At 42.6% G+C, this 71,923-nt stretch overlaps 3 protein-coding genes across 5 annotated transcripts; 1 reads left to right on the top strand and 2 right to left on the bottom strand.

Moving 5' to 3' along the window:
* Positions 1–17,465: 17,465 nt before the first annotated feature.
* On the bottom strand, positions 17,466–59,446 carry GPR89B (G protein-coupled receptor 89B). 2 transcript variants are annotated; one of them, XM_066619639.1, is made up of 14 exons: positions 59,324–59,446; positions 54,937–54,996; positions 53,479–53,582; positions 51,937–52,043; positions 51,707–51,808; positions 49,804–49,924; positions 49,434–49,514; positions 48,652–48,761; positions 47,201–47,289; positions 46,667–46,759; positions 46,231–46,326; positions 45,287–45,376; positions 44,937–45,002; positions 44,231–44,836 (listed from the first exon to the last, which is right to left on the bottom strand). In XM_066619639.1, the coding sequence occupies exons 1-14, from the start codon at positions 59,363–59,365 to the stop codon at positions 44,630–44,632; spliced, it is 1,368 nt and encodes a 455-aa protein (XP_066475736.1). In that variant the 5' UTR covers positions 59,366–59,446; the 3' UTR covers positions 44,231–44,629. The 2 variants fall into 2 exon arrangements, with proteins under 2 accessions (XP_066475737.1, XP_066475736.1); XM_066619640.1 differs by lacking the exons at positions 44,231–44,836; positions 44,937–45,002 and adding an exon at positions 17,466–18,034.
* Positions 29,170–42,183, top strand: PDZK1 (PDZ domain containing 1). Its single transcript, XM_066619169.1, has 8 exons — positions 29,170–29,379; positions 30,358–30,607; positions 32,982–33,118; positions 35,039–35,234; positions 36,539–36,735; positions 38,413–38,643; positions 39,894–40,169; positions 42,097–42,183. Exons 1-8 carry the CDS (start codon positions 29,170–29,172, stop codon positions 42,181–42,183), a joined length of 1,584 nt encoding a protein of 527 aa, XP_066475266.1.
* An 8,904-nt stretch (positions 59,447–68,350) lies between the features above and the next one.
* On the bottom strand, positions 68,351–69,595 carry GJA8 (gap junction protein alpha 8). Of its 2 annotated transcripts, XM_066619855.1 has the most exons (2): positions 68,618–69,595; positions 68,351–68,545 (listed from the first exon to the last, which is right to left on the bottom strand). In XM_066619855.1, the coding sequence occupies exons 1-2, from the start codon at positions 69,593–69,595 to the stop codon at positions 68,351–68,353; spliced, it is 1,173 nt and encodes a 390-aa protein (XP_066475952.1). The 2 variants fall into 2 exon arrangements, with proteins under 2 accessions (XP_066475952.1, XP_066475951.1); XM_066619854.1 differs by having other exon boundaries at positions 68,351–69,595.
* Positions 69,596–71,923: the final 2,328 nt, after the last annotated feature.

Here is a 71,923-nt window from a genome sequence, read left to right as displayed (position 1 = left end):
GGGAAACCCTGGCCTCTGAGCAGCCCGCTTGGAGGCAGGCTGTGCAGCATGGCCTTTCCCAGTTTGAAAAAACACTTGGCCAACAGACCGAGGCAAAGAGGCAAAGAAGGAAGGCCCACAGCCAGGGAGACAGACCAGGGACACACTACACTTGCTCCAATGTGGAAGGGATTGTCACTCCCGAATCGGCCTTTTCAGCCACACTAGACGCTGTGCCAGAACCACCATCCAGAGCGCGATACCATAGTCTTTCGAGACTGAAGGTTGCCAACAACCAAGCCCCAATGAACAAAAATAGGACTTACTTCTGAGTAGACCTGGTTAGGATTGTGCCCTTTGAAATGTATTTCAAATGAATTTCTTCATTTCACTTGTAAAGGAAACTTATACACTCACCAACTGGTAAGGAAAAGGAATTCAAAATATTGTGAAACGTGCATTGTGATGTCTCACGTTGCTCAGTCTTTGTTCTATCTCTCTTTTTCAACATATGTGCAGTGTTGCCATATTATCTGAACTGGCAGGTTTTCCCACAGATTTTCAGCCTTACATCTCATGCCAGTTTTGACTACATTGCCAGCTTGCATTTACGAAAAAAGAAAGAAAAAAGTTTCTTGGTGGTCTGATAGCCCAGATAATGGCCAAAATATGCAGGCCATATTCAGTACAGTGTCTCACTGAAAATAGCCTTTTCTTGCTTTACATTATTCTAGCCAATGAGGGAGGATATAGAGGAAGGGAAGCAGAGATAATCTGTTTTCTTTTTCCCATGCAAATCTGGCTGAAAGAGCTAGGAAAAAAAAACCTAGAATCACAGTTCAATTGCTTGAGGATAGAACTTACTGGTTGCTTTATGAAGCTATTGGGTGGGGGAGCCCCTCTGGGGAGGAAGTGATAGCTGTCCCATAAATAGGATGGCCAGGAAAAATCCAGGATTTTAGAATAACTGAGATTGGGTATCAGTGCTTCCCCCCCCCCCCCCCGCCCCCAAAAGATAGCTGCTTATGTTATTTCCAATTCAGGTCTTTATTTTTTAGTTTTTAAATATTTAAAAGGATGGTATGTCACATGTAAGTCAGTGAAGCACAAGGTTTCTACATGTATCTGATTGCCAGGTTTAGCCTGGGAAGGACGGTGAGGGTACACTTTAAGTGGATTGATCTTTGCAGCAAACTGAAAGGTGTTCTGTGAGGTTGGTTATTGGTTGGAAATTTTGTACCAGCTGGTTCAAAGTGAAACTTCCTGACCCCATGACAGTCTCACAGGCAGAGAGGGTGGAGCGAGGGACTTTCCAACTGAGGGACAGTCCAGCAAGCAGGTAGCATGGAGAGAGTCTCTATGGAGAACCGATTGCAAAAGCACCAAGCAGCACAGACACCTTCTAGATTGAAATGTGACAAAAAAAAGCTCAATGTGGACACTTCTGCAAGAAAAACTGACAAAAACACTTAGCAGCATGAGCACCTTCTCTGAGAGGATGGTGACCTAAAATGAAGGAGAATTCTGTGGGAAACTTTGGGACACTGCAGCCTCCCAAAAAGATTGCCTGGCTTCCTAGATACAGGAGCCATTACCCTGGAACTCTACTCTTCATTTGAAACACCATTCTCAAAAAAGTCGTATGTGAAGAATATGGATTGCTGTATCTGGGACCTGTTGAAAACAATAGCTCTTAGCCAACCCTCCTGTTGAGATTGGCATGTGCCCACTGATGGAGCAACCAGGCCTACTTTCTAGGTAAAGGGTGTGATGGAGTGGCCCGTTGGTTTCCCCTAAATTTCTTAAGGTCAACGGCAAGGATGCTTGGGTAGATGCACATGGTCTCAGTGGGCTTCAGAAAGGGAGGGTTTAAAGGTGCTGAAACCATGGATTTCATTATCCATGGTTTTCATTATCCGTGGGGGGGATCCAAGATCAGATACCGAGGCTCCACCTATATTCTTGCTTCTGGCATAAATCAGCTATTCAAATAGTCATTTCTAAATCTGTTCACACTATCTTGCACTTGTCATGTAGGAAAGGTAAGAACATGGTAGATTCTACACAAAATTGGATTCACGTGTGGGGAGCTAGAGATAAGCCTTTCTGGATTTAGCTAATGGTTAGCTGCAATAATACATGGAGATATTGAGCTTCCTTTGGTCAAAGCTAAAAGACAGATTATTTCTTCTGCACTGACAATTCAGAGTAGGTTAATGCACTCCTTAGGACCAACATAAAGAACAAAGTAGCAATCAAGCTTTTCTGTCTACAGTGTTGTTGTTCTTCTATACTGATTAAGATTGCAAAATATGGACAAGGACTGGTACTCTAAAAAGTGCATTATGGAACATATATTCAAAATGTCTGCATTCAGTGAAACGTTGTTCTTAATTTATAAATAGTAAATATCTAGAAAAGTAGAGCCCAGCGTTTTCAAAAGTCTGACAAAGACTCAGCTCTCACAGTGGTATCTTCATACGAAGATGGATCACAGCCAGCAACAATATTTTCAAGTTCTTATGTTCTGCTCTGTTAGGAAAACTTTTACACAGTAGTATTTTCAGTTCATGCCAATGGCATGTCTGGATGAGAGCTATAACTTCAACATAATGGTATATGTTGCAAAAGTCTGGGCAGGGGTCACTTGGAAAAAACAATTTGCCTCGGACAAGGTTGCATGAGGGACAAAACAAGTTTACGTCTCAACATACAGCAAAGTATCACACACTGGGTCTGAATATTATCCTCAGGGAGAATTAAAAAGGCCCATCTTCCCACCCATTGTCATCTCCCCAACTGCCCACCAGCCAACTGTCAGCTTCCAACTCCCAGTCTTCAAAGGGTCTAAACTGGTTTAACCTTAATTCTTCTCTTAACCCTCTCTTTCACTGAACATTTCTAACATGCATTTTTTTAAAAATCCTTTTAACATATACAAACAGGTTGTATTATACTGCCAAAATTATGTGTACCTGGAAACAAAATTCATATTGGGCTGCTTTGAAGACTTATGTGCATCAGCAGGCCAGTTTGGGAGTATTGTCTGAGGTAGCCCAATGTTTTATATCTACACTCAGAGATTATTATCAAGAATATTTAGTCCCTCAGAATAGATTACATAGCAAAGGGAATGAGATAATGGTTTCCTGCACTTTAAACAATTAAGGGCACAATCCTAACCAGGTCTACTCAGAAGTAAGTCCTATTTCGTTCAATGGGGCTTACTCTCAGGAAAGTGTGGTTAGGATTGCAGCCTAAATGAAACTGATCTGACCCTGAAGATCTTCCACTAATCAAAACAGATATTGAGCTTGACTGGTAGCATCAGTAGAAGGGTGCGGGGGGGCACACTGGGTGACACACATGGAGGGACACTACTACTGGCCAAAATTTTTAAAATCTTGTTATTTTTTAATAATACCATCATGGTATATGTCATTTGATGTGTAATTTCATGCATAATGCAATGAAACAAACCATGTTAAAATATCTCTAGTCTGTCAAAAGTTATAGCCAAAAAGCCAGCAGGAGCAGGGCAATGGTGCATCACCCTATACAGCCTACAGCCCTGGGCGTTGCACTGCCCACTGCATGGGAGAAGGTCCATTATGGGGTGACATGCTGGCCTCCTGCAGTGGATCATGCGAAACCTAGTGATGCCACTGGACTGGACAGACCAAAAGTTTGAAAGCAGCTTCATAAAATTTAACAAAAGAGAAACCACCACTTAATTTAACAGCAGAACAACAAGCAATGACAGGAAGTCTTCTGTGTCTCTATTATCTAATCACTGGTTTCTTAATAGAGCCAAGGGAATGATCTCTGAAATTGATTTGCTTTAGCCTCTGTATTGAGGAGCTTATTTTAACTCCTCTGATTCATTGTTCCTGAAGTATTTTTAAAGCAGTATACATTTGTTACATCCTGAGAATGGGTACTCTTCCATTTTGAAAGCAAAATGAGAGTCTAAGGGCTCAATATAGCCATGTAGCACAGCTGTGCTTAATAACATACACTTTACCTTGGGCATGATTAAAACCAAGAATTGTCATTTGTCTTCCACCACAAACATTCAAAAGGAACAGGCCTCCAGTTTTCAGAGACTATTTGCATGCTACTTGGATTTTAGTAAAATTCTGTTGTCTTTTGAGTTGTCATTCTGGCTAGATTTGAAAAGTCATTTTTATCTATGGTATCATGAAGGAGGGGGTTGAAGTGGATGTGTGTATGATTTTTTAATTGACTTTCTTACATTTGTGTCTTTTTGAAAAGCATACAAAGGGAACACTTCGTTATATATTTCAATAAAACAGCAGTGGTGTCCACCGAAAACACAGTGAGACCAAACGAAGAACAGTGGGGAGAACTTGCACATGATACTATTCCACTATTCTCTGTTGCCACGTCTGACTCAGTACATTTTTCCCCACACACTATGTTGTGTATAGCAGATTTTCTAGATTGTGTGCAGAAATACCTCAAGGGCATTTTTAGAGACATGTCTTCAGAGCTGGGGCTGCATAGTGGATAATAAGACTATAGCAGAGGATTCAGCCAACATTCCTCCACCTACTGACTCCATTGCAAGGAAATTCCACTTTATCTGTGCTCAAACCAAAAAGCTGAGTTGCTAATAAAATTCAGTTCCCTACCCACCCCTAAGGCCACAAAGACAACTATTACTCAGGGAGGGGAACTATGTGGTATGAAGACAATTTTCCTCGGTCTTCTCATTATTAAAGGTAAGCCCTCAAATTATGTGATCATTTCCAGAGTTGTTTGAAATTCTCTTCTAACGCTTGCTGTGGTAGATTTTATTGTCTGTTTATGATACACCAAAGGATCTGAATTCTGTGGCTTTATACCTGAGAGGACCAACAGTCAGATAGCCACAGTCTTATCTGCCTCAAAACAATCTTATGAAAGGGCCAGCCTCCCTTCTAGGTGGGAGAATTCTGACCTCCGATTGGTATAGGTTTGCCAACCTAATCTTCTGAGTCAAGAGATGAGCCAACTGCCCAGAATGGCAGCTAAAACTGTGACTTGGGAACCTGAGAAATAGGTTAGGTCAGTATGAACGTGCATGGCTTACAACTGAAATGTACTGCTATAAAGCCTAACATTTTACAATTCTGTCTGAACTCTCTTGCTGTGAATTCTTTCTCCAGCACCCACTGCAACAACCAAGGCAAAGAGCCAGAAAGGCTTGCCCTGCAGATATTTGATGTGTCAACGTTGAAGAGAAATTGTGTTGAAAACTATTTAGCCACTTGCAGATTCTTGGGAATCAGCAGATTCCTGATTCTGACAGAATCGGTCTCAGGTCGGAACCAGTCACCTGTGTCCTCAAATCTGGCAGTAATGCAACTGTAGGGTTCCCTGGTCTACACAAGCATATTCAAATAGAGCAAGCAAGGTCATAGGGTTCAAGTCATTCGTATGCTTGGGAAAAAGCTATCTGTCAAACCTGCCTCCTACAGCTGTCGAGACTTAGTTTATTTCATGCTGCTCTTGAATCTGTAGTTGCAAAGACTACACCTGCATGCACAAAGCCAGTGGCATAGCTAGAGGAGGTGCAGGGGTAGCAATTGCACTGGGCTAAAGGCTGCCTGGGGGCAACAGTCTGACTGCCTGTTTGCAAAATTGCTCCCACACTTGCACCTCTTGCAAAAAGTGCAGGGAAAAAGGTACTCTTTGCAAGGGGGCAGTGATGATCACAGTTTCTGGCCTCTTGCTCCATTTGCTCTGGGAGCTTTAGGGATGACTGGGAGACTTGGAGAGCAAGTAGGAGGGGGTGGGGTGGAGGAAGAGGCAGAGCAAGGGGAGCGAGCGGCCAGAGACTCCAATCGCCACATGCTTCTTGGGTGACGGTACATTGCTATGTGGAGTGGGGGAGGAAGCAGATTTTTTATTTTTCAATTTTATAGAAACTGCAGGTATGATGTGTGAAAGTGACAACACTTTCAGGTGTAGGGTCGGGTCACTGGATCATTTTTAACTTTGCCCTGGGCTCCAGGATGGCTAGTTACACCACTGCACAAAGCATCAATAATTTGGGCAGCCATAGCTGGCTCTTCTTCACCAACCCCAACCAGATCTTTCTCAACTGAGGCCTCAGTAAAGGTTCTGCTGCTGTAGCTTCCTCCTTCACGCCTCCTCGCAGAGCTAAAGCCTCCTTTAGCCATCTTTAGACACCCACTGTCAACACTGTCCTCCTGGGCAAGGTTTTCTATCTCTGACTATTCAATAGTCACCTCAATCCCATGTTACTCTGCCTGATATTCAACTGCCATTTGGAATATAAGTGGAGATATCCTGGGTGATGGAAAACCACGGGGAAGGTACTATCACTCTGAACCATCACTGGTCCTTCCAGCTTCTAAAACCATCTATTACCTGCAACTAGCCAGGAGAAGTTCTGCTCACAAAGATGCACTTGCCCACAAGATGCTTATGGAAGAGGTCACATGAACGGGGCCTAGCTTGGTGCACTTCGTCTTCAGAGTGCCCAGACACTAGGAAGAGACTCAGAAGGCTGTTCTGCCAGATTCCCAGTCCAACCTCTGCCTGGAGAATTATGCCCACTTTAAACTAGTCAGCTCCCCTTCTTTCCTCAAAAATGACCCTAGTTCTGCCATCCAGCAGTGCTGGACCCCACAACCAGGGTAGCTAGCCTGTTCCACCTGCAGAGGTCCTCCTTCCTCTCCTCTCCTGCCAGCAGCTCCTCCCGCTACAGCAGCACATTGGTCCTGGGCATGGCAAGCAAACACCAATCTCACTGTCTCCAGCAGTCTCCAAAGTCCATTCACCAATCAGTCCATCAGCAGTTCCAGTAGTCCATTAGCCATTAATCCAGTCTCCCTTCCTCAAGCTTTCCTCCTTCTACTACCCACCCCAAACACTTCCTTTTATGCCCAAACATCAAGTGCATTTATGCCTGAGGGCCCTATTGCCTTCAAGTGGCTGCAGCTGTGTAGCACACACTCTGCTGAATGCCCAGGCCTTACCCTTAAAGGGGCCACTGCTGACACCACATCCTACCTCCTCGCCAGAACTTCTTCAATTCGAATACATTCCACCCTTTGGTGTCAAAGTGGTCCCCTTGATCAATTGTTTTTTCTTGGGCCTTCCACCCCTTGGTCTGCCTCATCTTCTCCATACTGGTTGCTGAAGCTCCCATACAGTCCAATTGCATTCTATCCATGCTTATGTTCATTATATCCATCTCTGATCCCGATCTGTCCATGTCATGCCCCATTCCAGAGGGAAGTTTATCAATCCCAGTAGTCCTGCAGTTAAGTCCAGGGGCCATCCTATTAATTGCAGGAATGCTGGCTCCCCTATCTCCACCTGTTCCCCCTCTAGGGCATCCCCAAAACTATGAGGCATTCCTATGGGGTCCTATGCTGGACCCCACCACCAGGATAGCTCGCCAGTTTAATCTGGAGAGATCCTCCTTCCTCTCTCTCTTGCCAGCAGCTCCTCGTGCCACTATAGCAGCACTTTGGTCCCCAGCAGGCCTTGGGCATAGCAGCCAAACACCAATCTCAGTGTCTCCAGCAGTCTGTTCCAGCAGTCTCCAAAGTCCATTCACCAATCAGTTCATCAGCAGTTCCAGTAGTCCATTAGCCATTAATTCCTCAGTCCATCAATCCAGTCCCTCAAGCTTTCCTACTACCCACACCAAACTCTCCCTTCATCAGGTGCTTTTATGCCTGAGGGCCCTATTGCCTTTCCGCGATTCCAATACAAGTGTCCACCCCCTTTAACCAACATCTGGACCCTTTAAACAAAACAGTTGCTAACATTCATCCATTTTTGACTTTCATCAATGCTCTGATTCCAAACCAGATGAAAGTGCAAGGTATGCCTATTCATGGACAAAGTGAAAAACAACTGGCCAACAATTCTGGGTTTAAGAAAAATAGCATAAGAGACGCAATCTTTAAACGTGTAATGTGGGGACTGCACGGACACCAGAGACCACGTAAGTGATACAAATATAATTATTTTATCAGCAAATGGAACAGAACAGCCAGTTTCAACACTCTAACTGCCCTAAATCTTCCAAAAATCTGTTCCTGAATTAACTAATCCTCCTTTTTATCAGCTCACCTCAACTGCCCTTTCTCAACTTCTCTCCTCAACTTCTCTGCAGCAACTGCCGTCTCTCAACAGCTCTCCTCAACTGTCACTGACACTTGTGACTGACACTGCTACAGGGACAAGATTACCACCTGTGAGATTAAAATGTAATTTTCAATTCATTGCCTCATTCAACATTTTTTGGTCTGTCAGGTAATGCAGGTGAGGAAAACTCTGGAGGAAAAAACCATTTCTTCTGGCATGGAAATATCAGAATAACTTACTTTTTTCCATCAGTTGTATAAAGTGAAACAAACACTATGCGTCACTACCTATGAGAGATTTAGTCCCAAAGGTGAATTGTTGAGAAAATTTATTAGCAGCTTAAAAAGAAAGCTGTGGAATGAAAGTGCTGTTTCAAACAGTACCGTCGATTGCTGCTTTAATAGTGTAATGCGCAGCACATAGTCATAGTGAACTAGGAAGACAGCATCTAAAATAATAATTTGGATGTAGTTCCCTGAATTGACCCTGGCACAACTCATTTCTTGTTCTGGGTGTTAAGTGTAAATCTTGAGTTTGTCTGAGGAGGACTAGAGGGAAAACTGGTGCAGGAGAGGAGGCTGCAGTACCAGTAGAGGGAAGGTAGAGGCTGCTGTGTGCAGAGGCCTATAAAAGGGGCTGCACAAGCAAGGAGTGGGGGGGACCATCAGGGAAGAGCTGCTGTGAGGAGCCTTGGAGAGTGAGCTCTACAGAGGAAGGGGACCACCAGGGAAGCTGACCAGAGAAGGAGCTGCAGGAAGGAGCGAGCTGGGGGAGAGACCAAGCTGCAGAGCAGAGCGGAGCGGAGCTGAAACCTGAGAGCTGAGGAGAGAGTTGCAGCAAGGAGCCCCTGGGAGAGCCTCAGAGATCCAGGGAACAAACATCGAGCCTTTGCCTCAAGTCCTGCTGCCTCCTGCCTGCCTAGTGCCTGCCTCAGGTCCTCACTCAATCGGGGAATTTGGAACAAAGGTGTTGTCATTTGGTTCAGGTTCCATTCCTCATAATAAAAGCCTTAAACTTACGTTGGTTTCAGTGGTATCTGTCAATCCTGCATAACATGGGGAATTGTGAATGGTCTTAGGCTGGAGAACTTTGAGAAAGAAAAGCCTGTTGAGAGCTCCTGACAAAATTCTGCAAGCATAAAGCAAAACAAAATAAAATTAATCTAGGGATATCATCATGGGAAGACATGAAGATGAATTGGATGATCAGCATAAGCAAGAGGTATAAATATGTTTTTGGGATATTAGTGTGCAATTGCCCAGGAGTCCCTACCCAAATAAGCACACATGACTGAAATTTGGAAGAACTTCAAGGGACCATATTTATTGTTTATCTGGACAGAAATTGGTCAGATGCAGTGGGTGCTGCCTCTTTACTATCCACGCTCCTCTATGGGCACCCAACTTGCAGGAGACGCCTGCCATAGTCCTCCTTCAGGCACAACTACTTTGGCTCTGAATCAAGGATTGCCTTGTAGCGCTCCCAGCTTCTTGATTGCCAGCCACTGTGAAAGGGGGTCAAGTAACTTGGATTGCCTTGCTGGCCCTGAATGATACGGCCTCTAAGACAGGCAGCACATTCCAAGCCTGCAGGTTTGCCAGCCTGTGACCCCATGCCAAAAAGCCTCTGGGGACTGGTTCTCTCACAATTTTCACATGCCTAAGGGCAGACACCACATCCCTGCTTCTTCTCTCTGCCCACCACTGCCCTGCTAGGCATTGTCTACCTAGCACTTCTCCACCATCCACCCAGTCAGGAGTAAATAGAAAAACTAGTTGTGCAAATCTGGAGTGGAGCAAAGAAATGCCTACTCGGCCCCCACTAGATGACCAGCCATGCAGCAGACTGAGCTTAAAGGGTAGGTGGGTTGGGTCTTTGTGCTCCTGAACAGAATGGTGCCTGGAAGCCACTGCTCCGCCCAAGAGTCTGCAACCGGCCCTCTTTCAACCAATAACTGCTCTGCAGCCCAACCACATGAGTGTAGAGCAAACCTGGCCATAACAGCAAATAGCAAGTGCAGATGCTATTAAACTGGGTTGCAATGCCAATTAATGCATTTATCTTGTCAGACTAATTAAGGAGTTCCTGATTGCTTTACATTGGTATAAGGCTGGAAATAATTTAAGAACTTTACAGCCCAATCCTATGGGGTCCAGTGGGTAGTGGAACATTGCATTACACTGGCAGTGCACTGCCAGAGACTGTCATAAAGTGTGCTGTGGTGGTGCACCATGCTGCCAGGGCACTGGTGGGAAGGCTGGAGCCTTCCTGCCCTTGCCAATGGATCCCCAGCCACCCACTGATTAAAGTAATATGACAGGAAAGGCAGAAGGGGCAGGGAAGGCAGAATGGGAGCAGGAAGGGGCAAAACTGGGCCTAACTTTTCATTTTGGGTCTCCAGTGGGAGGGATGCAGGTAAGTGGAGAGATGGCCTAGGTCCTAGGCCTGGCTCTCACTGTTATCTCATCACAGAAGTTGATGTGACCAGCTGCAGGAAAAGGCCAGGCTTTTCCTATTTGCTTTTTTAAAACCTGTTTCGGCGAAGATTTTCATATCAAGGGAGTGGTGTAGCATCTACTTTTATGTGGTTTCTCTGTTCATTGTCTTGAAATGTGTGGATGAATGAACCATAAGGACAGTGCCAACTAAGTACTTCCTTCTTATGCCATTGTTAGCCACACCAACATTATCATTGCCATCATCATCATCAAAAATATTTATATACAGCTTTTCAACAGGAGTAGTTCACAACGCAGTTTATACAGTAAACAGTTACAGTAAAATAAATCAATGTGGTTCCTCCATCCATGTTATCAAACACTGCAGATCTATATATCTAACATTGGAAGATCGAGAAGAAGAGGTTCCCGCTCATCTGTATGAAGTGATCCTCTGTTTCCTTAAGTTTCACCAGCAAACTCATGAAAGAGCCCTTTAAATTTAGCATAAACCATTTCAACCAATGGCAAGAATGAAGGAGATTCTGTACAAAAAATTCAAGGTGTCAGGGCATACAATTCATTCATTCAAATGAAATCAACTTGTTATCAATGTATGAGAGGAAGAAAACCCTTGTTAGGTTGATGGGTCCTTTGAAGTTCTGATTAAGAAAATACAGTGGGGATTAAAAAAATTAGTCATTAGGCCAAATCATATTCTCTCAGGCTATTAAAAAGTTTGATCAATAAATTATTGTATTCATACAAAGTATGATTGAGCATCTTCATATCATATCCATTTCTGTTCCCTATCCATATTTCATTCTCCATAGTTTTATTTTAAAATCTCTTTAAATATTAAATGTAAGGCTGACATGTAAATATTTTAATTGCTGCATATTTTTGGACTGAGAAATAATAGCTGTCTTTTTGGCTTGCAGGCCAAAACAGATGGAGAGGTCATGCTCAGGACAGCTACAGATGATAAAAATGGGGAAGATAGGTTGATTATGGGGCTACTGCAAGACTTCTGGCATTTGGAGAGATACTGTGGTGGCTTCCTTCCACTTTTAAAAGTGACATAATATTTAGTGGTAATAAGGATTCTACAGTCTGTATGTGTCTTGGAATGTCAGACTACAATCACAATCACATTGTGTCTAATATTATACAAAGATGACACGTTTATTTGACATCCTTGTTCAAATAACCAACAAAGATGTCGCAAATGTTGACATTCAAATGAACCCTTTTAGGGTTGCCAAAGTTCCCAAATCACTATGGAGACATGGTGTATTCATACCACAGTGGGCTCTTATTTTGAAATATAGAGCACCTGATAGCAGTAGATCACCACATTATTTTGAAGTTAGCTCTGGGTACTAAGGGCTCAATCCTATCCTAACTCAGCACTGGCACTGAGTTCCAGCACCGGTGCTGGGTGTCAAATGTGCTGTAAGGCACATCTACAACACCCAGATTGGAGTGAACTCTGACACCAGACCAGCAGCAGTCAGTGCTGGGCCTGGAGCCATATGGACACCACCCTGAGCAAGGGAAGAGCTCAGGATGGCAGTAAGGTCTGTTGGGGCGGGGGGGGGGGGAGGAACCAGGAGAGGGGTGGAACTGACAGAGACCTGTTCTGCTGGATCCAATCCTCTGTGTCAGACTGCAAAGCCCAACTTGGAGGCTCTCAAGTATGTGCTTAGTATGTGCTGGCAAAATAGCCGGTGCAAACCTGAGAAGCCCCATTGCGGAGCCTAGGGCTTTCTCCAGGGAAAGGGGATAAAAGTGGCCCAAGGAGACCTCCAATGGCCCAGTGGTGCTGCTGGATACAGCAATAGCCATTTTGGTACTGCTGCACCCCGTGTTGTCACAGGAGGTAGGTTTGGGCTGTTAATCAGCCATGATTTCCACTCCCAATTTTATTTGTGTGGTTAACAGAGAGTTTCATTTGTATGTTCCTCTAAATGTGTAAAGAGTGTTCCACATCACTTTGTAAAAAGACTGAACAGGTGCAGGATCAAATTCTTGTACTGTCCCAGGAAGGTGGCAAACAGGTAGTTTGATGAGACTGGTCACCGACAAGAAAATAGTGTTTCTCTTTCCCATTCCATGGCAAAACTAATCAACTGCCTTCACGGACTGTGGAACAGCAGCCTAAGTAGCAATGTCTGCTGTTTCTTACAAGCTGCTTAGGAGCTTGAGTAGTTGCACACGAGGAGTCAGTTTTGACAAACTAGAGACTAGACAAAATTGAATGAGGCCAATTTTGTTTTCTGAAGTTATTTTTGCCAGTCTCAAAAGTTTAATCAGGTTTTTCAGTCTTTCTAATTGTGAATTATCACCATGGGTATCTTGTATACTTAAGTTTGTTGCTAGACTAGGCAGCAAACATGCAATGCTCAAACACCTAAGGTAGTGATTTCAACCTTTTCAATCTCACAGCACACTGAGAAGGCACTAAAATTGTCAAGGAACACCATCCGTTTTTTGACAATTGACAGGTACACCATAACTTGGCTGGGGGCTCACATCCCCCAATGGCCCTACTAATATATGACCCTCCCCCAAACTGCCGCAGCACACTGCCAGACTATTTGGGGCAAACCAATGTGCCACAGCACAGTGGTTGAAATCACTGATCTGAGGGAACTGAAGGGATATATGGAAGCATCCCAGCACACATATTGGTGGATGTCTACAGAACCCTTAGTCAACAGCGAAGTGTGGACACCAATGGGGAACATTTTGAGCATTTGTTCTAATTCATTAACTAATTGATTGACTGGGTCAAGCAACTGCTTCTGTGTACACAATATGCAGTACAGTGGGCCCTTGGTATCCACAGGGGATCAGTTCCACAACCCCCCCCCCCCAAGATACTGGAATTAGCGGATAATTAAATCTAGGGAGGCAGGGGGCTGTGGTTGCTGTGCTGCAGGGACTTACCTGGGAGCCACGCTGGGCCCTCTAGAGGTCACATCAGCCTCCCAGTGTCTTCAGAAGGCCTCCTGGACACAACCAGAAGTAACTTCCGGCCATATCCAAGATTTCTGTTTATATCTAACATGTTCTGAGAGTGGGGAAGGCCCATGGAGTGTTCTGCAGGCCTTTCCCAGCTTCAGAACACCACCTGGTTGCAACCAGAAGCCACTTCTGGTCATGTCCGAGAGGACCTCTGAGCCAGGGCTGGGTGTTTGTAGAAAAGGAGGCAGCTCATGAATAAGATGGGCCCATTGTTAATGTGTGAATTGTAGAACAGAATATGTGTGAGTTATAGGATAATAAATTTGAAACTATAAAGTGTGCTTACATTTTCCTGAGATGCCCTGTATATTTCATGTACATTTTAAACAGAAGACCAGCTAATAGATTTCAGGCCATTAAGAGACAATGCAGGAACTATGTAGGGGGTGTTTCATGGTGGATTTAAAAGTTTCAAACAGATATGCCTTCTGCTGAACAAAGACCACAGAACATATATGCTTGAAGGAAAAATTCTAAAGGCTTCAACAATAATATATCAGCAGTTACACTGATATGAAGAAACTTTTAAACTTGCTTGTTAAAATAATCCACTGAGACACTAAGCACAGCCACTTCTTTCTCTATAAGAAGTTGGAATGGCTTTTATTAACACCACACAATATTATTGGCCAGTTTCTCAGGAGATCCTGCTGTTTGCTATCACAAAGACAGAAGAGAAGAGTTATATGAAAATTGATTTGTTCTGAGGGATAGGCAGCATGTTTCAGACTATTGCTTTCTGACAAGTGAGGATTGAACAAAGGTATTTTCTGAATTTATGACCGTGAATCTATATTTTTTAAAATTTGATCATTTTATTCTATTCCTTTTTTAGATCAGGAACCTTTGAACAGTGCTGCCACTTCTGAGGGCCCCTTCCTTAATATCTACATAGGAGATAGGAGACTACTGAATTCACATTTAGAGTAGTATTAGTGTGTGTGTGATAAGTTATTTTAAAAGAATTCCGGTGGCATGTGAATTAACACGAAACCGGTGTTTGCCCTGCCCCCGCATGAGGCGCATGAGGCACAGGAGGAGCCAGCCCCACAGCTATTGGCTGGGGGCTAATTGGATTGGGGCCACGTGCAGGCTGCACGGGGAGTCCGCTCAGTCAGGACCAGGCAGCGATTTGCCACCTGCCCACCCTTTGGCAGTCCGAGACTAGCTGGTCGCCAACGGGGGCTGGGTAGGAATTTTTTGCCATCAGCCTAATCAGCACGTTGGTTGGTGGTTTTTTCGCCTAGCCCGGACTGTGGAGTTAGGGGCAGAGTTGGGGTTTCCATAGGTCTTGTTGGTCACTTTAGGCAGGTGTCGTACGAGTTTTGGGTAGGTAAGGTCATCTTGGTGTCCACCACAGGGTGGCAAGAGCCGGGTGGACGCCACGCTTGGTCATGCTGGCATTCCCGGCTGGGTGACGCAGGCTGGATGAACCTTGGCCTGGGGCCAAAGGCGCATCACGGGTTCGTTTGGGTGGCCAGAGCTAGCCTGCCACCCTGGCCCTTCGGGGTGACCATGAAGGGGGTTGCAGGCTTGTACTGACACTGCCCAGAGCCGGATGTGGTCACCCAAATTGTTATAGGGGGAAGTAGACAGGCAGCTCTGTTTCCCCCATGTAGAATCTGCATGACTGATTTGTTAGGCCCTGTTGCAATCTTAAGAGTATTTAAATAATTAATAAGGTGGCCCTTTGTACCATATGCCATTGCCTGTGTCGTTATTGGGGGGTGTTGGGTAAAAGACTTTGTCTTTGTAGCACCTTAAAGGCTAACTTATTTTATCCCTAACAATGATATAGTAGTTAGTACTTTGAAATGTTCAAAGTGCTTCACATCCATTATCTTGCTGAAACTCTTATAACACCCCTATAGGGTATGTCAGTACTATTATAGCCATATTGCAAATGGGGGAGTGCAGCTCATGCTGGCCGAGCCTACTTTCATACAACTTGTGTGTGCATAGGTCCTCACAACTATGCTCACCAAATTCTCTGGCTTCAGGAACAAGCTCCTCAGAGGATTGCGGCTGAAATCCTATACTCGCTTTCTTGAGAGTAAGCTCCATTGAACACAGTGGAACTTTTAAGTAGACAGGCATAGGATATAGCACAATATATCCTCTAATGGCTATACCTGAAGAGATATAACATACATTCCAACCTTCTGTTGTACTATAAATAGTCAGAATATTGAAAACATGGGCTAGATACAGTCTAAGTACTGTTGTGAATATTAAGAATATACTTGTAGTGGAGGGAGTGAACCAAATGGTGACAGCCTGGGGTTTATTGGTTGGTTGACAGCCCTTCTTGCTGGATTACCTCTGGAGAGGAGAAATGGGGGGTGGGGGGAGAGCAGAGACTGGGTCTCCTTTTGACTCCTCTCTCTTTCACACATTCACTCATACCACTCTAGGTTTGGGAAGCATGAGCCTGAGAAATCTTAAACCAGTGGGGGTAATTGTTCTCTATAGTTTAAAGAGGCAGGCAAGTGGTTGATTCAAAACACACAAAAAACATTTATTGAAATAAAAAATGGAAGACAGAAGACAAACTGTCAAATTCTACTCTTGAGATCTGAGGTAAAGTTCAAAAAGAGGAAAAAAAAAAGCTTCGGAATACCCATAGGGCGCAGCTTCCCAAACTGGGGCGTCGCAATGCCCCAGCCAGGGAAGCCCAGTCGCTGCCCCCTTTAGGGGAGTGGCGACAATGTAGTGATGACACCCCCAGGATCAGACCGCTGCAAAATGTTTTTTTTATTTACCAGGGGCAGCGCAGGCCCTCCAAAGGCTGCAGGGAGCCCGCAGACCCATCTGCAGGCCTCCCTGCACTCAGAAGACCTCCCAATCCACTTCCAGTTTTCATTGCGAAACCCATATTGCCCCACCCCTGCAACAACTTACAGAGGTTCCAGCGGTCCTAGAGAATTTGGGTACATCTGTCATAGGGGCTTGTCATTTAGGAGATGATTACAACACTAGAACATACAATTTTTTGTTTTTAAAAATAGATTTTTTTTTTTAAAAAAAAACCCTTCCATCTGAATAATGCAGTCTTTTTTGTAAGGTACAATAATCTGTTTTTTAATATACAAAAACACAAAATCATATATTGCATGGTTTAAAGACATTTTTAAGTGTGGAAACCTTTTTTTCTTAAAAATATTAAAACCAGCTTCTGACAAATGCCCTATTTTTATTTCTATGGACATTTGAACAGCATATTTCCAGTTTTTGTTTCAAAACTGCTACTCATATATTCACCAAAAGGGGGCAATAAGGCTACACCTGAAGTACAGCAATTTTGTAATTCTGTAATTCTCTGACTCTCAAGCAGTAGTTCTAAAATGTACAAGTCTACATGCAGTACAGATGATTTTAACTATTTGATATACATTTAAACTCATACTTAGGTTAAGATCTATCTCTTTAACATCAGTGTTTAAAATGAACATTTTTTTTTTGTTTGTTTTCTTTAAGCTTTTTAGGAGATGTGTCAATGTGCCAGAACTTTAATACATCTCAAGGACTTACAACCCAATCCTATGCTGCCTGGAGCGCAGGGCTACTGTGGTGCCGAAAATGGTTACTGCAGCATCCTGAGTGCAACCGGGCAGCTCCTGGAGGCTCCTCAGAGGAAGGGGACTTGTCCCCTTTCCCCGTGAAAAGCAAGCAGTCCTGCAATGGGGCTACTCGATTTTGCAGAAGCCCTTGGGCTGGCACAGGATCAAGAGCCTCTGTGTTGGGCCAGCAGCCCAACACAGAGGCTTTGGATATGGAGAAGCAGAGTTCCTTCAGTCCTGCCCTCTCCCCATCCTCCCTCTGCCTCCTCCGCCTGGGAATGCCTCCTCCCCACCTCCCCCCCCACGTCCCCACCTACCTCTCTGCCCAGCGGTCCGCATGACTACCAAGCGGTGGAGCACCGGTGATCCCAAGCGCTAGCACCAAGCTAGCACCAGCACTGAGGGCCACGAATGTGCCTTATGGCACGTTTGTGACACCACAGTGGAGCGCCAGCAGTGTGAGCTCAGGTTTGGGTTCTTAATCCTTAGTACTGTAATAGCCTGATAACATTTCAAGATGTGGTTAACAGAATGAGGATGGATTAGACCACCATTATTTCAATACTTTAATTTCAGAGATGTTGTTTCTGCTATATTTTATTACTTAAAAGAGGCAATTGAAAAATGATACTGACCTTTACTGAAATTAGACATGTGCCTACAGGGATGGGAACTTGATCTTGGTTTAAATATCTTAAGAGATGGATGGTTCTGGATATGGTGGAACATGGCTAGGATGTCAGTTAAATGGCAACCAAAGTAAAATCACAGTTCGTATGCACAACTCCTTCACCACTTGGAATTCCCTTTTCAGAGCTTTGTTCCTCTGAAAATCATCTTTGCTCCTCTGTGTGGTGTTCAATGTATTGGAAGTAGTTAATGACATCCAATGGCCTGCCAAACAAGAAGGAACATTTGATAATGCTGGCAAAATAAGCCCAACCTCTGCAAAGCAACCCACTTGTGAGAGAATAGCTATATACATCAACTGCTCTATTCTGCCTGGCACCACCATAGTGAACCTACTAAGTTCTCACACAGCATTCCAGATATTTCTCTCTCCCCTCCACTTCTTTTCTGATCATATTTTTTCTTAGCTATACACTTTGGTTTGCTATGATATTAGGCGGGGGAGTCACTAGGGGGCCAGCCCAAGATCACCTGGTGCTTGAGGTGGCATGCAAAATGCTACTCTTCTTAGAGCCCAACCCTATCTCTCCCCCCGCCCCATGCAACCACACCGAAAAGGAGTACTCTGTATCCAGGGTGGGAGATCACAAGACTTTAGGGGGTGGGATTTAAATCCCCTTACCCTTCCAACCACTTCCCCCTCTGCAATGGATCTTCTTGGACCTGTACCAGCTCTGTAGCTGGTGCAAGTCCAAACAGAGAAAGGGGGCAGGGGGGCTGCAAAAAAGTAGGATAGGATCCAGCACCCCCATTGCCGCCAGATCCACCCCATTTCATAGCCTCTCTCCCCCATTCTTCCTCCCTCCTCGCCCTATTTCTTCCATTCCCTGCCCTCGCTACAGCCTTAGTGATGGCACCAGGCATCTAAGGCTTAGTATATGCCTGACAGAGGCTGCGGATGGTCGTCTACAGCCTCTACTGGATTAAGCGGACCCTCCCGAGGTGAGAGGAACAGAGTTCCCCTGGCCTCTAGGGGGCATTCTCAAGTATCCATAGTTTCAGTCAAGCATGGGAAGTTCTGGAATGGAACCTCTGCAGATACAGGGGCATGCCTGTATTTCTTTCTAATTTTTTTTGTCTAGTGGGTCACAACAGATTGTCGTTTTAAAAAGGGAGAGAGAGAGAGGCATATATTTGTCTCACAACAATGGAAAATGCTATACCTTCCCTGCAAATTAATAAAATTTGGCACTATGGTCTGTGACCAGATCAATCTATCTCACAAGCTGTATTTGGCCCCTAGAGTCCAGCACACTTGTCTGCAAATCACTTGTATTTGGGAGCAGTGCTCCCTAGATCACAGGGGTTCACAAGTTTCATATGGCGTTCTCTTTTCACTAAACTCAAGTTTTCTAGCATAGGTAAAGGAAGGTATGGCATGCTAAATCTGCTATCATAATCTTCACCCACATTATGGAACACTGGTATCTGAGATACATACAGCATGCTGATGACAAATTCATTGAGATTTGATGAAAACAAAATGTACTGACGGGAACATGCTGAGATTTCCACATCACTGTGCAAGAAAAATCATTGAGTGTATTTGTGTGGGGTTCTTTCAATGCAAAGCAGTGTTAAAAATGCAATAAATACAATATTTGAGAGCGCTGCTTACCTGAAACATTCACCATAACACTGTGGCCCACAGCAGACTGGTTTGGATTACTTATGCTGGCTCTGCACATGTAGTTACAACTGTCTGACTGTTCAACTCGCATTTGAAGCAGTACAGAAATGCTCCTGTACCCCTCCAAATCTGGGATCTCACTTAATGGCACCTATTCCAGTCCCTTTTCAATATTTACACAGCCAGGTGATTTTTCCACCAGTTTGCACCAATGCACGTTCACTTTTTGAGACTGTTCCTGCTGATGCCTGACTGTGCAGTTCAAGATTAAAAGATCCCCTTGTTGTAAGTGAAAAGATCGTGCAGGATAAACAATTTTCAGCACAGTTCAAGATTAAAAGATCCCCTTGTTGTAAGTGAAAAGATCGTGCAGGATAAACAATTTTCAGCACATTGCTCCCTGGAAAACAAGAAATTAGGCAATGACTTACTTACTTACTCACTCACTCACTCACTCACTCACTCACTCACTCACTCACTCACTCACTCACTCACTCTCTTTCTTTCTTTCTTTCTTTCTTTCAAGAAGCACAAGTGCCTAAAAGCAAAAGTCCCTGGTGCCTGATGCCTAAACGCAGAACAAAGAACCAGTAAGAAAACCTTTTTTTAAAGAGCGCTCTTTCTAATAGCTCAGCTCTGAGGAGACCACTGTTCTGTCATGCTATATATACAATCCAGGATTAGGTATCATGTGAACATAACCATACTAGTGCTTCTCTGGATAAATTTTAATTATCTTGACCACTACCTATCTTTGAATATGCAGTTTAAATATCTGTTCTGAATGTATGTCGCAGCTTTCTTTCAACTATTCTTCAGTTTAACTCAGTGATTTTTTTTCCCTCAGTACCAAAGAGATGTCATGAAGAAGTACTGACAGAATTACAATGAAAAGTGAGTATGGTCTAATACCCATCTTTATATGAATTTGTTCTGCCTCATCCTTGCTTCTCATATTTCAATGTAATATGTTTGTTTTAACATATTTGAGATTTGAGATATCACAATATCTCAAATTCTATAAAGTCAGTTAAATATGAACAGAGCAATAGATTCCCCCCCCCCCCCGAACAAGAGGCAAGAAATATCTTGGCTGTTATCAACACATTGGATAATGTTTCAATACCATCTGCCTCAGCAGCCCCGCATAGCTTGTTTAACACTAAGAAATTGTCAGGTAACATATCTAGCAAGGTAGCACTACACAGACTGCCACATTTTTAAAAATCATTTCACATTTCTACTTCACAGGTATTAAATGTCCATGAACATTCCTACACTTCCAATAGGTTTCATTAATATATAAATCATCTATGATTTTGTTTTTTAGAACCAGTCTTGCAGGTAAAACTATGTAGGCCTGACGTTATGCATTTCCTCTCCTAACTTCCCACTGCATACCCTTACTCAGCCCTAAAAACTAAACCTAAGGAAGATACTGAAAGCTTTTGTTAACAGTATTATTAACAGTATTTGATATTTGATTTGAACAGTATTATGATGGTGGTTTTCTCTTACCTTTTATATTTACACTCAGCAGTATCACAAGGAATGTTGAAGCAAGATGGCTTCCTCGAGCCATGATCCACCAATCCAAGAGAGTTGTCTTCTGCTCTACTGAAGACACACATTTTTTTAAAACTTCTTCAACTCCTCTTATGTTACAACTTAGAGAAGATGAATAGGCTGCCACGTACTTGAAACATCTTTTTGTAAAATAGTTATATCCTGTTCCTACAACGCTCAAGGCAGCTTCGGAATATAGTGAAGAAGCTGAAGAGATATTTTTAAAAGCTTTGGATAGTCATGTAAGGCAGAAGGGAAAACAAGAGAATCACTTTCCACTGAGACTGCAATTATCTGAAATGACAGAAAGCAACAATCCTCTTCGCACTTATCTGCACAAAATATCATCAGTGGGACTTGCTTCTGAGTAAATATACGTATATGCAGATTGCAAAAGCCATACCCCAGAAATGAAAACCGATCAACTTTTCAGACAGTACTGTTTCCAGATTTGGGGAACCTAGGGCAAAGCCCATGGTGCCCCCTGCCTGCCTCTAGACACTACCACTGCCACAAGTGCCAAGTCCTCACTGCCTGGTCCAAATAGGTGAGCCCTCTGAGAAGCATGGTCCTATGATCAGTGCATCCCCCCCCCCCCAACAACCCCTAATGGTTGTATAAATCCTAACCATGATGGATCTCTAGTCAAGTGTTATTGTCAAAGACAATTCAGTTAGCAAGTTCATACTCACCATTCAAGCACAACCTGTAAAACAATCTTGCCTGTTTCACTCTTATTTAGCTATCTGGAGCAGAACTGAATCACTGGTGGTTTTAACCTTCTGTCCTGTCTCTTGTGTTGCTCTCATCAAACACTGCCCACAGTATTGGTCTCACTCAGCACTATAATTAACCTGTAATTCCCTAACCCTCTCGGTTTCTGTAGGGAAGAGATATTACAAGATGTGCACACAGCCTCTGACAAAGATTCTTCAAAACCACATTGCACAAAATTACTCCGCTGCACTACTTTCCTGTACCAAATATTACCTCAGCAAAGCTGAACCAAATACACAGGAAACTCTCTTACAGTGAAAGCTTTGGCCTTTACTCTATAACATCTTTACACACCTATTAACAGTTCATGTTATCTTCCACACTGCAGATGTATTTTCAGGATATTTGATGCTTTTCTTCCAGTTTGTGCATATGTGGGGAGGTGCAGAAAAAAATAAACCATGATAGATATGAGTTTTCTGAACATGTTGTATCTTGTTACACAGAATTTGTCTAATTGGCAAATAACTTAGAATTTACTTAGTTATAACTTGGTGTATCTTAAAGGCTTACACCTCAACATAACATCAGAAAATACAAACCCAGTGTAAAAGTTTCTAAAGTGAACAAGTGCTAAAGCTGCAACCTCACAGTTTCATCCTATCTCTCCAAAACAATCTGAAATAAAAAGGACTTGCAATGTTTCTGGAATATGATCTGGCTTTGATGAAGTTCCAGAACACATATCTATATAAAATTACTTAATGCCCCTTTCTAAACAGGAAAATCTACTTGGGGATGGAAAGGGACTGGGGATCAGAGGAGCTGTGGGGTGGGTAGGGGACTGATAGTGATAGCTGATAACATACAGTATGTTTGGCTGCTCGCCTGAAAAAAAAAAATATGTAACAGATAAGTAGCAAGCGAAGCCCTGACACAGCACAATCCATTTTATGGCTATAGCAGAAGCAGAATACATGCAAAAGCAACATATATGCCTTTACCTAGCTAGGAACTTGATATGACTTGACCTGGAATCGGAATTTGCATCAAGATAAGAAGTTCCAACACACCCACCATGTGGTACCAGGCAATTATTCACCTGGAGAGAACAGTATGGCACGTAGACTAAACATACTAGTAATTCTAGATGACAGCAAAGATGTATCAGTCTCACACATTAGCTTTGGGTGTAGCATGATATAAAAGAGTTACTCTTTAAAAACATATTTGGGAGGCTAACATCCTAAGTACTGAGGAATAGCTGCTGGCTGTATCACAACTGCTCCATGCACACAAGAGGATTGCTGTCTCTGTCGTGAACAGAAGTAGCTCGAGACTGTTCCAGAGTTAGGTAATTGTACACATCAATTCAATTTGGAATATTTATTTATTTAAAAATTTTTATTCTGCCTTTCCTCTGCTGGAGCAGATGCCCAAGGCAGCTTACAATTTATAGGAAAAAAAATTAAATACAATTTATAAAAACAATGACTACTTAAGCTCCGCTGACATTAGAGAAAGATGATTGATTAATGTACGTAAGTTGTTACTTTGGGTTAGCAAACTAGCAATTTTCAACCTTTTTCATCTCATGGCACACCTCCAAGGCACAAAAATTGTCAAGGCACACCACTAGTTTTTTTGACAATTGACATGGCATACTGCATTGCAGGTGGGGAAGCTCACATCCCCCAATGGGCTCTACTGATAAATGACCCCCCCTCCCCAAAATCTGGCAACACACCTGCAGATCATTCATGATACACCAATGTGATGTGGTACACTGGTTGAAAATTGCTGTGTTATAAAATGAAGTGGTCAGTCTTTAGACTGGAAGTGCTATGGGGAGCTATGGGTTTATGGTAAACTGCTGAATAGTGGATTGGACAACAATTGACAATAGATATTTTCCATTTTTGTGCAGCAGAAGGAGGGGCTTGTCTCTTTCCCTGCTCAGCAGTTCCCCACTCCAAATCACCCTCCCTCAGCATCTTTCCTGTCCATTTCCATATGTGTGCACAAGGGTAGCTGCCTGGACTTTGCATAGGCGGGAAAGATGGAAATGGAAAAGGTGCAAAGAGAGTGACTAAGATGATTACGGGGCTGGGGAACCTTCCTTATGAGGAAAGGCTACAGCGTTTGGGCCTCTTCAGCTTAGAAAAGACACACCTGAGGGGGGACATGATTGAGACATACAAAATTATGCAGGGGATGGACAGAGTGGATAGAGAAATGCCCTTTACACTCTCACATAACACCAGAACCAGGGGACATCCACTAAAATTGAGTGTTGGGAGAGTTAGAACAGACAAAAGAAAATATTTCTGATTTTAGAAATGGGCTATGTCAGAATGGCAGATGCAAGGGAGGGCACCAGGATGAGGTCTCTTGTTATCTGGTGTGCTCCCTGGGCATTTGGTGGGCCGCTGTGAGATACAGGAAGCTGGACTAGATGGGCCTATGGCCTGATCCAGGGGGGCTGTTCTTATGAAAGGGGGAATAGAAATCCTTGAAATTCATAAATGGCATGTCATATCTTGTTTGAGCCTTGCTGAAAAATAGATACAAGGGCACTCTCAACTGTTTTAGGGAAAGTTATATATCCTAGAAAAGGAGTCACTCTTCTTTCTTCTACAACTCTACCCATTAAGGAGAGTTAAGAATTATCCACTGGTCTGCTGAATTCTCAGTGTAACACAAAGAGCTGCAGAGTTTGGCAACCAGCTATACAGCATGTGAGAGCAATTGACCTAATACTGAAATAATAAGTCCAAAAGCCATTTCCTAATTCCAGAACCCTATGCATGGGAATATTTCTTTGGTGTGTATGTTTAGGCCTCAGACTCCTCAAGCCCACGTAAACCTCCATGTGATGGTGATAAATTCACCTCATTGAGATAACTCCCCTTGAAATCCTTCAGATGCATTTGGTACAAGATGAATTCTGCACAGCCAGATCCATAATGGAGGCCCTTGCACCTTCTCAACCCTTCCCCCATTGGTCATATATTGTATAGGTGTCTCTTCCACTCCCCCCTCCATGGTGCCAGTGCTGCCTTCTGCTCATGAGGAGGCCACTTTCTCTACTCCTTCCACAACTTCTCTCAAACCCCCCCCCTTGCTTGTAGCTGTGCTGTCCCCCACCCCAACCCTGAGCACACCTGCACAGTATTTGTGGATAACTAGAACAGAGTCACACATAATTAGAGGTAGGTGGCAATTCTGCCCTTGGTGGATAAGCAAATTTGTGTATAAAGGGAACTGACTATATGTCTTGGCTATGCTTCATGTGAGGATTTTGGCATTTGTAAAACAAAAGAGTAGGACAGATACAAAGTTACTGAGGAAAACACAGTGTTACTCAGCTAAGAGGAATGGGGATGGGTAGAACATTGGTTATCAAGGAGTCCAACATGGCAATGATACTCTGTTAAATAAATCATCTTTTAAATCAACCTTTGTTCATTCAAAGTGCAACTGTGTTTATTGGTACAGCTGCATAAGAAGAAGATTCTGAAGACAAGGCTGTATGCTTGCAGGTAAGAATTTTCCTGATTTCTCTCATCCAAACCTTTGGTTTTTAGTTTTTTTTCCCCCTGGGATTTGAGTCAGGATTCCTGTTTTATGGTTTTCATGCCATTCCCTAAGAGCTAGAATTCTGTTTGTAATGCAAAGGGTTTAGAAAATTACCCGATTCCACAAACTGAGACATCTGATTTATTGAAACTGTGCATCTTTTATTTCACTGTCAATTAACTGCCAAAAATGTTTTAAAATCTGTGACATTTAAAAAGTATTGCCAAGGAAATGTACTTGTAGGCATGGCTGTAAGTTTTCATTAGAACTGCTGGTGCTATTGCTGATTGTGGTGGGTGCAACTTTTAAAAGGAATGCAAACTTCATTGTATCAAATTACTATTACTAAAGAACAAGTATCATTATCATCTGTCCTTTCATATTTTAGTTAGAATTCATAGAGAATCATAAGTAGAAGGAACCTGACCAAGAATACTACCTAGTCTGTTATTCTGACTCAAGGAGGTTCCTCCACTTATTAACTATCATATCTTTATATATTAACTACATCAACTAGGCAATAACGTGTCACTTGTAAAGTAGCATTGAGCAAAGTGCACAAATATTACAAGACACCGTCATTTCAAGATAATTACTGACATGCAATTGTCATCTGGAGATGTGAATACGTGTCTACAAATTTTGCCCTTACTGTACTTACTAGCCAGCAAGTATTTGTGGTTGCCACCTATATCACCTACTTTTTCCTGAGTCCTTTGGCTTATACAGAAGGCTCAGGGAATGGCCTTGATCTCTCACTTGTCACTGAGCATTAGAAAGGAGAGCAAGAGAATCACAGTTTTCCTATGCTATTCTGAACATCAGTGCAAATAAAAAAACCTAGCCTCTTTTCTTAGAACTCTGGCACTTGCCAGACAGCTCTGGGAAAAGGTGGAATTTTCTCTCGTTTGCACTATAGTATGCAGAAGATAAAAAAACAGTGAGAGTCTAGTATGGAGTCTCTTTCCTGAGATGCCTTCAGTTTTCAGAGGACTTGTCAGAAAGGAAAGCATTTTTGAGCTGAGCATAGGAGGGGAAGGGGTGGTCACTCAGTGGATTTAGGAATGGTGGCCATTGGCATCATCTAGTGACCAAGGTTTATTGCCCTTTCTTTGTCCCTCCACCATGCAGTTGCTGTATAATTCCCCATAGGTTCTGTTATTTAGAGTTAGTTAGGGACATTAGTGTAACTAAACATCATGCTAAGCATCTTGGCCACAGTCCCACACAATCATCCCGTTAATATTTCTTTCAGACTATTACTTGCCTCTCTTGTATTCTGATTGTTTATCTGAAACATAATAAGCTGGAATTATGGGTTTAAAAGTATTTGAAAGAATTAATTTTATTCAAATAAAGTGAAGTATTGAATAGCTGTGGGAGTTGAAAACACCATAGCGCAATAAATGTGAGCAGGTGGCAGTGTATGTCTGAAAGATAAAGGGAAGCAACAGTCTTCTACATGGGGTATTTCAAAATTTCAAATTTCAAACTTTCGAAGGAAGCATAGGTAAAGACCTTCATGGGTATGAAATCCATATATAGACACTTCTGGACAAACAGGTTCATGAGTGAACCTAAGCTCTCGTGAATTATCTAAATTGTAACCGACAATAACATTCTAAAGAAATCCTGCAGATATTGAGAAGGGATGTTAGTGTGGACAAAAATCTGTGAATATTGGAATAAACAGCTTGGCAATAAATATCTGGGACAACTCTCTGTAGCAATGTTGCAAATACAACATTTCAGCAACAAAGCTCTATGGCCAGGTAGCTCCTGAAACAGTTTGTGGCCATGCTTGCTCAATGATGCACTTCCATGTGTTTTGCAACATGCAATTTTGAGAGACTTTTGACCATTATAGTATGGTGCACCCAAAAGGAAGTTGGCATTTACAAAGATGAGAGAGTCAAATATAGGTTCAAACGAACAGTACAGGATTGTTTATAGGAAAGAGTTAGCCCAGCAATGTTCAACCTTTCATCTCATGGCACACTGACAAGGCACTAAAATTGTCAGGGCACAACATCAATATTTTTTACCACTGACAAGGTGCACAGCACCGCCAGTGGAAGGTACACATCCCCCAATGGCTATAATAAATGCCCCTCCCCCAAACTCCTGCGGCACACCTGCAGACCATTTGTGGCACACAAGTGCAACCAATTAGACAAAAAACTATTTTCAGCACAACTGTAGGCACATCTGCTCAGAAGTCCCATCGTGTTCAGTGGGGTTTACTCCCAGGAAAGTTTGGATAGGATTGGAGCCTTAGGGTCCAATCCTATCCAACTTTCCAGCTCAAGTGTAGCCACAATGCAGGGCAGTGGTAAGGAAACACATATTCCCATACCTTGAAAAGGCCCCAGTGACTGCTCCTCTACCACAGGATGCAGCACACACCCCGCTGGCACAACTGTACCAGCACTGGAAAATTGGATAGGATTGGGCCCTTAGTTACTTCCACAGTTTTCTATAAAATGGTGCTAGATTTAACATGCACTGGTTTGCAGGAAGTAAAGGAGCAAGGGGGAAGAGTGGAGATGCAAAAAAGGAGTGATGTTAGCATTTTGCAGAGAAAGGGTGTTCACCCAAGGGGCAGACAGATTTTTGGTGAAATGAAGGCTCTAGGGTGAGTAGGAAAATCAGTGACTAAGGGTGCAATCCTAACCAACTTTCCAGCACTGACATAGCTGTGCCAGTGTGACATAGCTGTGCAGCTGTGCCAACTGCATCCTGCAGTGGGGAGGCAGTCAAAGGGACCTCCTCAAGATAAGGGCATGTTTGTTACCTTACCTTGGGGCTGCATTGTGGCTAGGTCAGTGCTGGAAAGTTGGTTAGGATTGCGCCCTAAGCCTAGAAAAAGCAGGAACTTGAGCCAAAGTGCAGAGATAATAAAGGAAAAGGTTTTAAAACATGGTGTAAAACCACTAATTCACCATCTTTGGTGGGCATGAGCTTGATACAGATACACTGTAAAGTATCCTTAACCCATGCATCACTACCTCTGAATGAGACGGGGTTCTGATTCTTATATAAATTCTCGGAGGACGATTAATCAGCTAAGGGAATCATACCTAAAGGAGTATGGAGGAAAGTCCCTGGACTCCCCCTCTAACTGGTTAAAAATAAACTTGCCAAGGTCACCGCTCCTTAATACGCTGAGAAGACTTTCAAGAAAAGCTGGAATGCAGAGGAGAAAAGGGAAAGGCTCTCAAGGCTGGGTGGACAAGATTAAGACTTCTCCTCCAAGAACCAAGGTCTGTTCCTGACCTGAAAGCTGTACGCCCAGCTGACTGTGTGCTTGAAACTTCTGTTGTGAAGTGACTTACTGAGGGAAGGGGTCCTGCAGTGTTCACAAGATGCTTAGCACAATGGAAGTGCTTGTTTAGCTTAAGTTCCCAAGGTGGCTCAGGGGAATGGCTGGCCTTGTCCCACTGAAAAGTGGCTAATAAGTAGGGGGAGGTGCAGTAAAAAGGGAAAAGTAATAAGCAAGAAAATAAAGTAAAAAGCAGTTACCTTCCTAGATACCTGTCTTGGCACAGAGAGTCACGTAGAGCAAATGGGACAGACATGCAGTAAAGCCCCACAGCAGGTGTCTCTTGAACAAGACTGAACGAGAGTGTGCAATTTGGGGGTTGAACATGGGGAGAAACAAATGAATAGTACTTTCTATCTTTCTTCTTTCTTGATTGTTTACTGTCAATTCTTCAGGGTGAGTGGGTTCAACTGCCTTGGGATAATTAGTTTAGAATTAGGGTCGGTTTCCACCAGCAAAGCCCTTCTTTCTCTTTGAGCATCTCTTGACACCCATGAATCTATTTTGTTATCCCATCTGATAGAAATGACATCTCCTCTTCAGCCTCGAGAATGCAAGGTGACTAAAAGAGAGAATGAAAGCTTTGGATTCTGCCTACGCCTTGAGAAGTTCAAAACTGGGCACCTTGTCCGGAATGTGGTAAAGGGTAGTCCAGCTGAAAAGGCTGGCCTGAGAGATGGAGACAGAATCCTGAGAATCAATGGGGTGTTCGTAGACAAGGAAGATCATGGACAGGTATGGCACAATTTCTTTTGAGGCCTTTTCCACTGCTAAATTAAATAGGGAGATACATCTTACAGTCATATCCTATTCACCTTAACTTATTCCAAACCTTTATGCCCTGCCTTTCTCAAAGGCTCATGATAGCTTTCATCCACTTAAAAAATGCCAAAAAACAAACACACACCAAGATCTTTTAATTGTGATTATTTTTAGAGGCAGCCTATACAGGAAGGAAGTGCTTCTAATATACAGTAAGTCCCACTGAATTTTTTTAGATCCATTCCCATGTAACATATGTACATAGAATTATATCCACACTATCCTAGTGCCCCTCACTGAACAACGATTCCCAAGGATCTCTGGAAAGAGAGAATTACTATTCATCTGTCCTGTGTCAGTGATATAGCTAAGCCATATCTGTGCTTTGCAACTAGTGCTACTTCACAATATTGCAGGTGGTGTTGGCCCCACTGCCATTGTGACCCCACTGGACTGAGGCAGGGGTGCATCAGTGGGAAAGATGTGCTATTCATCTGCATGATCCTTAAAAGAGGCATGATTTAGGGAAGGAGGGTACTGAGTAAAGCACCAACCATGGGGCAAGCCACCCACTCCTGTGCATACCTGCCACCTCTGATGGTACTCGCAAAACTGGAACCCATAAAAGGTGGTATTTGAAAAGGTGGCTCTTGTTTAAGAAAAGTTGAAAAATTCTGCACTACCACTTCTATCTCAAGTATATCCACTCAAAGAAATATCATGCAATGAAATAGAGCTTTCAGCCCCTTTCCTTTCCAAATCATAGGAAGATATGAAAACTCACTGCAGTTTGAATGATGCATTATCTCCCTTAGCCACAATATGTTCGGCACACATTTTTAGTCTTCACTATTAATGGCTGTTGTGTGCCAGAAAAGAACAGATAACCTAGATATGCCATTTGACAGCTTCTTGTAATTACCACTGAATCTCTGATTCCATCTCTTACAGGTGGCTGAATTGGTTAAGAAAAGTGAGAACTCTGTAGTGTTCCTTGTTCTTGATGAGAACTCTTATGAAAATGCACAAAAAGAAGGAGTCAGTTTTGAACCGTTGGGTCAGAAGATAATAGCCCAGGATCAGCTGGAACACCCTCCACTTGGCTCCCCAAATGGAGCACCTGGTCTAGTTCCACAGCCACATCTCTGCTACCTGGTAAAGAAAGGAAAGAGCTATGGCTTCTCTCTGAAGTCCACTTCAGGTAAGAACAGTAAATACAGGTAATGTAAATGCATCATTATAAGTATTACATTCACATACTAGAGATGCTGGTGGGCAGGGTAGTTAAATACATTTTAAGTAAACATTCCTGAACAAGCTTATCCTAAGCATTTGCATTGTGAAATTTCCATGGTAATAAAATGAAAAGTGATATTTGAATTGATCCAAAACTCTGATGTAGTGATAGCAACAGCACATAAAGCACCAACAGTGACAAGAGGTTTTGATCTGAAACTTTTCAACTAGAGGTACCAGTTAGCCTACAGTTTCTAGGGCTGATTCATGCGTTCATGTAAACTCTGCTATTTCTCACTCCGCATCTAAATGTGTTGACTGCTCTCATTGCAAAATAGTGTGTGTTAAAGTGAAATGGAAGCTCTGTCTGCTATGTCTGATCTATGATGGTTTTGACACATGTACAGTCATCACTTGAAGTGTTAACGTGTCACATTCATGGTTTGTCCTTTGTTCTTGCAATGGAAATATCATGGGAGGTATCCTAAGAAAAGATGTATTTTCCTTCAAGAGAGCCATGTCATCAAGTCCATATCTGCATGCAGTTTGTGCTTGGCCCTGTCAGTTCTTTGGAGCAGTTTGAGACCAGCCCTACTTTAATCCCCCAGTTTGTGTGCCCTATGTGGATATTTTGACTTTAACATAATGGCTCAGATGCCTCTATAAAGTTAAACCTATCTGGATGTGGTCTGGTAAGATGAAATCATACCAGTACATCATCATTGTGTTCTTAAGCCTTTATGAAACAATTACTTCTTCAACTCTGTCAGTGAAAGGACTCTTAGGATGCTGTTCAGGTCAAAACTTTTATGAAATTTTATATATAGGTATAACCTAATTATCCACAGATTTTTCACCCATGATTTTATCTCAACGTGATGAGAAGGGCCCTTTAAATTAAAGAGAAAAATTATTAACAATTAAATTATTGTTAACATTTAACAATAGCCTCATTAATGTAAGAGAGGGCAGCTGGCTGACAATCCATCAATCATTCTCTCTCCAGGCACTTAGAACAGCTTCACTCCAAGGCAAGCAGCCCCTCTCTTCCCCCTGAGCACATGAGAGATAACCACTTCGAATTCTTTCCCAGCTCTGGGTGATGGAAGGGCTCAGAGTGAAGCCTTTCTAAGTGCCTGGAGGGAGATTGATGGACTGTCTGCCTAAAGGCTGTCTTACATCACAAAGGTCAGCAAGGTTGTTTTTAAATTGCTTAGCAAAAGGTCATTGTTTTTTAAATGGATTTGCTTTAATATGATTTTTGCCATCCACACAAGTTCTGGGAGTGGAACCCTCATGAATAACGACACTCAGCCTGTATAAGCATATGGATAAGAGATTTATCTAAATATTTTTACCACTATTGGTAAATATTTTTACCAATATTTTTACTGTTGGTTACAGAAGTTACTAGCACATTTGTAAACTACATGGGAAAGGCTCATTCTTTTTAATACAAGCAACGCTTGCATTGAGAAGCACACTAAGAAACTGGAGTCTAACACAGTGGACAATGTATTGGCAACCTTCAGTCTCGAAAGACTATGGTATCGCGCTCTGAAAGGTGGTTCTGGCACAGCGTCTAGTGTGGCTGAAAAGGCCAATCCGGGAGTGACAATCCCTTCCACACCGGGAGCAAGTGCAGTCTGTCCCTGGTCTGTCTCCCTGGCTATGGGCCTTCCTTCTTTGCCTCTTAGCCTCAGACTGTTGGCAAAGTGTCTCTTCAAACTGGGAAAGGCCATGCTGCACAGCCTGCCTCCAAGCAGGCCGCTCAGAGGCCAGGGTTTCCCACTTGTTGAGGTCCATCCCTAAGGCCTTCAGATCCCTCTTGCAGATGTCCTTGTATCGCAGCTGTGGTCTACCTGTAGGGCGCTTTCCTTGCACGAGTTCTCCATAGAGGAGATCCTTTGGGATCCGGCCATCATCCATTCTCACGACATGACCAAGCCAACGCAGGCGTCTCTGTTTCAGCAGTGAATACATGCTAGGGATTCCAGCACGTTCCAGGACTGTGTTGTTTGGAACTTTAAGTAACTACTTTCTCCAGTGTTAATCATGCACTAGCATAAACCACTATAATTCCCCACCCCTCAGCTGCTGGGGAGAAAGGCATAAAGCAAGGTTGGACTATTTATGACTATTTAAGGTATGAACCTCTTTGTGTTTCTCAGGCACAGAAAAGGCACATTATTGCTGTAGATTCCACCTTTGCTACCATTGCAAAGTACAATATTCTTGGAATAAATAGGTCTTAAAGTCACAAGGGTAATATCCAGGCAACACATAGTTAGCCTATGAAGAGGCATTTCAACTTCTCCCTGTTCTCTCCTCTATTCCAGGTCGAAAGGGATTGTTCATTATTGATTTGGCCCCACGAGGACCAGCTGTAAAAGCTGGAGTGCGGCCAAATGATCGCCTGATAGAAGTCAATGGAGAAAATGTGGAAAATGATACTCACGAAGAAGTCGTTGAGAAGGTATTATAAACGTCAGCATCTCACCTTAAGTTCTCCCAGTCGCTAAGTCTTTGATTAAGCTTGAACATAGGAAACTGCTTTCTGCCAAGTCAGACCATTAATCCATCTAGCTCAGTTTTGTCTACACTGCCTGACAACATCTCTCCCAGATTTCAGATTAGGAGTCTTTTCCAGCTCTACCTGGGAGATGCCAGGGATTGAACCTGAGATCTGTGCAAAATATGTACTCTACCAGTGAACAATGACTTCTTCTCAACATGATATTCTGAGAATGGATTTTGATAAGCCAAGATTTTATACCCAGGACCACTGCCAAACACAGTAGTTCCATCTCATCCCTATTTTTCAGCTCGTAATGTCAGAACATAGATAAGCTGTACTAGACATGATGCTATGCCGTTCCCCAAAGCAGCAGTCAGTGATATGGAACAGAGTTGGGGAAACAGATTTTTATCATATTGCCAGGAACAGGTAAGCTGCACTAAACATTTCAGAAGGGGAGAGGGGAATTAAACAATTGGCCTCTGTTTTCAGTGGCATCAGTTCTGGCTTATAACATCTGGCCAAACTGTGAGGAAATTTTACCATGAATCTGTGCCTGTAAAAGTGGCACAGTTCACCTCATCACTAGGCATTACAGAAAACCAGCTGATCAAGTAATATGCATACTATATCACAGAAATACTGAGAGGGTTTTGGTGAATAGTGCCAAAACATTCAACATCACAGGCAAGATTATTGTCTCCATGCTGGAAAATGTGTGAAATCTGACTTGCACCAGCAACTAACATGCATTTGTGAGAGAGTACTCAAGTGTATAAAACTACAACTTGTCACTTTCTGATTCAACCCACATTTCCAGGACACGGTGAGCTGATAGACATGGCCTTCAACCACGAATGGCTATGGAATTTAGTCATGTCTAACTTTCTTAATCATGACTAACAAGGATGCAGCTCTACCTCAGTCACCCTCCCATCACCTGCCTCCATCTTCACGATGCCTAGATGGTCCAGAACACTTATGGTTGATTGACCTATTCATATATGCTACTTTACTTGTGCATATACACTGTAGTCAATTACTATACTTGCAGCAGAAAGTGAACAACTTGAAGTGAAACCTTTTGTTTGAGGTGATTGCAGGCTCTATGAAAGCCACCTGTGGAGTTTGATCTGTGCGCACTACTTCAGACAAAGACTTGCAGTGAGTGAATGATGAACTTGTATGAATGAGCTCACTCTTGCACTTAAGCAAGGATGATGTGATAGCCTCCAAATACTAAAGGACCACACCTTGCTAACATTTTTTCCTCCCTACTTTCTCAGTGACTGATGTCCATCAAGCTGTACTCACCCCTTTTATTTTTATTTTAAAGCACAGAACAAAATGTTCTAGTATCCAGATTCAGCATTATTAAAAAGCTGTGCCACCTGTAAATGTTGTTAATGTAAGAGAGAACATGGAAGAGTAATTAAATGTACACTGTAGGCAATATAGTTCTCATACCTGTAGTTCAGAGCAATTTAAGCCTCAAGTGAAAATACTCTTAGAAAAGATGGAGGACGTGTGCGGACTAGTTAACCAAATGAGTATCAGTATGTGTTCTGCCACTTTGCGCATAAATTGTTGTTCGTATCTTGATGCCAGTAATTTTCAACCATTTTCATCTCACAGAACACTGGCAAGACACTAAAATTGTCAAGGCACACCATTGGTTTTTGACAATTGACAAGCCATACCATGCTGCTGGTGGGGGGGCTCACATCCCCCAATGGACCTACTACTAAATGACCCCAACTCCTGCAGCACAGCTATGGACCATTTCCAGCACACCAATGTGCTGTAGCACAGTCATTGAAATCGCTGCCCTTATGCATTACAGCTAAGTACTATCTCTCGTTGTGTTTGTGTTTCCAGGTAAGAAGGTCTGGGGATAGAGTTATGTTTCTACTGTCAAGTAAAGAAACTGACCAATATTACAGCAGACACAAGATGCAGCTGAAGAGAGAAATGGCCACTTTAAAGTTCTTGCCCCACAAACCCCGTGAGCTTGAACTCAAAAAAGGGAAGAATGGTTATGGATTCTACCTGAGAATGGAACAAAATGGTAAAGGTAAGATTACAGACCATGAACAGTAAACTTGTACAAGTTCACAGCATAGTAGTTGCCACTTTGGTCCGCTAATAGCTTGTGAGATCTGTTGACCTCTGACTAACCAGAACTGAACACAGCTGCACAAAAGCCATAATTCTCAAAACATGCCTGCCTTACTCCTAGACTTGATGCAAGATGCTTTGGTGCCTGCAGCAGCATCTCCAAGTGACACCATCCCCCACTCCACCCTCTCATGGTTGTAAGACAATACTATAGTACAGTCAGGGCCCAATCCTATCCAACTTTCCAGCACCAATGCAGCCGCAATGCAGCCCTGAAATAAGGGAATAAATATTCCCTTACCTTGAGGAGGCCTCCATATCCACATCCCCACTGCAAGATGCACCGAACACCCCACTGGCACGGCTGTTGGAAAGTTGGATAGGACTGGACCCTCAGTTGAGAATGTGCTGCCCTTTGAATGGTATACCAAGATATGCCACCTGATGTAGGCACCTCACCCTGCACCTCACTTCACCCTGCAGTTGCTTATTGAATGCCACATGCCAAACACAGTATGTTAATCAAATCTGAATAGCCTGCTGCTTTCTCTCCAGCCCTGCAAGCCTCAATCCAAAATGGGGCTCTCTAATTTTAATAATCCTTCATGCTAATATTTGGTTCTAAAAACTGTCCTAATGACCCAGGTTTCAAAAGGCCACTCCATACTACCACTACTGCGAACGGTTATACAGCACTTTCCATTTGCAATTACTTTACAGTCACCACTGAGTTTACCTTCACAAGATTCTTGCAAGGTAGATTCCTTTTGCTCCCACCTAACTTAGATAACTTTAAAATGAGGGAAATTCATGGAAGTCATTACACCTCTGAATACCAGGTGCTAACAACAGATAACAAGACTGTTGCCTCCATACTAACTTGTGGACTTCCTGGAAGTATCTGGCTGGCCATTTTGGGGAATAAAACACTGAACTAAATGGATGTTTTATCTTATCCAGCAGACACTATCTTATAGAAAGACTTATTTGCTAAAGGCCACATGAATCCATGGCAGATGATGAGACTTGCATCAGAGAGATCTGGATTTAAACACTGGATTGATTTAGATTAATCAAAATCAATCTTTCATTCATGTAGATGTTGCTTCTCCTGGCAGTTTAAGTTCTTGCTTTGAGAACTCTAACTCAACTCTACAAAGAGATCTAAACCATGGTTATGATCTCAAAAGTAAAAGCACTCTAGATATTGAGACTGTCTTTAATTTTTAAGTGGCAGGTTTTTCTTCTTTTTGAGGACAGGTCACTTAATTAAGGACATTGATTCTGGCAGCCCTGCAGCTAAAGGAGGTCTCAAGGACAATGACATCCTGGTGGCAGTAAACGGAGACCCAGTTGAGGCTCTGGACCACAATGCTGTGGTGGAGAAGATCAGAAAATGTGGTGAAAAAACAACACTGACAGTGGTGGATGAAGAGACTGACACAATGTACAAAATGGTAAGAAATACAGTCCAAGTGCAAGAATGAGTTACTTGGAAATCCTGCAATGAGTAGTGAAGTGGCAGCTATGGGCAGAGCCGTGTGTGTTTTCGAATTACATGCTGTCAGTGCAAAGATCAGTAACCTGTGCAGAGTAAGCATTTTGAAAATGCCAACTCCCTTTCTTACATAAAAAGAACTTTCTCACCCTTTCGGTTGATAAAATCAGCTTGAAAATTCAGTGGTAAATGTCCAGAAACCCGTGGTTGGAGCTGAGAAGGCTTCTAAGCGGGGAAAGAGTGAGTCTCCCTCCCTTGCATTGTGATTTCTTCCTCCCCTTGGCTAACAGTGGCATAATTGTGTCAGTAAGCAAGTTTAATTTGCAAAATTATAGAGTCCCAGAATCCAGTTTTCCCTCATGCAGCTTTCCAATTATGTTGAAGCCAATATTTTCATTTAAAATCGAAACACAAAACAGGACTATTTCTAGCTGAACTGTCTGGTTTTCTGCCACTGCACACATCACTACCACAATACATCCAAGCTTCTCTCTCCAAGAGAAAGCTGTGGCCTGTCACGAAAGATGTTTCAACACACAGGTTGCTACTGGGCAGACAAAAAGCCAAGCTGGGGGGAGGGGAGGAATTTCAGGTGGAAGTTCTGAACCCTACCCTTCCTGCTTTCCCCTGAACCCTTCCTCTAGCCAGGCTGGTTGCCATTCTCAAAGTCCACCTAGAAGAGTGGTTGGAGGAAGCAAGGGTCAGCTGTTGCCATCCTGCCACGGTTTTTCTGCTTGAAATCACTGCTTCACCCTTCACAGCAACCTGTGTTTGAAGGCACATAGGCCAATTCAACTAACACAATTATCCTTCCTTAACCTTTCCTTTAAGGAAATGGAGTTACCTCAAAGCTATGCCATACATACAGTTCAATACATTAGTACAGTAGAAGTGCTAATCATCTGAACTCAGAAAACACTCAGATAGGTTGGTTAAAGAACAAAATTCGGAGGTGTTAGATCCTCAGACATGCTTCAACTGTTGGAGAATCAGAGCTTCAGCAAGACAGGCTACCCCACCAACACGGGGGGGGGGTCTTGACCCTCTAAAGCACCTGTTATATGAGCACAATATAATGGGGAGGGAAGTTATCTGAAGCTGCAATATTGTTCAGCCAAGAGAGAAATTTCAGGCCACACACCCTAAACCTGCAATACTTGCTGGCAAATTGCCTTATACCAGGTTAGTACCAGGACCCACTTTTTAGAATGAAAAAAATCTGTTAGGACCCACTGGAAGTGATGTCAGGACCAGAAGTGACATCATCAAGCAGGAAAATTTTTAACAATCCTAGGCTGCAAACCTACCCACACTTACCCAGGAGTAAGTTCCATTGACTATCATTGTTAAAAGCATATACATAGTAGCCTGTTAAAATTAAGATGTGTAACATTTCCCCAAATGCAATCACATACCATGTTAGCATCAAGTCTAAGGTATTAAAAATAAAATATTGAAATGAATGGGGACCCACCTGAAATTGGCTCGTGACTCACCTATTGGGTACCAACCCACCGTTTGAGTAACACTGCCTTATGCTCAATTCATTCTATATGACATGAGAAGTGCTATTATCCTAAGCTGTTTGATAGCAAAGTGTTCTGACATGTAGGTTTCTTTCATTTTGGTTGATCAGGCTCACATATCTCCATGTCTCTACCATCATGCAACACGGTGCAATCCCCAGGCAATCCCCAGTACAATCCAAGATGCAGTCCCGGTGCAATCGCCAAGAGCAGCAGAAGTGCTGACACGCCCTACCGAGGAGAATCAAAAGCCCAGACTCAGCAAGCTGATAAAGGGTCCCAACGGATTTGGCTTCCGTCTGAATGCCATCCAGGAATTGCCTGGCCAGTTCATTAAAGAGGTATTGCATTAGAATCTATGCAGTGGTGGAAGAAACATAATGCCAAAGCAAAGAATATGAACAGCCATTGGCTGGCCCTTCCCTTCTTCTGGGAAAACACTCAGAACAATACAAAACTATCTTCTCCTTGGGGTATCTGTGCCTTAGGTAAAGCTGCCAAATGTCACAAATAGATTAAGGCTACAATCCTATCCACACTTTCCTGGGAGTAAGCCCCATATAATGGAACTTACTTCTGAGAAGACACACATTGGATTAGGCTCGAAGTTGTTGAAGTAAAGTTGTTTGAAACTTACAAACTCACCAAAACCTGAATAACTGTCACGGATTCCTGAATTCCTTTGTGTTTGTTCTGGAAGCATTTTTGGTACAACAGCAACAAGCACTAGGTGTTCTTGTCCATCTTTACTCTCATGGTATTTTAACATCATACCAAGTCATCTCCTACAACCTTTTCCATTTCCCATGATGCTGCTTTGGTGCACCAACAGCCATTTAACAATGTGACTTTATATTGATTCCACTAGTGTTTAATGGGGCTCTTAAAAAAACTCCCATGATGCAAATGCCCACACAGAAAACCCCAACCAAATTATCCAAGGACTAGAGGCAGACAGAAAACAAAAGAAAGCAGTGCTATATGAAAGCTTACATGCACTTTGTTGAACCCATTGCTTGGAGCTGAGAAAGTATTTTCTCCTGTAGGCTTTGCAGTATGTTTCCCCAGTATTAAGGCAGGTCATACAAATATGCATAGACCAACAAAAGGTGTTGGCTGTAATGCCACATTGTAGGGCTTAATACACAAAAAAGAGTAGCTGAGTTTTTGGAAACTATTATAACCTTTGAATATGACACAGTATAAGAACATGCAGAACTGCTTCTAGATAAAAATGCAGTGCACCTGAGCACCTTTTCCAAAATCTTGTTTTTACAGACCAAAAGACCTCTCCACGCCAGCAGAGCAGTTCTGTCTTACTTAGCACCAGAATTTTAAAAATACTGGATACATTGCAACAATATTAGCCATGTTGTCCTCTCTTCTCCACCAAAATATTTGATAACTTAAGGGGATAATCGGATCCCCTTACTTTTAACTACTGCTTAATATTAGCATTTGCAAAAGTCATAGGTATATCAACCTTTCTGATGTGAACAAGTATACTGTTAATTTAGCAGTCTGAAAAACCTCCTACACTTTGACACTCATTACCAGTGGCATGTCTGTCTCCAATTCTATATATTCGCAGGTACAGAAAGGAGGGCCAGCAGACATAGCAGGACTTCAAGATGATGACATCTTGATAGAAGTCAATGGTGTGAACGTAGAGAATGAAGATTACGAGGATGTTGTGGCAAGAGTCCATCAGAGCGGCAACAGGCTAATGCTACTGGTGTGTGGAGAAGAGGCTTACAAGTACTACAAGTCCCAGAATATTCCTATTACTGCCTCTATGGCAGATCCACCAAGTGATGACCATGGTGATCCTCCTGCCTATGCAGAGATACAAGCCCCAGAGCCAAAGGTACAATTACCAGAACCGCAAGAGAGGGTGAGTTACCTTGCACTGAATGTTTGAGAGCAATTTTTTTTTAAAGGAAAGCCCTATTACAATGATTGGTACTCAATGTCCAGTTAACCCATTTCTGCCCAGCCCACAGGTGTACACATTTGATCCCTGTTGCATTTTTGCAACATTGGGCAGAAACGGCTTAAATAGCACTAGGAGTAGACTTCAAGTGGTCATGTGATCAGGCCATAAGAATATGAATAGAGTTGAGATGGACATGATTCGCACGTTTATGCTCCAGCTATACATAAATCATAGAATGAATAATGATCATTGTTCACTAATAGTAGTACTCCATTATTATCATTTCTTCCAAATCCTCAGTGCCCAAATATTATAGTTCAGTGGGACAGTTCTCAAACTGTGGGACAGAACCCACTTGGTGGGTTGTGACCCAATTTCTGGTGGGTCCTGCAGAGCCTCCAATAAAAACACTGATGATGGGAAGTTCAGATAACTAATTAACTCAAGCCCTGAGGCTATTCAAAAAGTTAGATAGCTGTAAACTGCCCTGCAAAGAGCTGAGCTCCTGCAGTTTGCAAGATAGCTGCCAATTGCAGTGCTCCTACAACTTGCAAACTTGTGTAAATATACACAATGTGTTTGAGCATCTTTTTGTGGTATGTTATTTTCCAAGTCTATCAATGATAGTGGGGCAGGTGAAGGCTGGGTCACATAACTAAGAGCCCAATCCTGAGGTCCACGGCACGGCTCCGCACCACGGACCTCAGTCACAAACGTGCCATAAGGCATGTTTGCAGGGCTCACCACCGGGATCCCGCCGGAGCTAGCCCAGCTCTGGCCGGCGCTGGGCTAGTACGTGGTGGTAGCCCAGGTTCTGCAGCTCTGTGGTCTCCCAGACTGCCGGGCTGCAGAACGGGAGGCAAGGCTGTGGCCAGGGGAATGGGGGAGGCGTTCCGGGGAGGGGGGGTCCGACTAGAGGCATGGCCGGGGGTGGGCGGGAGGCACATTGGGGGGAGGAAGCAAGGCAGATCTGCAGAGCCAAGCTCTGCAGGATCCAAGGCGCTTGTGCAGGGCTGCGCGCCCTACACGACCGCCTTTATTTTAGCGCCAACCTTTTGGTCGCTGCTAAAGTGAGTAGGTCAGGAGGTCTGGTCTAGAGGGTTGAGCCTCCATTTGCCTGAAGACAACATCCAAAAGTCACCAGTTCGAGGCCACCGGCACCATGAATGGCGAAACCTTGAAGCAGCTGACAAGCTGAGCCGAGTTATTCCACCTGCTCTTTGGAAGGAGCTGCTTGTCAGCCTGCGTGGGAAGAGGCCAGAAAGTGATAACAGACCGCAAAAGTTCAATCCGAAATGTTGTGTGGTTCTTGAAAGATAGAACCTTTCTTTAATTGTAAAAATCCCTACAGGGATTTGAACAGCCTGCCTATGTAAACCACCTTGAATTAAAGTCTGAGGAGAAATCTGACAGCCAAGAAAGGTGGTACATAAATACCTGTATTATTATTATTATTATTATTAGCAGCTCCATTGCTCCATTGCTCCATTACTCAGGGGAAGGGGACGAACATCCCCTACTCCCAAGGAGCCTCCCGCGGCAGCGCGGAAGGTGCGGGATCCACCAGCAGCCCTCCACGGGGCCGCCAGACCTGGGTGCTGCAGGCAGCTCAGGATTGGGCTGTAAGCCCTTATTAGATCTGCCTCAATACAAGAAATTCTTTAGGTTTTTTGTAAATAAATAACTAAATACTGTCTCTTTCTAGATCACTTTTTTTAAACATTTCATAATGCTAAGTGGGTCCCGATAGAATGTCATTTTAAAAAGTAGGCACTGGTGCTAAAGTTTGGGAACCGCTGTTATAGCTGGCTAAATAAAATTGCTTGACTGACAAGTTCTCTATATTTTTTTTTTCTAGATCAGCTTGTCTTCTTCTTCACCCCCAGTTGCTGCTGCAGAAGAAAATAATGAGGAGGAGGAAGAGGAGGAAGATACCATATTGTGATGACATAAGAGATCAAATTTCTCCCAGTTTGTGCCCCTCAAAGCAACTGTGTAAGCGTCCTATTCTGAAGCAAAGAGTTACTAACATTACTGCTCAGAAGACATTAAGCTCCAACACACTTACTTGAAACCAACCCCAACCCCACCCCCCAAACAACACAGGAGTTATTTCCAGATAAACATGCCTTGGAATTGATTGGTAGATAAAAATATCATTAGCTTCAGTGGTATCAGTAGATTATTCTTTTAACAAAAAATGATATATGAATCCAAATTGTTTGCCTAGAACATAATCCACTACACTACCTTGTGAGAGCAAATACACTGTGAGGTTAACTGGGTGACAGCAGCATGTTGACTGCCTCCAAAGGCCTTCTAATGGAAGATTATCAGTTAATATACTGTACCTACTGCACCACAGTCTTAAGATTTATTGTATCTTATTTTATGAACTGTTCAACTGTTTTGATGTGTAGTCATATTAAAATGGATTAAATTTAGACTTTGTAAATATTTACTAAACAATACATGCTTTTTTTCCCCTCTGCTGTGCCATATTTGTCCCCAAAAGTTGTAGCATATCAGTTAATGTGCTGACAGTCCAACATTAGTTCATTATCTCAGTACTAATTTGATGTGAGAACAGTCTTCAAAGTAAGCTTCAAAATAAAGCCCACTTCAATCTCACTTGGGCCTGAGGTGTTTGAGATATACTTGTACAGAATGCTAAAGTGAAAGATTCCATTCTGGTAACTTACTACATGACCACAGACCTCAACCTTTGTCTCTTTCCGATAGAAGAGGACAAAAGAGTCATCCTGACTAAAAGCTGAAATTACTTTGCTTTAGATTATAACAATGCAAATGTAAACTTATGAAAGCTCATGGTCAAGACTGCTCTTTTATGACAATGTCTGCTCAGTACTTAACTTCCCCACAAACCTCATCCTCCCCACAGCAACTGCTGTAAAACCTCTTCCACACATACCACTTCCTTCATTCAAATACATAATCTTGTGATAATATAATCCATCCCTGGCCACTTGCATGCATGCTGCACTGCATGATCTGTCAGTCTCCTTCACCTCCCGTGAAGAGGAAGCAGGTAGAGAAGCCACTGCTCAGCTCTCAGTCACTCTCCCGGCATTGGGGGGGGGGGGTATTCTCATGCTTCTTCATTAACAAAGGCTGAAATCATGAGAACACCGATGAAAGTTCCATCAGCAATAATTTCAAGCTGATGTAGGATTCACAAATAAACACATCTAGTATATAAAATACACAGACGTGTTTTCAATGAATTTCAACAAAGTCTCACTTCTGTTAATAGTATGGAATAAAGACAGGTGAGGAGTGATTGAAGAACCAATGAAATAGTAAAAAAAAAAAATTAAGGCTGAGATTCACCTTCTTAGAACAGGTAGCCATCTGGGTGTTAGACAACCCACCGGTTTGCAGTCCCAGGAAACTTGACAAGCTTATGGTTAGCAGACTGTGTTCAGTTTAGCAAATAACACATTTTGAAAAATCCAGACACCAGCGGTTTACTATATTTCTCTCTGAGGGCTGATGTTGGAGCGTATAAGAGGCTGAGGAACAGTCTGATTCTTGAACCACTTTGAGCATGTGTGCCCCCCAACAGTTCTTCTCATACAATTCAGCATACTCTGCTTCCTAGCTTGTTTTTACACCCCACCTGACATGTCCTGCACTCCCACCAGCTTACCTGAAGCATGGCCCAGCCTGTTCTGGATGCTTGCCAGCCAACCATGTGCTAACCACTGGGAAGGGAGAAGGAAGCACTCATGCAAGCACTCCTTCCTCCTTCACTTCCCCAGACGGCTCATGAAAGAATCCCATCGGCTGCTGACTTCTGAAAATCAAGGGTTGTTTTGCAAAGTCACATGCAATACTAGATGTTCTAAGTCAACTTTTAGGGTGTTGCAACTCCCCCAGAATTATTGGCACTAGCTGCAGAAGGTTCATCCTCTGTAGCTGCCTCCCTCTAAGCAGTAATTTATTTCCAAATATGTAAAGATGCCACAGTGCTATTATAAAAGTTGATTTATTTAAATATTTGGATACTCGATTGCAAAATTATCCCTTCAGGTTAAGATGTCTCAACAGACATCTTGCCAAATCACATACACTAAGAACTTCTCACTGCAGAATAGTTCTTCCAATCCTGATTTTAGAGAGCTCTAAAGCTCAAGTTTCCTTCTTTGGTTTATTCCCTCACAAGGACACATTTGTCTCGGAAGGACTGAATTCTGTATCTTGAGGCTTCTTAGCTGTTTCTTCTCTCTCTTTCTTTCTCTCTCTCTGCATGGAAACATTTGATCCCAAACAAAGGGTTGGTCATCAGTTGCAGAAAGAGTAATCTTCTGCTTACACTATGCCAAATGCACTGCTTTATGTCCATCACACACTGAAGAATCAGGATGGATTTAGAGTCCCATATGTTTTTCAGGAGCCTGCTTATGTGCCAGATACAGGAAGAGGATGCTGGAGAGGGCACTGACAAGGAATATAACGTCAAACCAGCGATGGTAGAAGTTAAATTGCAGCTCCCCTAGAACTTCAGTAATGATGGTGCGATACTGTAGAGGCATACTCATCCGAATCAGAAGCACCGAAGACACAAAGTACATCCCCTGCAAAGAAGATACAACAAAAATCAAACATCCCACTCCCAGCTAACTTCATCACCAAGAAGACACAACAAGTAGTTCCCAAGCTGACTACAACACTCACCATGATCTGTGCTAGCAAAAGAACAATCACATTGGAAGACTTGCTGCTCGAGATAGCATAGAAAAACTGCAGAGGTAGATAAATCACAAAAAAATCAGTACACACATGTATCTTACCGCACAATGACAGTGGAGACAAGATGCAAAATGGTTTTAACTAAACTGAAAAAATGATCACTTGGATAGCAATAATTCATGGCAGGATCATCATACAGAATGTTATCCTATTAATAGAACTGCAGATTTCCCTATTACATCAGCAATGTATAATTCTTTCCTAAAATCCTGACAAAAGAGTTGCCTAGTTCATGCTCCAGCTTCGCTCCACCACAGGTTCATGCCCAGGCTTACCTTTGTGAGTGTTATCAACAAACCCCGGATAGAAGTGACAATAATGATTCCAACAAGGATAAAAGAAATGTGCTGGGACCAGAATTTTACCTGCAATAATACAATGAGAAAATGTTTAAACCCCTTGATGTTATCATAGTTACATCAGCAGTGTGAGAACTTGGGAGGCTGCCTAATTTCAGATTCTGTTTATATATGTATAATAGCCTCTTCCAAAAATCCATGCAAGAATACTGTCATGTAAATATATTGGTTTTAAATCTAGATTTTGTTAGCATTGTACACTCTATAATTGCAAGTTTAGAGTGATATACAATCCAAAGGCTAACTACTAAAAAATAAGTTCCATTGAGTTCACTGGGGCTTAGTCCCAAATAACTGCATGCAAGATTGCAACAAAAAGGTGCACAGATGTTTAGTGTGGTAGACACAATGTCTCCAAACATGACAGCAGCAGCCTAGAATCCAACTTTCAGAAAAGCATTAACTGTCTGAATTAAGAAATGAAACTGATATTTAAAGAATTTGTATCCTGACCCCACATTTCCCCTCCCAACGGGAGCTGCCAATATCAAATCAACAGGCACATAACTGTTAAAAAGTACAACTGACACACATTTTAACATAGAGATTTAAATCAACAAGGAAAACAGTGACGTTTGAAGTAGCTGTAAACCATCTTCAAAATGCTAAAGGTTCCAAATAGGAACTTACTGATAGCTAATGGTCTTTCCAGAATGAAATACAGCTAAAATATTATTGAAATACTGTCTTTTTAATTCACTGCTTTAGGATAAAACCAGAATCAATTAAGGGCAATATCTGTCAATAAATTTTACACTCCAGCAAATAGCTGTTTTATCTTCCATAGTATCAATTTATAACAGAATAAAGGAATTAAGGGTAAAATACTGAAAGAAATTGAAGTTTAAAACAATTCTCACATCAAATTGGATTCCCAAATAATTTACAGTGATCTCAATTCCTCTTGTGACAGGATCAGTCTTTCCAACACGATCAAATACAATATTGATTGTTGCCTGAAGAGGAGACACAACGAGGCACAATCTCTGAAGTAACACTTCCACTAAAACCATTACAAGACAAACAAGAACCTCTCCTTTATATAGAGTGTCTAGCAGGTACAGAGGCTACAAAACACACATACACCCAAAATACTGCTTAGTCATATTGTGTTGTTATAAAAGACTTCCCCTTCTACCACAAGGCCAACTCCATTCAAAATCAATTTCAGACAGTACTTAAAACAAACAAGACTACAAGAAAGAGTTGTAGAAATGTCTACTTCTGCCAAGTACAGCTTTTGCTAGGCTGCCTGCAAAATACAAAAGGAATCATCCCAATAGGACTGCTACATACCATAAAAATTTTCCAGACACAATAGATGGAAAAAAAGTAGCCCAGGAAATTAAAGTATTTTCCTTGAAATGTTTTGGAGTATTCTATTCTTTCCTGCAAAGAGAACAAGATTTACATTTTCAGGTTCACAAACCATTCAGGTTCACGATTTTCAACTCACACTGAAACCAGGCTTTGGCTCCAAAGCCCAAGTTTCCAGCAGGATTTAACTCATGTAGGACCCTTGCCCTGCTATCCAAAACCCAAAGGTTGTGGTAACACCGCCACAAACAACCCAAAGTTGCAGTCCACTTTGAGGTTCCACCTCAGAGCTCTGCTCTATTATACATAATTCCAGAGAAGTGAACAAAGACAAAAAAAATTTTATTCCACATTCTAAGAAAAAGCACCTGAGAAAGTGTCATAATCAATGGAAAAGAGCTGTTGCACTGCGCTAACCCACTGACTTTTTTTTTTAAGCATAACCTTTTCTCCGACCTCACAGTACCTTCAATCTACCCATCAAATATGAGAATCGTCCTCTTAAGTCTGTACCTTGGTAGCATGCAGGTCGGCTGTTTCCAGAAAAAGCTGTCGACTCAGCTCCTCCAAGGCATCTACTTCCTGCTGAATAAGTGCCAAGTCTGGCAAGACAGAGATGTCAAGGGCAAAACTGTGTATAATACCAGCTACAAGCAACATACTTTAAGGTTACTTTCATGTCTTTGTGCACAGCATATGCATAATGAACCCCTCAAAAATATCCACATTAACTGTGAGCAGCCTAAACTGTTATCTAATTGTATACATTACTTTACAATAGCTTTCTAGCAAAAGAATTACAATTTCAAAATTAAGCACCACTGCCATCTACAGGACTATGAGGGCTGTTGCAAAGTGCAAACCATGAGTGTGTATAGTGATACTAAAGTAAATAGCACAAGTTACATTAAATGTGCAGTCAACATGGAAGTTGCTGATACCATTTGTAATTCCCCCTCCCCATTTCTAAGATTTAGGAACTGTGACTTCATGTCACTGTGTTGCACATTTTCCCACTCCATATCACTGGCTGCCACTGAAGGAGCAGATAAGAAGGACTTGTGTCTGGACATCCTGGCACTGTGCAAGTTGTCCTTGTTTAAGAAAGTGGTGAAATAAATGTGAAGTTGCTGTTTGTGGAAGAGGTCACACATTTAGAAATAATATGGGTTCCATCCTAATCTGTCCGTCATGCACCAATACAGATCCAGCCTCCGTATACCTGGATTCAGGACCCGCAGTTTTAACTAACCACAGGTTCCGAACCCATGATGGAAGACAGACCTGGGATCCCAGAAGCAACTGGAAATGTTCTCTATTGCATCCAGGAGCTTTTCTGAGGCCCACAGAGGCCTCTGTGGGTCTCAGAACACCTCCAGATAGTGACTGCAGAATAACTCCAGTTGTGTTCAGAGACCAGACCCACAGATTTGTTTATCTGCATGTTTCAGTATCCATTGTGGAGGGGAGTCCAGAAACGGATTCCCCATGTCTACTGAGGTCCAACTGTACTAACAATTTAATCCTGCATAACACTGAAATCTCTGCCATAACCAAGATATTTAAATACAAGTCAAATAAAAAACCATCCATACTACAAAGCACCTAAAGTACAACTCCTGGCAAAATTTCTCCTCCACCACAGAATGGAAATCAATACTGTTATTAACACAGCAAAATGTGGAACCAATAACATAAGATACTAATTTATCAAGGCTACACAGTTCAGCCCATATCCAAATCATCACCCATCTCCACCAATTCCTATCTATGGAAATTGCTCAAATATGTAAAGAAGGACATGAGGATAAGTGCTCCACCAGATCAAGCCACAGTGCTAGGCCCTCGCAGGCTTCGGTTGGAATTGTTTGGTCACAGGGATTTTGACAGTAAGGGGTTCAGCATGATTTTCTCACATATTTTTCTTCAGTCAAGTAAGAATCATCCATTGCTAAGTAGGATACTTTCACTGCCTGATGAAGACGTTGTAACACTTTTTATCATCCCCCAGAAACCAGTAGGTTTGTTGTGTACTTCTCCTCGCTGGAACATGTTTCTGTGAACCATTGCAATCCTAATGGGAAGGAAAAGTCAAGTTCTAAAAAAAAAAGGGATACAAACTACAGCCAACACAAAACATACACATACTCAAAAAGTGTCCAACACCAGTGTTACACCATGTGGGGGGGGGCATGTCTCCAGGAATAGCCTCAGTCAGGTGTCTACTCTACTCTTACCTCCCCTGCAACTCAGGAGCACTGTTAGTAGAGAGGAGGGTTCATAGGGAAATCAAGGAAGCTGAGCCAACCATGGTAAATTTTCTCTTTCTCCACATGCCAGGTGAAGTTGTTGCCCTCACTAATTCAGTTCTACCTTCAGCTGAAAACCTCTTTGCCATAAATTGCTTTTCCCTTTTAATTCTGATGCTCTTTGGTATTTTCATTTGTTGCTCCTCTGATGAGATTCTGTTGCCTCTTGGTTTTTGGTGTGTGGTTTTAATGTTGTTTCTAAATTCATATTGTTAGCTACCCCTAGCGCCTCCCACATGGGAGAGAAAGTATGAGATACAATGAAAAATAATAATAATCTAATTAAGTCTGTGTAACCCCTCCCACACTCCATGACATCATCACTAGTTACTAGTTACTTCTGGTGGTACTTCAGATCATTGGATGATGGGAAGTGATATATTGGGGGACAAGGGTAGATAAACACTGCAACAGATGATTTAACAGGTTTATCTTACCTTTTCTTTTTGCTGATGATCATGTCCATGGTCTGGAGAAGACGACGCTCCAGAGCTAGAATATCTGCATCCGTAACGTTCCTACAATACACATATAAACCTGTTTGTCCTCTAGGGTGGTAATGGCCAACATGCCAAATCCAGTTGCACCTTTCATTAGTGCTTTCCCTTCCTTTCTCCTCTGCCTCTCATTTTCTAGTGGAACTGAATGAACAGATGCTGCATAATAGTATATTTCAAACTACAATCAGCATTACTGAGACAGAGATACAGGCAGCAATACTACCAACTTAGAAAGTTCCTTTTAAGGGAACCTACTTTGAAAGAAGGAAGAAGAGCATAGACAAAAACATGAGGAAACTCCATTTACCTGAGAAAGTAAGACATATAAGTGTATGGACAATTGACTGCACCAAATCCAGAAAGCAGAGCCATTAGGGTCACCCCAATCACTCCCACTCGACTGATGAGCTGTTCTATAGAGAGAATGCCTGACAGAAAGGAGGGGAATGTACCAGGTTAACTTGACATTATCTTTTTGAAAATATGGAAAAACAGGCTCTCACACATTATTATAAGTACACATTTTATTTATAAGATCCCAATGTTAAACATCTGTAAGCACCACTCTACTGAGACGTAAGCAGGAGAACACTTTAAAATACTGCACTGCCAAAGAGGTAGCCATTCAGAATGACTACCACACATGATCTCTTAAAAATGCTTTCCAAAACAGAGCAGCAGTTACCCACTCCCTAGTAACAATTCCCTTGACATTCACTCCAGACTGGAACATTCTGTCCAGTAACACTGGAGTTCAAAGAAGTCAGGTTTAATTGGAAAGTTTTTCAGTACAGGGCAGCCCTAATGTAAGAAGATGTGATGGTTGTAGGAAGTGGAAGGGAAGCCTACCAAACCAGACTTCTACAAAATTCAAAAAATCAGAAATTCTTGTTCAGAGAGGTAGAAATAGTTATTCTGAATCACAGATTTTCTGTTCAAAGTTTTCCATCCAAAATGTTTCAAACAGGATCTCACCCTGTTGCTATTAGAATTATCTAACCCAAAACTTCACCACAGGCTGCTGTAAGGTGTAAATATACAATTATAGAAGCACAGCCAAAGCAGATCCCAGCAGAAAGGAGTTACAGTTAGCTGTTGCTTAATTTCTAACCAATAAACCAGGGCTCAAATGTAAATACTATACATTTAAAAGTGTTTTCAAGCTCAACAGTATGGTATTCTGACTAGAAAAAACTATATAGGTCAGATTCCCTAACAGTGCAATCCTATCCCCCACCCCACAGCCAGCACAAGTCCATTTTGCTGGCTACCATGTGTTGCAAACATACCGTAAAGCACGTTCACAGCTACTCAGGTGGAGGCTGGACCAGCACATAGATGTGTGCTGGCCCAGCAGAGCCAGAGAGGCGCCCAGACAGGATGAGTTCATGTCAGCCCAGGGAAGGCCAGCACAGGGGGTGGGAGAAGGCAGAGGGAGGAAAGAACAGAGGTGGGGAGGGGCATTTCAGGGCAGGAGACAGCAGCCCAAGATGAGGATCGGGCCCAGGAGGAGGTGGGACTGGCTGCGTCGGTGCAAGCTGGATCCCAACCTTCATCCTGAGCACTGTTACTTGAGTTTTTCCTATTTGCACCCATAGGGCTTCTTTGCTTGGTGTAAGGGGTCTAAAATTTCCTTACTCCAATTTGCGCCCCAGGCCACAGCAAACCTGCGCTGGATACAGCGCAGGCCAGCTGGCCTCACTGTTCCAGCACAGATTAGGATTGTGACCTCAGTGGTTGTGAGAATTGTGTCACAGCTACATACATCAAAAATTGCATAGATTATAGCGTGGGCATAGGTACGAGTCTTACATAAGGTGTAACATGCAATGTTCAGTATGAAGCTTTTCCACACCACAAATTCCATCCCCATATTATGACTGCTTGCACTTCCCAGGTGAGAAGAAAGTGCCAGCAATACAACTATACTTTACTTTTTGTATATAACAGAGCTAAATGTAGAACTTCACTGACTTGCCAGCGTTGCAAACAATTAAGAGAGAATAGATTTCTGGTTCCTACTATTTGTCTACAGTTCTGTGGGAAGATGCTATTAATGTTGATGTTCTCGCTTTTTCCCCACAACATTAAACATGAGAGTCTCTTTTCCAATGAAACAAGAATAAGTAGTCAGGTATCCCATTTACAAATGTATGCTTCAGGAAAGAGCAAGCACCAGACAAGGAAACTGGAACATTATGTAAACTCACCATGTTTTGGACTGAGGATGGGAAAAGGATCTCCCAGTTTCCAGAAGAAATACATGAACGTTAACCAAACAACACAGGCAAAAAGCAGTCTGTGTCTGTGCACTAAAAAATAAAGAAAACCAAAGATCAGTAGGGAAACCATCCATTTTACTTCAAGTGATAAATGCTCTTTGATTGCTAACCCAAACTTCCTGGGTCATAATTGCTTTTCAAGATATGTTCATACTTACATAGTCGGATGTTGCTCACAACAAAATAGCCAATGTAAAAGGGCACCATGAATACTAGGATAAGCAAAATTACACACAGGTTCATCTTCCAGTGAAAATACCGGGAGCTGAAAACAACAGAACAATTGGTCTATATCAGATCATAATCATGCAGTATTTTATTTAATTCGCCCTCTTTCTATTTCTCAGTTGTGTAACTATATCTGCATAAAACTGGCAGACGCAATTATCACACAATGTAATCAACTAATACCTCAGAAATGGATAAATATCCAAGAATTTCTATATCACAATATGTTCTGAATGCTCTTGCGAACTGTTTTGCTTCAGTGGTTAATACCTCCAAAAATGCATTTTCCCCCAAATATTAAAAACTCAGCTAGTAATCCAATTTTTCTACAAACTAGAAGTATGATTATATTTTTCATAAGTGCAATCGTAGTGTCTAGTAAATTTTTGCTTGCATTCTAAGATGTTTCTCTTTAAACATTATTCTCCTAAATATCCATAAATAAGACATTTTAACTGGTATGCTTCAGTACATTATCAGGCAAAACCACTTAGAAAAGGACTAGTTAATTATAATGCAGGGATGGCCAAACCATCGCTTGCAAGCCACATACAGCTCTTCAAGCTATAATGTGCAGGTCAAAGAAATATGTTGACTGAACTCCTTCTTGCATCACAATTAATATAAAAGATAAATAAAAAATTTTCAAGCCTTATAATTATTTACCAGGTATAAACCGAGAATCCAATGGGACTTATACTTTTAATGTACATGGTGAGTAAATATATTTAAGAATTAAAATGCTTCTTAAATATTGCAGGTCTCAAACATCTGAAGTTTATTTTGTATTTTGCTCTTACATTAATAAGAGCTCTTTTTTGCCTGGTCCACAGGTGTACACATTTAGTCCCTATATGCAACACTTGGCAGAAATGGCTTAAGCAAGTTTGGCCATCCCCGTTATAAAGGATGCACTGGATGATCCTGTTTGTCCTCTAGGGCGGTAATGGAGGACAAACATTGCAGGTAATAGTGTCCTGCAATTATATAAACAAAGTGAAACGCATTTAGGAAGCAATAAATATTTTTGTATTGCCTGGGTACTTGTTGGCCAGAAATTACCGAAGTGGAAAATCTGGAAATCTTGGTAATTTTAGACTAAGCAATAAATCCTTACTCAAGAAGACAGTGTCACTGAAACAAAATCATACTGATCTTATTTGCTGTTTGGAACATTGTCAAGTATTTAGAAACAAACTCTTTAATCCATTTCTGCCTGACCCATAGATGTACATACTTGGTCCCCTGTTGCGTTGATGCAACGTTGAGCAGAAATGGCTTTAAAGAAAATTTTTAATTAAGAGCCTGCAACCATTTTCTATGTCCTATCTCCATTTTTGTTACACATTTACCATAAATACAATTCATATTTTATAGCAAGAAAAACAGAGACTAAAAACGTGATTCAACAACAGCCCAACAGACAATTTCATCATTTGTTCTAAGGCCACGTTCCTACCAAATACACATACCTGCTGTTTAGGACCCCTAGGATCTCAAATATGATAAGTTCAAACATGGTGCAAGAAAAAGCAAATGTGACAGAGAAGACAACTTGTACAACATACTGTCGCACCTGTAATAAAGCAAAGAGAAAAATAATTATAGTGAGTATTCAATTTCCAAATATAGGAATATACCAGCTTTTTTTAGCACGCAGTTGGCCCTATGCTTAAATAGACAAAGCTTGCTGAAATACACCAGACATTGATGGTTGTTCAGAGAATTACTCAGCTCATTGTAGTTCTGTTGTCGAACAGTTTATATACACTAACATGCAAGAAATCTTTTTCAAAAATGCAAGTGTTGCAAAAATGCAATTCTAAACCAGTGTTTCTCAATGTTTGTCCTCCACACCACTTCACACAGTCCACCTATTCAAAGTACTATCAGAAGTAACTGGCAATGACATCATCGTCAGTTGCTTCTGGCTTGGGAGGTCGGATGCGACACAACGTACACCAGTAAGAGGCTCAGGGTGGACGGGAGGGCTTTTTTTGTGTGTGGAAACACATGCTTTGGAGCACTGCCTGCTAAGCCAAGCCTCCTACTGCTGTTTGTTGTGTCATGTTCCTGGTCTCAGTGCCAGACAAGAGGTGTCCAGGGATCCTGTGATACTACCTCAAGTACTACTAATGGTACCTGAACCACTGGTTGAGAAACACTGCTCTAATCTGTTCTACAACAGGGATCAGGTAAAACAATACAGCAAGGAGCTGTATCTACCTTTCACTTGCAAATATGTCTTATAAAGGGGGCTTACTCCCAGTGAAATCTTATGCATGTCTACTCAAAAGTAAGTTTCACTAAAGTCAGCGAGACTTATAGCCCAATTCTATGGATTGCTGGTGCTGCGAAGTACAGAGGCACCAAAACGTCCACCACTATATCCTGTAGGGCCAGAGCAGCCACTGAAATCTCCTCAGGGTAAGAGAACATTGGTTCCCTTACCCTGAGTAAAACACTGCTGGGTCTCCTTATATCTGAGCCCACTATTTAGCGGGTACAGAATCGAGGAGGCTCGTGTCAGGATTTTTCAACAGCCTCTGCTGTCCCCACCCCCTGGCCCAATCCGCCCTCCAGCTCACCCTTTCTCCTCCCAGTTCCAACCCCTCTCCAACTTCCCTTGTCCTGCAAAGCCTTTCGCCACCTGGCACTCCTGTCCTGTGTCTTGCCAGCACTGAGGCCCACTGCCTCCTGGTGCTGGCCTCTCTGCTGGCGCTGGGTGTCACCTGCTGGCATTGGAATGCCTTACAACACTTTTGTGCCACCCAGCACCAATGGTAGGATCGGACTCTTACTCCCCAGTACACATGACCAGGATTGCAGTGTTAATTTGTTTTATACGTCCCAAACCATTAGCTTTTCATTTTAATCTTTAACAAAGTTACAGTTGGATTGCAGCAGGTTGGTCCCACTAAGGTTTTCACCTCATAGTCTTTGAAGAGCTGGCGCATGAAGAACAGCCACCCAAATCCAAAGAACAACAGCTGCACATAAAGAAAGAAAAAGAGTAGTTAATGGTTGCAAAGCAATCTGCACATTTTTGAAATATCCAAACTCTTCAGCAAACAACATTCCTACTAACATTATTTGTTTATATGCTTGTATTTCACCTTTCCACCTCCTAAGAGGCCCTTAGGATATCTCACACTTGGTTTACAACACAGTATATAAACTGCTCAAAACAATAAAGGGAACACTTAAACAACACATCCAAGATCTGAATGAACGAAATATTCCTATTAAATATTTCGTTCCTGACATAGTTGAATGTGCTGACAACAAAATCACACAACAATCATCAATGGAAATCACATTTATTAACCCATGGAGGTCTGGGTTTGGTGTCATACTCAAAATTGAAGTGGAAAAACACACTACAGGCTGATCCAACTTCAATGCAATGTCCATAAAGCAAGTCAAAATGAGGCTCAGTAGTGTGTGTGGCCTCCATGTGCCTGTATGACCTCCCTACAACGCCTGGGCATGCTCCTGATGAGGTGGCGGATAGTCTCCTGAGGGATCGCCTCCCAGACCTGGACTAAAGCATCCGCCAACTCCTGGACAGTCTGTGGTGCAACGTGGCGCTGGTGGATGGAGCGAGACATGATGTCCCAGATGTGCTCAATTGGATTCAGGTCTGGGGAACGGGCGGGCCAGTCCATAGCATCAATGCCTTCATCTTGCAGGAACTGCTGACACACTCCAGCCACATGAGGTCTAGCATTGTCCTGCATTAGGAGGAACTTAGGGCCAACTGCGCCAGCATATGGTCTCACAAGGGGTCTGAGGATCTCATCTTGGTACCTAATGGCAGTCAGGCCGAGCACATGGAGGGCTGTGCAGTCCCCCAAAGAAATGCCACCCCCCCATTACCCCACTGCCAAACCGGTCATGCTGGAGGATGTTGCAGGCAGCAGAACGTTCTCCCTGCTATCTCCAGACTCTGTCACGTCTGTCACATGTGCTCAGTGTGAACCTGCTTTCATCTGTGAAGAGCACAGGGCACCAGTGGTGAGGTTGCCAATCTTGGTGTTCTCTGGCAAATGCCAAACGTCCTGCACGGTGTCAGGCTGTCAGCACAACCCCCACCTGTGGACATCGGGCCCTCATACCACCCTCATGGAGTCTGTTTTTGACCGTTTGAGCAGACACATGCACATTTGTGGCCTGCTGGAGGTCATTTTGCAGGGCTCTGGCAGTGCTCCTCCTGTTCCTCCTGGCACGAAGGCGGAGGTAGCGGTCCTGATGCTGGGTTGTTGCCCTCCTACGGCCTCCTCCGCGTCTCCTGGTGTACTGGCCTGTCTCCTGGTAGCGCCTCCATGCTCTGGACACTACACTGACAGACACAGCAAACCTTCTTGCCACAGCTCGCATTGATGTGCCATCCTGGATGAGCTGCACTACCTGAGCCACTTGTGTGGGTTGCAGACTCCGCCTCATGCTGCCACTAGAGTGACAGCACCGCCAGCATTCAAAGGCCACCCAAACATCAGCCAGAAAGCATAGGGACTGCGAAGTGGTCTGTGGTCACCACCTGCAGAACCACTCCTTTATTGGGGGTGCCTTGTTAATTGCCTATGATTTCCACCTGTTGTCTACTCCATTTGTGCAACAGCATGTGAACTTGATTGTCAATTGGGGTGGCTTCCTAGGTGGACAGTTTGATTTCACAGAAGTGTGATTGACTTGGAGTGACATTGTGTTGTTTAAGTGTTCCCTTTATTGTTTTGAGCAGTGTAGTTATTATCAATGTAACATAGCCGGTAAGATCAATGCAGTGGGATATAGCTATTCTTTCAGCCCAATCCTAAGCTTCCCCGGCACCCAGCAATACAGCAGTGCTAAAATGGCCACCGATGTACCATGTTGGGGCAACAGAAGCTGCTGGATGTCTCCTTAAGGTAAGATAACATTAGTTCTCTTACCCCATGTAGACTCAATGAGATTACTTGGATCTGCGCCAGCACTTGAGCTTTGCCAGCACTCAAGCAGTTCAGCTGGTGCAGAACCAAGGGGTCCCATGTAATGCTTTATTGATTTATTTAGCTACGTATTCATTGATTTATAATCATAAATTTGGGTATTTATATACCGCCTTTCTGGTCATCGGATTACTCCTCTGACTTTATTCAAGGCGGTTTATATAGGCAGGCTGTTTCTAAATCCCTTGAGGGAATTTTTACAATCATAGAAAGGTTCTCTCTTTCAAGAACCACACGACATTTCTGATGGATCTTTCTTGGTCTGGTATCACTTCTGACCTCCAGTTGCCTCCCACGCAGGCTGACAAGCAGCTGCTTCATCTCTCACATGAAGGGCAGCCAAGACACTTCTTCACTCACACCAAAGAGGAGATGGAATAACTCAGCTCGGCTTGTCAGCTGCTTCAAGGTCCCACCATTCACGGAGCTGCCAGTGGCCTCGAACTGGTGATCTTCCGATGTTATCTTCGGGCTAACGGAGGCTCTACCCTCTAGACCAGGCCTCCTGCCCTGATTTATATTGCTATGTAAACCACTCTGTAAACTACTTTTTGTTTAAGTAGTAAATATTAATAATGATAAGTTGATCATTGCAGTGGGATATGGCTGTTTTAATACGTCCTCAGAACTGTAAACCCCCCAAAAAGTAGGGGGTTCTAAAATATGAAGCCAAATCAAAATGGGAAATGAAGTAATACTGCACCTACTTCTTCTGGAGCTTTAAAACTAGGGGGAGACAATAACTTTTCACTCAATAGTCCTTAAAGTGTGCCACACTTTTACCAGTAACAAACCATGCATAAAAAGTGAAAGCTCACCCCATCCCAACAATAAAAAAGTCTCTTCAAAATGTCCTGCTAACAGCCAGAAGTAGAAGCTACTTATCAGAACACATTCTTCAGATTGGATTATTTGTGTTTGATTCTTTAAGGCTGCAATTATTGTCTGGCACTAGAACCTGCTCCCTAGAACAGGGATGTCAAACCCTTTTCATACAGAGGGTCAAAGTTAGCATTCATGGTGCCTGCTGATGACTGGAAGTGACATCATTAAGCAGATGATACCCAGAAATAAGCACTTTGTTCTCTCATAAAAACTCATTAGCTGCAAATGACAGAAGAGAGTATGTGCAAATCTTGTTCATTAGGGTCCCAGAGAGGATCATTTTTATCATATAAAACCTGGACATTCCTATCAAAACTTCAAGATATGAAAGAAACCAATTATCAAGCTGGGAGAGTCCAACTATAATGGTGGCCACACTCGGTTCATGGGCCTTATGTTTGACACTCCTGCCCTAGGACTTGCTGTGTTTCCATCCTTCATCCAAAGTCACAACTGCAATGGGTGCCTTTAGAACCTCAGCCATTCTGTGCCATTTTAACCCACTTCAATTACTGTCACACCTTGTATTTCAAAAAGAACACAATACAAAGAATACCAGCTAAGTGCCTTGCGTGCTTCTCAGGAGCTGAGGTGCCATGCACATGCAGCAGCAGTAGCAGGTGGAAGCATCCACTGCACTTCTTCAAACTGCAGATAGGAGATACACATATGAATGTTCCTTCAGGGGAAGGAACATTGCAAGAATGAAAGGTACTAGAAAGGAAGGAACTACAGCAAGTAGAAAGCTAGCAGTGCTTCACTTCCCAATGTGCTAGCCATGCTTTCTGATTCTAGGGCAGACCCCTGAATGTGAATTATGGCTATCCAATTTTCCAGTGCTGGTGCTGCTGCGCCAATGCAGTGCAGACTGCTTCCAGTAGAGGGAGGCAGTCGAAGAGGCCTCCTCAAAGTACAGGAACATTTGTTCCCTTACCTCTGCAGCTGCACCAGCTGCACCAGTGCTAGAAAGTTGGATAGGATTGGGCCCTTAGTCTGTGGAACTCCTTGCCACAGGACATGATTATGACATCTTGCCTGGATGCCTTTAAAAGGGGACTGGACAAATTTCTGGAGGAAAAGTCCATCACAGTTTACAAGCCATGCTGGGTATGTGCAGTCTCCTGGTTCTAGAAGTGGGCTGCCTCAGAGTGCCAGATGCCAGGGAGGGCACCAGGATGCAGGTCTCTTGTGGTCTTGGGTGCTCCCTGAGGCATCTGCTGGGACCCTGTGAGAGGAGGGGCCCTGGTGCAGCAGGGCTCCTCTCCTGTGAAGGAGTTCACGTGAAGGAGCACTCACACGTGCATAGTCACGCTCAGTCCACCCTGCCACCCCATCTTTCTGCCTGTGTAGAACCCAACCTGAGGATTCCATCCCTAGCATGGGGGAAGAGAGAAAAGCCCATCATCCTCCGCGCGCGCTGAGAAAAGGGGCGGGGCTTCGTTACCTGAGACACGACCATGATGCTGGAGTCGATGAGGAAGCTCATGGTCAGAGGTCCCCCGTCGCGGGGGGGAAGAGGACGCCGTTCCCCCCTCTCAACCTCCGCTTCCTCCCTCAGCCAGGCTCGCGCACGTCAATCAAAGGACTCTGGCCCCGCCTCTCTGCAGAACGCAGCAAGGGCGAGAAGAGAGCGTGCCACTTCCGGTATTCCGTTGAAGCACGTTCATTGGCCCCGGAGGCCCAGAATGGGCGGAGCAATAAACGCGGGGGGCGGAGAGGGAAACAGAAAAGAGCAAGTCGTCGCGTTGTGATTGGTTGAACGTTGGGCGAGCGGTGATTGGGCAGGGCGAAAGTTGCTTCGTTTTGATTGGACGCGTCGCAGCAGTGACGACTGCGTTGATGGAACGCCTGGTGGCCGTGGTGGAATCTGGAGTTTTGTTGTTTGTGCGTTGCAGCACCAGTTACTTCCAGGGTTGTGTGGTGGGTGGGAGGCTGGTGAGGCAGAGCCTCCCCACTGGAGTCCTTTGAAGAGCACTGCCACAGTGGGAGGCGCCCAAGCACTCTCACCCCACGTGCACTGCTGGGGAGGCAGGTGAGGCAGAGCCTTCCCACCAGAGTTCTTCGAAAAGCACTGCCACAGTGGGAGGTGCCCAAGCACCTACAACCCACACACAGAGCGAGGAGGGAAGGGGCACTCAGCGTGTGGGTTGTGGGTGCTTGGGCATGTCACATGGCAGCGGTGCTTTTCAAACAACTCCAGTGGGGAGGCTCTGCCTCACCTGCCTGTCCACCCACCACATATGGGTTGTGTGGCAGCGCTTTCCAAAGGACTCCGGTGGGGAGGCTCTGCCTTACCTGTCTCCCCACTCACCACATGTGGGTTGTGGGTGCTTGGGCGCTTCACACAGTGGCAGTGCTTTTCGAAGCTCTGGTGGGGAGGCTCTGCCTCACCTGCCTCACACCCACCGCACATCCCTGCTCCCCATTGCACAGGATACCATGTCATTTAGGCAAGGAACCCCTAACCCAAGCACCCGCAACCCACACGCTTCATTAAAAAAAAATGGATGTTTTTTGCTTCCTTCAAAGTTGGTCATATATTATACTTTGCACATGTTCATCTCCATTGACATAAGTGCATTGAGATTTAGCAGCCTTTGGCATTAACAGACACGCCATTCCCTTGTTAATCTGTTAAAACAAGGGTTTATTGCTGCAGTAGGAACATAGTGCAGAACCAATCATGAGATATGCCCATAGATTTCAGATTGTGCTGCCTGGAAAAAATTGCTTGCACTTTAACCTTTTTTTTTTTATCTTTGTGTCTGTACAGAAGAAGAAGCCATTATCAGTAGTGTAATCCTATTCATGTTTTCTCAGAAATAAGTCCCATTGTTTCCAAAGTGACTTAGGGCACAATCCTAACCAGGTATACTCAGAAGTAAGTCCTATTTTGTTCAATGGGGCTTACTCTCAGGAAAGTGTGGTTAGGATTGCAGCCTTACTCCTTAGCAAGTGTGTTTAGGATTCAGATCCCAGTGGAAGAAAAGATATTTAGAGAATAGACAGGCACAGACAGGCACCTCAGTGGTACAGGCACATGCTTTGCATCCAGAAAACCCTAAATTCAATTCCCCACATCTCCAAGAAAGCCTGAGAAAGACAGCTTCCTTAAGGTTCTTCCTTAAGAACCACCAGCAGCCCAGGCGAACCCATAAGACTATTTCCATAGTTTCTACTATGGTCTTGTTCATGTGAGGCTCTTGAAATAAAGACTACACTGTCAAACTTTTCCAAGCACTTCGTCTTGCATTTATTTGAAAATTAAGTGAATTTTGTTATAAAATTGTATCAGTATTACAGGAATTGTCACTTGCTATTACCACCTTAGATTTTATTCTGTTTTGGAGGTGTTTTGGTAACCATTCTTCAAATGTTTGTTTCTGTAGTAATAAAAGCACTCCGTTCCCTGAGCATTGGAATATACACATAAAGGCTGGAGGCTCCAGCCTGCTCACCGGGGGTTTTTCAGATCTGCGCCAGCAAAATTGCTGGCACAGGTTTAAGAAGCCACATATAGGGCTTCCAGGCCAGGAATGGGGGTTAGGATATAGCAAAGGCCTCCTCCGCTGACCCCCCCAACCCCTCTTGGGCCTAATCCACCACCTCACCACCATGTTACACCCTCCCTGTTCCACTTATCTGTGCCGGTGGCTGCATGTCCAGATCTGGTGTTGACAGGATAGCACAGGCTTCCTGCTGCTGCTCCTTACATCCAAGTTGTCAAAAAGCACTCTATGTCACTTTTATACAATGGCTGACGCAGCTGCTGCTACACCAGCGCAAGCAAACCGTAAGATCAGGATGTCGCACCCTTTGATCAAGTAAATTTAAGACGCTCTCAAAAGCATATCAAATACCATGGATTTCCCACATCTCTCTTGTGATGGCACATCAGCACACATTATGCTATTTTGAATTCTGTGTCATTGCAGAATTTGACAATTCTGTGTCAAATTCTGTGAATTTGTTTTCTAGTGTGAAAGAAGTTACATCTTACATCTCTTTACAGTAGTGGTAGTACTTGGCCACTGACAACAAACATCTTTTAAGACTGGATCTGTTTCGAGTCAGAAGAAAATATGTATCCATGACATTGTTCAAATTAAATAATGGTTATTTTCAAGGGTTTATTGTCAAATTAAAAATTGGTCTTTCTCAATCATATTCCTACAACAAGGCTTTAAATTGTTTGTAGGAGGAATATGTGTTCCTCATGTCACTTATACAAGCACTTCAGCAACACTTCCCTAACTTAATAATGTATGGATGAACGCACAAGGAGGGCTGTGCAGATCAAAGAAGTTTCTGAATTGCTGCATACAATGCTGGTAGAGCGTTGGATAGGGTCAAATCCTATCCAATTTTCTAGCGCCGGTGTACCTGTGCCAATGGGGCATGCACTGCATCCTGTGGTGGGGAGGCAGTCACAGAGACCTCCTCAAGGTATGGGAACTTTTGTTCCTTACCGCAGGGCTGCATTGTGCTTTACTGGTGCTGGAAAGTTGGATAGGATTGGGCCCTCAATAAGTTATCATTGTCTAGTACCTGTTGCATATTATCTGTTTTGGTACAGTCTTTTTGGTCATGACTGGGAGAGCCTCTGTAGGAATTCACAACATCCAGGGGCTTATCTATGTGCATCCTGGGCTTCAGTCAGTTTTTATAATTCCTTGTGCTGCATCTGTTTTCAAAAGAGCATTGTCTTTTTTCAAAATGTTTTCCAAAGAGCATTGTCCATAAGCACAGCTTATGGAACTGTTGAAAGACTGAGAAAGCTTCTGTGCACTTGGAGATCTTTGCTTTTGTATGTCCTCCTGGATCACCACCATAGAAAATAATTAAAATGATATTTATAAGGCCTTGACAAGGGGAAGTATCAGAAATTGCAATTTTGAATCAGATCAATAGATCCACTTTTATATTATCTTCTTAAGACACCTGAATATAGCATGTTCATAAAGTCTTTGTGCATTTAAAAATATTAATAACTGAGGTTCCATATGACATAAGAATAATCTGTAAAATGCTTTAGAAAGAGAATTCCACTTTTTTTATGAACAAAGAAAGTTCTAATTTTGAATTTTTTTTCCACATAATCTACCCTACCCTATGGCTTCAACAGAAGATGAGCTGCATCCTTTGGTCAACTGTATCCTCTGGAAATGCTACATAATTACTTTATTCCTGAACTAAGGCAATTAAAGGCCCAATCCTATCCAACTTTCCAATGCTGATGCAACCGCACTGCAGCCCCGAGGTAAGAGAACAAATGTCCCTCCATGACTGTCTCTCCACTGCATGCAAGATGCAGTGCACACCTTGTTGGCATGGTTGCATCACAGCTGGAAAGTTGGATAGGATTGGGTCCTAAGGAGCCACTCCTGTCCGACTTTCCAGTGCCAATGCAGCCCTGAGGTAAGGGAACAAATGTTACCTTGAGGAAATATTTGTGACTACCACCACCCCCACAGGATGCAGCACATGCCCCATTTGCACACCTGCATTGGTGCTGGAAAATTGGATACAACTGGCCCCTAAGGCTGCAGTCCTATCCTCCCTTTCAAGGGAGTAAGCCCCATTGACTATTATGGGACTTACTTCTGACTAGTCATGCATAGGATTGGGCTCTAAGACTTATAGCCAATGCAGTTTTTCATCAAGATGGTCACCTTGCCACTTTGCAGCATTCAAAAATTTTTAAACAAGGTTTTCCCGGATAGATTGATTGGAAGAGGTAGGTCAATTGTTTGGCCATCTTGTTCTCTGAATTTCTTCCTCTTTGACTTTTTCCTAAGGGGATGTATTAAAACTGTAGTGTACTCATCAAAACCTTGCTCTTTAGATGATCTTTGTACTGGGATAACTGATTTGATCAATGCCGTAACTCAAGCAGATCGTGTTTGTGGAACTCCAAAATTGTACTGTGCTGTGTATAGATTAAAGTTGCTAAAACTGTAATTATCCTTCTAATGTGTTTTATGTATTGTTTTTATCTCATATAGAATCTCAGTTATTAATATTTTAAACTGTTCAAGGACTTCATGCTTCAGATGGAGACATAAAACAATCCAAGCTGTTATGATGATATTTGTGTTTGAAGGAGGATATATGTCCTGTTCAGTATATACGGTTTTATTCACATTAATGATTAGCATCTAAATGTTTTGCTTTAGTGGTCTTAAGTGACAGCAATTTTCAGAGTTCAATCATAGAAGTGAATTTCCTTTCAGTTGTATTGTCTGTAAGTATGAGTAGAAGTATCTGGTTTGGCTCTATATGCTTCGTAAAAAATTTTTAACCATTGTCAGTTCAATTCAATCTTTATTCAGTTTTCATCAAACAATTTGCAAAAGACATGTTACAAAAAACACCATCAAAACCATATAAAAACATTATAAATTATTAAAAGGAAGAAATGACATTAAAGTATATAAAAAGAAACATACAAAGCAAAATGATCATGTGTTATAATTTTAAAAAATGTATTATTGGATCTGCTCAACTTTTGCCTCAACTTAAAGAATATGCTTATTGAATACTTTCAGATTACTATGTCAGTATTCATGGTTTTCTCCTCTGATCAAAATGATTTTCTTTTAGAAACAGAACTGTTTCTTGGACAGTCTTAGACTTCATAATAATTTCAATCTCAGATCTTTGTCTTCATGTCTCTAGTCTCTGTATGAACCAGTCCTAGTATCTGTATTCATTATTATGGCTAATTATTTTTGTCAACTACAAGAAGTTAAAATGGCTCCAATCCTGCTTTGTGAACACCAAATGCCAAACTGGATAAACTCTTGGTCTGATTCCAAAGGGCTCATTTCTTATGTTCTCATGTAATTAAAATATGTTTAAAGCTCCACATTTTAATAAAAACCCAGAAAGAATAGCTTTACTATTTACAGGAAAAGAAATGTCTTTTTTTTCCTCCCCCTTATTAAATACTTCTCAAACATTTTAATAACTGTTTTAAATAACTATTAAAACATTTTAATACTGTACATTCTATCTCTCTAACCACCACCATGCTGAATCAGGATATTCATTTAAACCAATTCCAGGACCTCTGCTGTGCAGTGTAAGAAAGCAAATGACAAAGAAATATATATATCAATATAGCACACAACTGAAACTGTAAAGGAAAATGTAATATCAATAGAAGAATGGTGGACAAAAGTTATGGACTTTGCAGAAATGGATAGACTTATGACCTTACTTAAAGAGAAATCAACAGAAAATTTAAGGAAGAAATGGAAATCAATTATTGACTTTCTGCATGAGAGAGAGAATAACGAGTTAATGAGTTGTGGATTTGAAGATTAGATTGAAAGAAATAGAGAACATTAATCTGAAATGGAATACTTATAATGAGAAGATAAGGGGGTTGATTGAGATATAATGCATGTATGGGTGGAAATTTAGATCATTAAGATATAAAGCTCTAAGTAATTAGAATGTTCGACTTTGCCCATGCTACACAATTAGAGGTATTTTTTGTACTTTTTAATGTATATTTAAGGTTTTTGTTTTCTTTTTTACCGTCTTTTTATTTTTTCTTTTCTTTTTACTAGTATAAATAAACAAAACAAAAAGAAATAAAAAAAAGGAAACTAAAGGATAATGTCTGTAGGGAAACAGAATACATTGGAATTTGGTTAGGATTAAAAGCCTAATCCAAAACCATGGGAATGAATGGGGGGGATATCCCTGAATGCAGTTGACCTCTGAATTAGGTGCTAACAACCCCCAATCTTATGAAAAATTCTATGGGGCCCTTTCTGGGTGTTGGCAATTCATACTAAAGGGATTTTCTGAAATGGATTAGGCTTCCCATTGCAGCAAGCCCTTTGCATTGTTTCAAACTGGAGAGAATTTGCTGAGCTAGAAAGGACTGAAAAAACAGAGGCAGTGAAAGTGCATACTGTACATTTCTGTTATTTGTCGCCACCCTCTCAAAAATATTTGACTCGAAACATATATGCAAGTTATATTCTGCCATAGCCGAAAAGGGATTTCTGTAGTCCTCAGGCTAGAATGCAACTAACATTTTCAACATCAGAAATACACACCCCCAGGGATATTTTTTTTTTCCCATTCACACTTCCTTCAAGGTTCCTTCTGCACTTGAACCCTATAGGACTGCTGAGGCATTGCTTTCCCACAAGATGCTGGAAGCAGAATTAAATTAGATTTCATATAACAAGTAATATAGCGCATTTGGGTGAGCGTTTAGTACCAAAATAAATGCTCTTGTTGATCATTTCACTTGCGGTTGGCTAGAAAGGATACTAGGAATAAATTGAGCTGCCTGCTAAATTATAACAAAAATAGCTTTAGCATCAAATGATGCAAGCCTGGTATATTAAAACTGGATGATATGGTATATTAAAATTGGATCATATGGATGATGGCCGGATCCCAAAGGATCTCCTCTATGGAGAACTCGTGCAAGGAAAGCGCCCTACAGGTAGACCACAGCTGCGATACAAGGACATCTGCAAGAGGGATCTGAAGGCCTTAGGAGTGGACCTCAACAGGTGGGAAACCCTGGCCTCTGAGCGGCCTGCTTGGAGGCAGGCTGTGCAGCATGGCCTTTCCCAGTTTGAAGAGACACTTGGCCAACAGACTGAGGCAAAGAGGCAAAGAAGGAAGGTCCATAGCCAGGGAGACAGACCAGGGACAGACTGTACTTGCTCCCAGTGTGGAAGGGATTGTCACTCCCGAATCGGCCTTTTCAGCCACACTAGACGCTGTTCTAGAACCACCATTCAGAGCGTGATACCATAGTCTTTCGAGACTGAAGGTTGCCAACTAATATTAAAAGAAATGGGCATTTTGTCATTGAGTTCAATAGGATGCAAAATATTGCTAAAGCTGTACACTCTCAGAGCACAGTACAGTACCAAACAGTGCCCTCCTCTTCTTTCTTATGTTACCTTTGAGGAACAGAAGTTGCTGCATCATGGCTCCTTCCCATGCCATTTCAGGAATGTGAGAAGCCTTGACCATGTGAAAGGAGCCCATGCACCTCCAGAAACTCGGGCCACACAAGTGTGAGAAGAATCACAGTGTGGGCTGTTCTCTTGTGGTCAGGGCTTCTCCTGTTATCCAACTAGCATGCAAATGAGCTGTGACACAGTGTCTTCCATGCTTTTCAAGTGGCATAAGAAGGGAACCAGTATTAGGACAGTATTTTCCTAACATTAGGAATTATCTAACATTCTTCCTATCCCTGGGACAACTTACATGCAGAGAACCAAATATATGAACCTGTCCCTTGGTGGCCCTCTGCAAAACAGTTTTCATTATCACAGATGCACTTTGCGGGGGACGGGACAGGACGGGACACAATCATAGAGATTATTTCTAGAGAGCCACTACTGTATTTGTGGGGGAGCGAGTCTCACACATTAAATTCTTTTCATCTAATAATTGAGATCCATCACATGGGCAAAATGTTAAGTGTCTCAGAGGGCCCAATCCTATCCAACTTTCCAGAACTGATACAGCCGCAGTGAAGCCCAGAGATAAGCAAACAAATGTTCCTTTATTTTGAGGAGTTCTCTGTGACTCCCCCCCCCCCCGCCCCACACACACACACATACACTGCAGGATGGCACAGCTACATCAGCACTGGAAATCTGAAGAGGCTTTGGCTCTCAGTCCAGGGAGAGAATATAAGTAAACCATATTTGTCTTCATAGGGAAATCATTCATCTTCTGTTCTTCTGCAGGGGGATAGTGGGATCTAACTCTACTACTCGCCTGTATCCCTTTGGTGTGAGGTAAATAATTAAAATTCAAGACCAGCAAGAGGGGGACCAGGGTCGGTCCCTCCATGAGGCCAACTGAGGCATTCACGTAAGCTGACTGAGGGACAAATTCTCTAGTCTAGCCCAACACTCTACACCACCACTCACCTCTCCTCCACTCTTCCTCTTCCCTTCCATTCTTCTCTTCCTTTTAGAATCCAGAGAGTGGGAGGAGACATGGCAGAGGCAGCAGCTGGCACCCTGCCAGGAAAGGGGAGGCAGCACTTCCTGCACCACCTCAGGTACCGGGAGGTCTTGGACCAGTCCTGGGAGGGAGAACACAGAATAAAGAGAAAAATACCAAAGCTACCACTTAATATTTATAGTTGTCAAGGGACACACTTCCCACATTCCTGGAGAAAAAAGAACGTACAGAACCTGGTGTTATTGTCGCTACTTTTGCTTTTCTCATTGTCTTAGGGAGGTCCCTCCCCCTGGGTTTCTGGACTGTAAATGTATTTGCTGTTCAGTAGCGAGGCGTCTTCAGTTGTAAAACAAAAGTGACTGATTGGGCAATGAGCTTTTATAGCACCTTTTCTAACAAAAACATGAATCAGAAACAATATTAAAATGACTGATTTAGCACTTTGTGTGTGTTACATCTGAGATGTGTGTGTGTGTGTGGCTCATTAGGGCCTACCAAGCAAATACCCTCATACAGTCAGATCATCCGACCTGGCCCTACTGCTGGCTTTGCTTAACCTGCTCAGAGGTCTTGTGTCTGCTGTTAAGTCAGCAGATGGTAGAGGCAAGTTCTCTCCTGGTGGCTCTTTTTCCTCCTCCACATGCTTCTCTTCTTCTTTTTCTTCTACTTTCTCTGTCACTGGTCCCACCGGTTGCTCTTGTACCTCATCAGCCACTTCTTGTTCTGGCTCTTCTCCCATTTCTACTTTGTCCTCGTCCTGTTCATCCATGTGGGCATAAGATGGCAACTGCTCATCAAAGACCCTGGAAAGGTCTTTCAGGTGTTCCATGCCAATCTTCTCTTCAAAGAATGAGGGGGGAACAGGTGTGGTTTCTACTTCAACTTCTGTCAAAGGGAAGTAGTGGAATGCTGGTTTCTCCTCCTCCAGCAGCTTGTAGCCTTTCACCTTTTGGATGGATGAAACAGCAATAGAATGAAGGGGCTTCTCTTGGGTCTCCACAGGCTGTTGCTCCGTTGACCTCCTGAAAGCCATCAGGATCTTCTTAAGGCCCAAGTGGCTGATTTCCACAAGATTGAGGAACAGGGACACTGAAGCCACTGCCAACATAAACATAATAAAAACAGTCTTTTCAGTAGGCCTTGACACAAAACAGTCTACAAGGTTGGGGCAAGGCCACCTGCCACAGCGGTAGAGAGGAAAAATGCGGAAGCCATACAGGAAGTACTGGCCCACGATGAACCCCACTTCAAAGAGAGTTTTGAAAAAGATGTGGAAAATGTAGGTTCTCAGAAGGGTTCCCTCAAGCCGGAACTTCTTGGTCCCCTTTGGGCTTGTTTCTTTGGCGATAATAGGCGTCTTCGGGTCCAGAATACTGGGTGAGTTTTCTTCTTCTCCTTCAGCTTGCTGAGCCCTCTCTGCTTCTTCCCGCTCTTTTCTTTTTTCTTCCATCCTCACATGGTGTGCAGCATGGCCCAAATAAACCAAGGAGGGAGTGGAGACAAAAATAATCTGGAGGACCCACAGCCGGATATGGGAGATAGGGAAGGCCTCATCATAACAGACATTCTCACAACCAGGCTGCTGGGTGTTGCACACAAAGTCTGACTGTTCATCTCCCCACACAAACTCTGCTGCAGTCCCTAGGATCAGGATGCGAAAAATGAAGAGTACTGTAAGCCAGACTCTCCCAATGACAGTGGAGTGCTCATTCACCTCTTCTAAAATGTTCCCCAAGAAACTCCAGTCACCCATTTCTGACTGTTAAGAGAAAGACAATGATTAAGTCACATTAGATTTAAAAAACAGATCCTTGTGACATTTAAAATCTTTCTGGCTTTAAAATCTTCAACATTTTTCAAATGCACAAAGAGAATACAATATTACTAACATTCCAGAATTAGAGCCCAATCCTATCTAACTTTCCAGCACTGGTGCAACCACAATGCAGCCCCATGGTAAGGGAACAAATGTTCCCATACTTTAAGGAGACCTCTGTGACTGCTGCCCCACCACAAGATGCAGTGCATGCCCCATTGGCACAGCAGCACTGGCACTGGAAAATTGGATAGGATTGGGTCCTCAGTCATCTGAGGTTTGGTGACTAGGGGCACAATTCACTGAAGTCAGCAACATATATTTTTACTGGCTTCCGTGTTTCTGGGTCGGTTGCACACTTAAAGGCTTAAGGATCTCACGTAGGTGAACAGCAAATGCAGCATAATAGCTGGTGCAAAGCCATACAGATCCATTCCACCTACTATTGAAAAATCCCTGAAATTCCCTATATGCTTTGAAAGTGAGATGAAGAGTTCTGCCTGCTTAGGGGCTACTTTTAGTCTTTCAGTTCCATGCCATAGATTACAGACAGCCCCTACACAGACAAGACCTTTGCAAACATCTGCAGTGTGCAGAATTTTTTTGGAAGTATTGGCATAACAGTGCCACACACAATCAACACACAATCAAGCAAAAATTCTGTGTTCTTTGCATCAGGGTGAGGTATCTAAGACCTGCCTCTACGAGCTTCTCTATGGTTCTCATGAGTCCAATGAGCTTCTGTGATTCCTAATAGTGTTCATTTATTGTTGCTTAGTAATTTGCTATGACAACAGATGAGCGTAGTAATTCAGAGGCTTTGGGGCTCTAACTAATTCAGAGGCTATAATTCAGAGGCTATAACCATGCTTTTAAACATTTTACCAGAGTCTCACTTAAGATAGCTGCACTGCTCACCATTTATAGAGACTGAAAAAGTGGTAAACATCTCCATTCTAATGCCATGCAATACACATGTAAAGCAATGTAACATGCAGTGCACATGCTATGTAAACAGCAAGATATACCATTATTTTCTCAGATTTTGTTGTTTACATACCTTACTTATATGACTTTACAACTAATGCATTTGACAGGCACGGATAACATTCTTTTTTCTAAGTGATTTCCACTTTGAAGTTTTCAATGTAAAATTAATTACCAATCAGAATGGTTAAAATTGGTAGCATGAACCAACTATGATGATGACGATCATTATATTTATTATTATTAATAATATTTATATACTGATTTTCAACAAAAAGTAGTTCACAAAGCTGTTTACATAGAAAACTAAATCAATATTTTTTATATTTTGCATAACTTTTCCAGTGTTGACTGATTTCATCAATCTCATCTTGAAAAACTGACCTTTACATTGTACAAGTCCTATGCACATAGCTCAAGAAAACAAAGATCAGTGGTTTCCACATGCAACTTGCTAAATTTGAATAAAATCTCTGAAAGGATATTAGGATCACAAAATTCAGAAATACTCATTCTGTCACAAATAGAAGAATAAAAATGCACAGGATAAAATGTTTTCAGTGCATTTCCTGTAACATCTTGGACAAATCACTGTAGAATATTCTTACTGAGAAAAAAATGTTGTGCAGTAAGACTAGCTCTGTCTTCTAAGGCTTGTCCCACCATGCAAACCTGTCATTCAGAAAGCAAGACAGTCTAAGCATTTCCAGTGCATTGTTCTGTCATCATCCCAAAAATTGTAACTCCACCAGTTGTTTGTCCCCAAGTCCGTCATGCCCTCCTGAAAGTCTGAAATTTGTGAATAAATGTAAAGGAAAATTATTCTCTGTTTTAAGTGGGGTTATCTTGCATGTGCAACTTTTGTGGTTGTTTTTTTTTCTGCATGGCATCCAAACAGAGATTTGCACATATGAAACAGGATGTGATGATTGTGGTTACCAATGTGTTTCTACAAAACAGTCTGACAAAGAGCAGCTCCATATTGTCAGGTACATATTGGTAACATGGCCATGGCATCCTACTTCAAGCAGGTATGTGTCTGAAGCACCATACAGAGAAAGGAATAGTCCTGCAGACATCATGTGAAGCTTCCCCTTATATGCTGATGCACCCTCAGATTCCAACTGCTGTAATAACCTAAAAGGAAAAAGAAAATCTATATAAATCAATGCCATTAGGCAGGCAACTTGCCACAGTGAAGGGATCCGGTGAAGGACTGTATTCCCCTTGTCGTCTGGCACCTCTGCAGCAAAAAAGGTGAACTTTAGCTTCTCCCTG

This window comes from Tiliqua scincoides, chromosome 3, assembly GCF_035046505.1.
Source record: "Tiliqua scincoides isolate rTilSci1 chromosome 3, rTilSci1.hap2, whole genome shotgun sequence".
Taxonomy (NCBI): Eukaryota; Metazoa; Chordata; class Lepidosauria; order Squamata; family Scincidae; genus Tiliqua; species Tiliqua scincoides.
The sequence above is the reverse complement of the archived record's forward strand: the minus strand, read 5'-3'. Positions and strand labels throughout refer to the sequence as shown.

What these genes read in the sequence shown, in the direction of transcription:
- PDZK1 (XM_066619169.1), top strand. Translation starts at nt 29,170, where the DNA reads ATGACATCTCCTCTTCAGCCTCGAGAATGCAAGGTGACTAAAAGAGAG. An exon ending in AATGGAACAAAATGGTAAAG is followed by an intron (nt 35,235 to 36,538) that starts GTAAGATTACAG and finishes TTTTGAGGACAG; the next exon opens with GTCACTTAATTAAGGACATT. An exon ending in TACAAGCCCCAGAGCCAAAG is followed by an intron (nt 40,170 to 42,096) that starts GTACAATTACCA and finishes TTTTTTTTCTAG; the next exon opens with ATCAGCTTGTCTTCTTCTTC.
- GPR89B (XM_066619639.1), bottom strand. Translation starts at nt 59,365, where the DNA reads ATGAGCTTCCTCATCGACTCCAGCATCATGGTCGTGTCTCAG. An exon ending in GTCTTCATCAGGCAGTGAAA is followed by an intron (nt 47,290 to 48,651) that starts GTATCCTACTTA and finishes CTGTCTTGCCAG; the next exon opens with ACTTGGCACTTATTCAGCAG. An exon ending in GTGTCTGGAAAATTTTTATG is followed by an intron (nt 46,327 to 46,666) that starts GTATGTAGCAGT and finishes TCTCCTCTTCAG; the next exon opens with GCAACAATCAATATTGTATT.
- GJA8 (XM_066619854.1), bottom strand. Translation starts at nt 69,595, where the DNA reads ATGGGTGACTGGAGTTTCTTGGGGAACATTTTAGAAGAGGTGAATGAG.